We start from the raw sequence: 69,523 nt of genomic DNA, 5'->3' as shown, positions 1-69,523 counted from the left end.
AGCATAAAGGGCTTTTCTAAAATCAAACAATTACAGGGCAAGGTACATTTTTAGATGAACTATTTTCACCGATGTAAGTTAAAACATCTCTGAATCCGTTTGACGTGGAACAGTTGATCAGGTCTGTATTGACTTTTCGTTAAAATACTTTGTCGAGAGCGAAAATAGCTTTTAAATCTTGTTTAACTTTCCTCGACAAGTTTACCTGGACTGTTTCGATAAATTCTTTATGTAGTACAGACTTGACTCTACAAGCTGCACTGAGACAATAGGTGTAAATATTAATTTTAAAACACGGCTCAACTTACGTGACAACCGTCGGTGTTGGCACTGACTATGTTCGAATCCGTCGCCGGTGTCCGGCGAGACGAAATAGCGAATAAAGCTGTTAATCATTTAGTCTGTAGAAGAACCCCTACCGGGTCCGATTCTGGTCGGTGCCTACACCGAAAGTTATCACGTGAGTTAGGCCGTGTTTAAAATGTCATATTAATATTATAAATGCGAAAGTTTAGATAGATGGATGGATGTTTGTTAGAGTTTGTAGCCTAAACCGCTGAATGGATTTCGATGAAATTTGGTATAGATGTAGAGGATAGTCTGGAAGAAAACATAGGCTATTCACTTCAGTTTTTTTAAATTCCACGCGGATAAAGTCGCGGGCGAAAGCTAGTATAGTATAATGTCTCACGAAAGTATTAGTAAGTGTAAATTGTAATTACCTAAAATATTTTGCTACAGATGGTCACATGGACTCCTTTTTCACCAAGCGGTCGTGGATTGTGCGCGCGCCGCTATCCTCCTACCTCTAGGCATTGCCGTGTTTCGTTGCCAACCCGTCTATAAATGTTCACTAGTAGAAACAGCTTTCTTATTACTTGTAAGTGGAAACCTATAGATGTTGCAATTAATAGATAATTTTAGTTATTAACATGAACGCTTTATGCAGAATACTTTTGTCACGTTTTATATATTTCAGGTCACTGTATCTACAGTTAATATGCTAACTACCGTATTAAATGATAGCCCCATATTTCCTGAAAACGAAGAAGAGCAAGCCGACTTATCAGCTCCCTTACTTATGGATAGCCCACAAGTATAACTTCTTATTTATTACTACCAATCTGTCCATGTTGTAGCATAACTAGTCGATTTTTACGTTTATCTGTAACGTATTTGTTTTGTTCCAGTGTGTACTTTTTGGAACATTTATGATATGGTTTGCATCAATCACTATAAATCTAGGACCAACGTTCTTGTCCGGTGCTTTAGCAGCAAGCGCCGGCTCCTACGGTTCTTATGGACCTTCCCCATCATGTCCATTAGTACGAGGACCTTTCCGGCATTACGTACTCAACGCTCTTTGGATCGGTGTCAACGCTGTTTGTGTTGGTCTTACTTTATTCCATTTGAGAAAACTTCACCGCGATCTTACGAAGGTTCGTATTTATTTTGTTTGGGTATAAATAAATATAGCACGGAAAAGTTTTGATTTGAGTAATGTGTATAAATGGCGCTTTGTTGAATATATTGCTGTCGCATTAATTTATGTTCTGGCTTAGATACAAAGCTACCGTTGATCTCCCACTTTTTCATAATCATTCGATTAAGATATTAACATGTATCACCTCGCGCTTGCTCCAGAAAGAAAAATAGAATCATAGATACAGTAATGAGTGTGTACAACGTATTGTAGTTTTGACAGCACACAGGTACTGGCGAAGAAAAGTAAATCAATACATTATTCCGTTATGTTTTGTGTGAAACTTCCAATTTTATAAAAATGCAAATACAACATCAAAACTCTGCCGTTGGCAATCTGCCGATCTCACCATGTATTCAATAAGCAAATAAGATTTAAATTTTCGTATTTCGATCTACAACGTGATTGGATTCTTGTAATGTTGATGTTCTCTTTCAAAGACTATCATTGGCATTTTGCTGGTCGTAGGAAGAAGGAAAATTTTAGGTATCGATAATTTAAATCTTATGGCATGCAGGCTAACGTAGAAGCAGTACGGGTAGCTGGTTTAGTGACCACGCTTGTCAGCATGGCTGGCGACAACAGGCGCATGGATTCGCTGCCCAACAGCGTCGGACCGCGAGTAAGTACTGAGCATGTTGGAGCTAATACTCCATCTTTCACTGTCATGTCTTTGTCACTGTAGATATTACGTCTGTGTGCACCCTTAACCCTTCCGCCTTTATTCTGATTTACAGGAGTCTATCAGGATTTATGTAGTTGTGATAAAGCTTTAATAATTCGATACTTTTAATTCAAAGAATAAATTGAAGTCATTGAACACTTCACATGTGATGATTCTGTTAGAAAAAACTTGATCCAGTTTATTTTTTAGTATCAAGTGCTAGTTGTTAATTTTTATTAATATTGTTTTGTTATTGTTGTTATTCTTAAGCTACTTTCAAAGATTAATGCTGTGATGAATGAAATAATTAACGACAAATTAATGACATTTATACTCAACGCCTTTCGCAAATTTCACTTTCAACTGTATTGTTAAGAAGCTTTTTGCTTTTAGAAATAATTTTACCGTCAATGACTTTAAATAATCATCATTTGATTATGACTTCTAGACTGTAGATGGCGCTTTAGCTGATGGCCAATGTATGGGCAGTGCCAGTTTACCTCTTGGCGGCGGCCGGCGTCTGCGAGGATATCTCGCTAGAGTGGAGAGGGAGGGCGTGAGGCGCGTGCGAATGTTCCTCGTCATCACCGCCGCTTACGTTCTCTTCTGGGGCCCCCTGTTCATTATAACTCTTCTTCACCATCCGGCTCTGACTTCACATGTCGCTTATGAAGTACGTGTTATTTTTTTATTCGTCTACTACATCTATATTATGTATTTTATCATTGTAACTTTAAATTATGATCTCCTAGTCAGTTGTCTTCCAAGATTGTTTAATAGAAATAAAAGAATTTCGAGGTACATCATTTTGATATGTTGTTTTTGTTTATGACTTTGTCTAGATGTATTTCCAAATAACGCTGCACATTTCATACGTGCACGCTGCGGTGAACCCCTTGCTGTTTATGGCGCTGCACCGTGCGTTGCGCCGCGCCGCTCTCCAGCTCTGCTGCGGCTGCTGCGTGCACTGGAGTCAATTCGTGCTTGCTCTAACAGCTGCAGGTTAATAGTGTTTAATTGTATCTCCAAATCCCTTAGTCCTTGCAAGTATAGGATATAAATGCTAATTTTTTTGCAGCTCAATCACCGCTCGCTCCCTCGTCGTTTTCTCCCGCGGCGGCGTCCCCCGAGCCCCCGCCGGCGCCTCCTCCGCCGCTGGTGCCTCCCGCGCCCCCCGCGACGCACGCCGCGACCGTAGCGCCACACACGATGATGGTAATTACCTCTTATATGTAAGTGTTAACACCGTAATACGTGATTTAAATTTCTGGCCCCGAACCTGCACGCGTACAAATAGAATAGAATAGCGTGTAATAAAAGAAAACATCGCTTTATTTTGTCTGGTTTAGACATTTTGTGGTCCTTAGAATTGCATGGAATTACAAAGTTGGTTACAATTTTCTTGTTATTTTGTAAAACGTTACGTTCTCTTGTTTTGGTAATTTACTTGACTATTGTATTACTGAAATATTAAATTGTTGATATTGTCTTTGAATTCATAATAAACATGTTACGGAAACGGTATCGTAAAATAGAAATTCAAAAGCAGCATGTCTACCTCTAAACAATCTCAAAATCTCGATCTCAGAGTTGGGAACTTGTGGAGTATGATGGTGAGAGTATGTCGAGTGCGCGTGTGCAGGGAGACGAGGATATGATGGAGTGGAGTGGCAGCTTACGGCGCCAGGCGCGCTCCCCGCGCTCCCCGCGCTCCTCGCGCTCGCCCAGCCCGTTGCTGCCCGTCATCTGAGGTCTCCGACACAACGCACTCACCATCCGACCTGAACGACCCATCTCGCTCGCCACCTAATCTCAACAACTCAACGCAAAAGAGATCTGAGCTCACATACCCAATGCGCCCGCATCCACCCTCACCTCGCTATGCCGACCACTTGGAAAACATATCCGTGCTCTACCTATTAATTGTCTATACGAATAAATTTCTTTTTAGAATTAAGAATACTCCTTTAAAATATCTAGTCGTACTTTGTCGATATGTGTTAGCATAAATTTAAATTCTATTTACTTAATACTATAAAGATATAATATAAAAATTATTAACTTAAGTTGACATTAACCATATTAATGTAAAATAAAATTTAAAATAAGAATAAATGGGCAGCTCAATTTATTCGTTCAAATGCGAATTGCACTTGTAACAGTCAACTATATTAAAAATGTAGATAAAGATATTTTTAAATATATTTTGTGAAAATACATTAAATGACGTCAAGAAACACCAACTAGGTATGATATAAACTGAAGAATAATTTAATTGTAATTAGAGAATATAAAATATATAGACAAGAAAATTGTATGTTAGTTCTGTGCCATTCAACATTTTAGACAGCTCACATATATATTGTATTATTGTAAACATTTTATTGAAACATGAAAAAAATATGTATTAAATTTGTACTCACGTTAGTTACTAAAGTTTTTAAAAGGTAATTTAAAAAAACAGCACAAATGTTATGTTGTCTTATTTTTTATATCTTCTTTATGACTTTCAAATTGAAATAGAAAAAATCTTGAATAAATGTGACCGAGCTTGTAATAGTGCCAAAACCTTTAACTTTTGTTCTCTATAGTTCCAAATAACTAAATTCTCTATGCCAAATTGTTACTAATGATTTTAGAGAGAACCAAAAAACTATTCGGCACATCTACTTTAGCATAAGTGTATTTTCATTTAAGAAACTATAAAAATGCACTAAGCACACGTAGTTACATATTATTCTGACAAACATATAAAAGCCAAAGAATTCAATAGTACTAAAGTTTTGCTCCTTTAGTTTTTAACTATTTTATTCCTATCCTTTGCATAATGATAAATAAAATAAAGAATACATTAAAATTAAAACAATTAAGGTGTTGAAGGATAGAATTTTATATTTAAATGTAAAAGCAGATAGAAATTGCGATCACTGTGTTAATTACATTTTAAAATTTACTATAATCTTCATTTTATTACAATGTTCTGTTTTTAATTTTGGTTTATCATTAACGATGTATAAAATAATCTAACAGTGGTAGTGCCCGCTTTAACATCTTAGCACTGCAGGGCCGGCACGCCCGGTGTAATACCACGACCACACAGAAGTCTGGCGTGAAATGGAAGCAATTCCGTGTTTCATCTGATGAGTGTGGTGCCGGAAGCCTAATTTAAGTCCCTTTCTCTTTACCACCCTTTTCTTATAAGGAGAGAATGGGAAGGGGAGGTGGATTTGACGGTGGAGGAGATGCATTTATGTGCGTCTCCTCCTCCATCGGATAAGGGTAGGCAACGCATCTGCGATCGCAGATGTCTATGGGCAGCGGCCGCTTCGCCATTTTGGCGGCTTCTGATGGCCACTAGCTCGTTTGCCACCTTATGTTATAAAAAAAAACTTTAAAATTTAAGTATCTATGTAATTATTATACTACGAAAATGTATTGAGGCACATTAGTTTTAATGCACCGCTAATTTGTTTTACTATACAGGATATTTACTATTTTAAATTATAGATTCTTGTATTATTATAAAAGAGTATGTAATAATGTAATAAACACATGCCATTATACAATAATATAAATAGGGAGATTTAATAATGGGTTATCTAAACCGTCTTTGTATACAAAGGTTGTAAATAGTATAAACAAATGTTTGTAAAAAAATTAGCATTTGGCTGATTAAAAATTGTGTTCTTAAAGAAGACCATAAAAAAGAAAATTTTAAAATAAACACTAAAACGAATTCTGTGTTTTTTTCTTTTTCATTCATAAATATGTAAAAGTAAATTAACAGAAGATAGTCTGTTTCATATTAAGCAAAATATCGGCCGATAGTCTCCAGTCTGTGGGGGCTCTTCTTCAATTGTTCGGCTTATGAAATATAACATTGTTAGGAAAAGGAATATTGTGTGAAAAAGAAGCTAATATTTAACATTTCTTTTCATTCTTATTTACTAATTTCGACTTGATCTGGTTATTTTTACGTTTTTCGTTTGGAACCATTCATTTCCATTGCGGACACGCGTATATGTTATCCGTCATTCATACTATAAAAATAGAGAAAGATAAGTTCATATATTTATGCAGGTGGTCGCACGTTGCACGATTATAATGAACCCATATTCATGTGTCACTTGTAACCCTTTTCATCATTTTGTCACGTAATATGTCACGTTGTGACAAATGGAAACTTGATTGAATTAGGGTTGACATTCCACTGATATAAATGAGAAAGTTTAAATGGATTTAGCCTAAACTGCTGAATGGATCTCAATGAAAGCCGTGGATATAGAAGAAAATCTGGAAGAAAACGTAGGCGACTTATTTTTTTCGACGATATCGCGGGCGAAAACTTAACATCAAGTGGAGCTTTTTAAAAAGTGATGTTATTTTCAATAGGAAAATTAAAAAAAAAATCTAAGAGATATTTTTTTTTTATTAAGTATAATTTTTTTGACACATATTTAATGCTTTTACTAAATATCTTTTTGAAAATGCCTCAGCAATACAAAACAAGAGTTTAATTGAACAAAATATTTGGCTTTATTTGGAACGCTTGGCGCAGAAAACTTTAAGGTCCGCATTGGGTTCGCAGCTGTTCTAATTAGCCTGCAGTTGAAGCATTATGCAACAGGATGCACTTGCCATTTGCTTAAAACAAACATCGGAGACGTGCAAATATACAAAATATGTGAAAAATTCTTATGCAAGCGAAGTATGGTATAGCTCGGTGCTGGAGCAAAATGTTAACACGGCAATCAGAAATATACTTCAATAAAGTTTTTATATAGACTATAGTTTCAAATAAATGAATGTAAAATGCTGTCTTACAAAATATAGGCGATACATTGAAGTATAAAAAATCTTCTACTACTTTCCCCTTTTTAAATTCCGTTCTATTTGCCATCAGTGCGAGGTGAGCGCCAATTGACTCGGTAATAACGTTTATCCGACCATTTAAGTTGCCGCAAGAACTGTGGGATGAATACTTTAGCTGAATTTATGCTCGAGCGTTTTCGACTTCGGAAAGTGGCTCGAGAATCAACTGTCCCAGCAACTGTTTATACATCATTACAAATCCAATTCGTTTAAGATAAAAAAAGGAATTCTATGTGGGATGCAAATTAAAAGAATTTAATTTGCATCCCACATAGAATAGAATATCTCATTTTTGTTGGATTTGCTATGATAATTTTTCGAACAAATCAATCTACACATATAATAATATAGGAGTGTCTGTTTGTAATATCAAAACAAAAGTTCCACATTTCGGGAAGATGATGTATTTGCGTTGCTGATAACAAAAATGGCGTTTAATTATTTTTTTGTCTGTCTGTCCGCAAGCCGCGTTTGTTCAGGGCAATCTCCGAAACGGCGCAACTGATTTCGATCGGACTTTCCCTGAAGGGTAGCTGACATAGACGGGCATATTATAGACTACTTTTTTATCTTGCGTGGACGAGGTCGCGGGCAACAGCTAGATGGAAACAAACGTTTTTGTTTTTACAAAAATTCAAATTCTAAGAGTGCAACTGTTTAATTTAAAAATGTGAATTTTATAATAAAGAAAATACCAAAATTAGACGTTTGAAATTGAAATTGAAATTAAAATTTATTGAAAAATAACAGATTAATAATTAACAATACAAGTTATAACCAATTAAAAGATAAATACAAATAGTGATAAAATGTGATTGATCTAGTGATGCCCACACTAGGCAATGCCTGTATCGTGGGCATCGAAAACAGCAGGAAAAATATTTTTATACAATAATAATTAAAAACCTACGCTTACGGCGTTTCGGTATTATTATGAATTTATGAAAGAAAAATAAATATGCAAGATGATATATGATATATGTATAGAAATGTATGTTTGTTGTATGTTTCTCGCAAATGTTAACTTATTTTTCATTGTCAGTGTCTTGATATCTCAAAGTTAGATGTGAGATCGATAGTCTCGCGATGAACGCCTCGCGCTTTCTCTGCAAACATACCTGGAGTTTGTTAAAAGAAATTTCACGTCCAATGCACTTTCTGTAAACATCGAAAATAGTTTTGAGTTCAGTAGTAGGTGTTATTGTGTAGAAGTTACTTAACATTGTAAAATTCTCTGTTTTGAATTAAATTAAGATTTTTTTATATTGATCTGTTTACTTGATCCTTGTAATTAATACTATCGTAGTTTCTAAAGCTTACTGCTTAAATGACAGAAAAGCAGTTATTTTTTTTTTTTAAATAATTTTGTTTATATTTGAACGTTTGTTTTATTTTAATTCAATTATTAACAACATCATCAACAGTTTCTTTACAGAATACATTTTATGGCATTAATAAAATATTTACTTCTTTTCATCTGTATTCAAGCACGAATAAAATTTAATTATTCTCACGTTACTTCTGTCCATGAAAACGTCAGTCAAAACATACTGCAGAATATACCCTGCTATCTTGTATTGTATGTTTTTTAATCTTTCTCCTCATTGTCATATAAGTTTCAGTATATTTATACATCATATTAATGCTCGGTTGCTGAACTTCCCATTCATTTTATCACTAGCTTGCGCCCGCGACTCCGTCCGCGTGGGATTACAAAAAGTGATAGCCTATAATATATTCATCAAGACTATCCTCTACATGTGTGCCTAATTACATCAAGATCCGTTCTGCCGTGTAGGCTGCAAATTCTAAAAATCTTTCGCATTTATATTATTTATATATGATTAAATACGCCATAACGGGCTATTTTTTTTAACGAATGTTAAACAATTTGCTTTGTAAGTCTTGTTTACAATCTGACTGACATCAAGATTATTAAGACTTGTAGTTTTATTGTGGTCTTATATAGACGCTGTGGCATATTTAAATGTCGTTTTAGTATTCACCCGTTAGTAAGTAACGTTATATAATCTAAACTTAAGTAGATACATGAGCAAGTACTGTACCGGTTCTCCGTAGTTTCACTTATTGTATGAGAAATATTTTTAGAGGAATCAGAGCTGGCGCACACCTTTGACAAAACTATCGCAAAACATTTTTTTTTATATTATAAGGTGACAAATGAGCAAGCGGCCACCCGAATCCGCCAGAATGGCGAAGCAACCGCTACCTATAGACATCCGCAGTTGCAGATGCGTTGCCTACCCTTATCCGACGGAGAAGGAAACGCACATAAAGTGGATATTTCTCCTTCCTATGCGTCTCCTCCACCGTCAAATCCACTTCCCCTTCCCATCCTTTCCTTTTAAGAAAAGGGTGGTAAAGAGAAAGGGATTTAAATTAGGCCTCCGAAACCACACTCATCAGACGAAACACGGAATTGCTTCCACTTCACGCCTGTCTTCTATGTGGTCGTGGTATTACACCGGGCGTGCCGGCCCATTCGTGCTAAGATGTTAAAGCGGGCACTACCACTGCTAAAACATTTGTGCGATTGTCGATTGTTTCGAAGCCAATTTAACTGTTTAGTGGCACAATTAAAAATCGAGTAGTGCGATGGCGCACAATGGCGCTTATATGGATAAGCTTATAGAAATCAAAGCGAAACTAAACAGTTGTGCGATACTTTAGTTTCAGGTGTGCGCACACTTTTAGGCACACATTCAACGTTATACTTAAACAAAGGATTCGCTATTATGAAACTTGAAGCGTTAAACAAAGGCTTATGTTATAATTGTTTCCTTTACTGAAAAAGGCTTTTGCTGAAATTCTGCCATACGTTTTTCATTTGTTTTTAAGTTCTTACCTGAAATACGAGGATGTGTTAAGTATTTACAGCGTATATTTTTTTAATTCACATTCTTTTAATGGATGATTAAAATCACTCATTCATAATTACGATCTCTCACTTTTTATTGGTAATTATATACTAATATAATAAAGCATAAACACACACTAATTCATGGCGTAGCATGTTATTGTTAATAGCATATTTTTGAAAAAAAAATCTTTAGTAAAAAGCCGTACACTTACGACACGATTTAGGCGTATTATAACGCAATTAAACTTAGGGGGTAAATAACTTCGTATAAACTTTCATGTCGGAAAGGGACCATAAACTATAAGCTGCCAACATTAAGGAAGCGAGGTTATTATGTTAACGGTAATTTTGACAATTGCTGTAAACAATGAAATAACGTTTTTATAATTTCACGCGAAATGAAGCCGCACGGGAACAGCTAGTTATTAAATATGTCTTGTCGCTAGGAATGCCTAAGAGCTTTTAATTTCAACAATGGAATTTTTATTGTCTTGTAGAATTAAAATTCATTTTTATGAAGTTAATTACCGCTTTATCGGAAAAGTGTAAGTAGGAAGAAGAAATTATTTACCGGTTTTTTATATTCCTAGCTATTGCTCGCGACTTCGTGTACGTTTTATAAAAAGTACTATGGAACTAGATATGTATACAAAAGTGTTTTTAAGATCATAATCTGTTTTTAATTTTTATCTTACATTCTAGCAGATAATGGTTTTACAACGCTTACATGGCCTTGCCAAACTAAATCCAGCTAACCCTGACCTTTGTTACATTTAACTTCTTTCTTTCTTAACTTCATAGTTAAGATGTAAAAATTCTGACATCAGAAAAAGTAATGTCTCAACAACGTCATCTATTTCTATTGACATGTTCTCTAATCTTCACAATATTTTGTCATACAAAATGGTAACAAACCTTCAAATATCGGACGTTTAATTTATTCATGAAATGATATTTTTCCTCATTCATTACGCATACTGCCCGTTGACAGTTAGGATGAGAAGGGTCAAAGCTTGTTCATTACGATGTCCCACTTCTAACGAATCCTATTAACTTTTATGAAATGTTATGAATTTTTAAGATCAATACCGAGTATTTATTGAATGATGTTATCCTTTACATAATATGTGAGGAAAACCTAGTCAACAATACATTTACACGATAAAACGCCTAAAAACGCGCGCACATCTATGAGTAAACCATCGCACAACTGTTTATTCGCGTATGATTCCTACTCGAGTTTTAGTTGTACAACTAAACAGTTGAAATGGCTGCGAAACAATCGACAATCGCACAATAGTTGCACAAACAGAAAACCTCTTAGTAATATCAAAATGAAACAAGGATAAAAACTCTTCAACTCCAAGATGTCTTTACGCCTAATCATATATACCACACACACAAATAAATTCATACATATAAACACACACTCGCATACCCAAATACATGTATATCATCACATATATTATTATGTACCTAGATTAAGAGAAGGCCCTGCCTCCTAATACAGGTCCTCACCTAGTTCAGGAAGCAGAGACCCAATGATTATTGTGCAACTGGTTTTGCAAGTGTGTGTGTTTTTTTAGTTGTGCGTAAGATTAGTCAAAGATCCAAAATTCATCTTATTGTTAGAAAAAAGTTCAACTATAGACTCTTAAAATTAAGTCCAAAGTAGGGCGTTACACATAAATCCGAAATTCAGTATTTTATATGGGCATAAACCTCCACTTTATGACGTGATAAAGTTGACAACATACGCTTATTTCAACAACGAAAATAAAATTTTAGCACACTGACATTTCGCAAACACTTTTTGTTATTTGCTTGACTTGTTCATTTTTCACGTTCAATTATGATTTTAATAGTTTTGTCTATCTCAAAGTTAGTAACTTAAACAGCTACTTACGACAGATTTCTCCAATTAAGGGACTGCCTGATTACTTAACTCTAAGAGCGGTAATCAGTACGTCTTCAAATCGCAGTATGTGGTAAGTAAAGGATTCTAATATTTTTTGCATAAATAAGACATTTAAAATAACTGCACAATCCTATTTAAAGTTAAGTCAAATAAACTGTGAAAAAAAGACTGTAAAAATTAAGTCAAAGACCTTTCGGCTATTGTCGTATAAAATAATTATTATTTCTCTAGACTGAGTCGCAGCGTTTTGAACAATTTATTTAATTACCTCTGGATTTCTTTTCTTCATTTGAAAAAAAATGTACTCATGTTTAAACAACAATTAGTGAAATTTACTTGCAGCCAATTTTCTTTTAGACAATGATTACTACATTTACCTATTTAATAACAGGTCTTAACTTCTTTCTTTAATTACAGAAGCAGTTTTACTAAGTAATAAAAAAATATAGTGTAATGTTAAATATAAATAAATCACTATTTAGTTTTAATATTTTATATGAGACTAACTGTTGCTCGCCACTTCGGCCACGTGAGAAAAATATAGCCTAGTTACTCAATGATAACGTAGCTTTTTAATGGTGAAAGAATTTTTGAAATCGGCACAGTAATTTTGGAGTTATTTCAATAAGTACAAAAATACAAATCTTTTATCTTTATAATATTAGTATAGAAAGGAAGAAGAGACGGGAACATTACAATACAAGGACGTCTATGGACATCAATATTAGAGAGACTACAGATGAAGACCTAGTACTTTAAAATATATTGACAAGCGTTAACGTATTTAAGTGGCACTTAAAATTGCAATCTATATTACTATCAGTGCCAACGTCGAAAATCGCACTAGCTAAATAGAATTATATTGTGAAATATCGAGAATAAGTAATCATCTAGCCAATGACCTATCGTCGCAATATTACTAACTGAAATGGTTTCACGCTCCTAAAAGAGGGAAGATGAAAAATTTATTCCAACGTTTATCGTTATGACATTTTCAAAATTAATTCGTAAAAGAATATGATAACGGCAGTCATTTAATAATCGTTAAAAATATGTTTGAATAAAAGTGTTCACTATGAAAACTTTAATTTGATTACCTATTTTTAAACTACGTTAGTTTAGTTATTTAAAAATACATTTTTGATAATGCTTTGTAGACAATGACTTGTAGTGACTATAATTGGGTTTGATCTGCAGTTTCGTCATCGGACGACACGATAGACCGCCAGGTACGTGCCGTTTTCGTGCAACTTTCTGCCCCGCACTGCCGAGTTAAGGAACTATCTGTCTTCGGCGGTATTTCCGAACCAATACGATTTAGGGTCCTTCAAGAAGCGTACAATTTCCTCAAATACCGGCAACGCATCTGTAGTTTTTCTGGTGTTGCGGATATCCATGGGCAACGTTGAACACCTCTGTGTTCCCAACGCTAATTTGCCCCGCCCCTTTCTCTTATAAAAAAAATAATAAATATTGAATTTGTAATGTAGTACATTTACGAGAACGTAATTAGATTTAGTTTGCGGCGAACGTGCAATAGTCACTAATCAGCCAATAAACTGTAGATTGGTTATTGATTGCTTTCGAGTGTAGTGATAATATCGCGTATTGAAAACTAATTACGCTGATTAGTTTAACATATAGATCAGAAGCGTATTAAAACTTAAGTGAATGACGTATTTTATAACTATCAATTGAATTTTTATCCATACTAATATAATAAAGCGTAAACACCATTTCTTTGTGGTGTAAGATGTCAGCAATCACTGCATATAAAGTTTATAAAATAAGGTTTTTATAATTTCATGTGGATGAAGCCGCACGCGAACCGCTTGAAATAACTCAAAAACTACTAGGCCGATTTTAAAAAAAATCACCATTAGAAAGCTACGTTATCATTGAGTAACATAGACTAGCTAAAAGTCAAAAGCAACATCTAGTTAATAATGTTTTTGTACAAAGATATAGCATTGCTCGTATTAGAGTGTGAGTGTACCTGCATATTGCAGTAGCGCTAATTACCCTTCGAGCAATACGACGGAACAATCTTTTGAGCCCTCGCGTCGGTGCCTTTAGAAATGAATGCTTCGTAATATCAAGACGGTGCGAAATGACAACGAGAAACGAACGAAAACTTTCCTAATTAAATAACTTTTACCAAGATTTTAAAAAGTAAGTTATATTTAAAATAATGTAAGTGTATACAGGTGTTATTTTATTACTAGCTATCCGTCTCTCCTCTCTCCGTCCGTCCGGACTTTTTTAAAAAATAAGCGAAAGATCTAGGAAAGAGTAAGGTTTTTTTGTATAACATATGGTGGCAAACGAGCAAGCGGCCACCTGAATTCGCCAAAATGGCGAAGCGACCGCTGCCCATAGACATCCGCAATTGCAGATGCGTTGCCTACCCTTATCCGACAGAGGAGGAGACGCACATAAAGAGGATATCTCCCCTTCCTATGTATCTCCTCCTCCGTCAAATCCACTTCCTCTTTCCATCCTCTCCTTATAAGAAAAGGGTGGCAAAGAGAAAGGGACTTAAATTAGGACTCCGGCACCACACTCATCAGACGCAACATGGAATTGCTTCCATTTCACGCCTGTCTTCTATGTGGTCGTGGTATTACACCGGGCGTGCCGGCCTATTCGTGCTAAGATGTTAAAGCGGGCACTACCTCTTGTAAAATTTATCACGCTAAAGAAATTAGTTAAAGTAAAAAAAATATTCTGTACTAGTTATTAGTGAAAATGCTAGGCATAACTAGTCTAGGAGCAATTTATAAGCAGTACAGAAATAATCACTTCTACCTTTTGTTCGTTGCTTGGGAAAAAAGTTTCATAATTGCGTTCCTTTGTTTCAAAATAATGCTAACTTCTAACGATTTTCTCAAAATATTTCTCATTAATTACTCTTAGCGAACATGTTTAGAATAGATTTTTAAATTCCTTATACCTATTTCATACCTCTAGGTTTTTAGATTTTACCCTCTATTTTCTTTATGGTGAGAACAAGAAAATAATAGAAATCTATGCTCTACTATTAATGTAAATATTTGTCGGTTTGTATTAAAAAAAACACGTTATTTCACGTATTATATTATACAAACAAACACAATATTATCAATTCACGAAATTTCATGTTAGTAATTCTAAACCAAATGCATTTAAGAAAAATATGAACTACGCACAATGAACAAAATTTTCTTCACTATGCCTAGTCTGTATTTCTCTGAAATGTACTATGTAAGTTGTCAAGTGTAGTAGGCCACCTCGTGTCCTTGTATTGACATGCAATAAAACATTTTTCTGTACTATCGGATTTTGTTACTTCATCTGACAGTGACGGCATTTTTAAGCTATCAGCAAGTGGTGGGACAGGCCCTAAGAATAAATAGGCGTTTCAAACCTTAGTAGAATTAATTAGTTGGATAATAAAACAAAACTTTAGTGAGTATTTATTACAAAAAATAGAAAAAAATGAGATACAACATGAAAAAACTCACAGTAGAGCTGTAAGTACAAATTACAGAAATTCAATAAATGCAAAAAAATTTTTGATAATAGTACAATGAGTAAATGATTGTCATCATTAATAAGTTATATTATCATAAGGTAATTTGTTCTTTAGCAAGGGCGGCTTAACGGCTGGAGGGCCGACGGGAACAGCTTTAGTAACAACTTCCACGACTGTCTTTTTCTCGACAACTAACGGGGCCGGGGCAGAATCACGCATCGCCACTTTAGGCACTAATGGAGCCAACGCGCTTACTAGGAAATCCATATTCTTAATTTCGGATACTGCTCCTTCAAATCTGTAAAAAAAAATAATTAAACATCCATGTCATTTGTTAACATAGAGTAAGAAACCTAATTGACCCGTTGTTAAAAAAATACAAAAAAAAACAAAGACGAATTGACAATCTCCTCCGTTGTGGAAGTTGGTTAAAAACTAAAGTAATAGGACCATTTTTTATTTGTGGGGTAAATGCGTAAGCATATTCCAACTCTTTGGGGCTTAGAGAATATACCAGACTCCTACCAACTAAAATCCCATGGTGGTCGCCAACGACGCTAATGAAAGAAAATCCCAATGCGGAGTAAAACCATATCCCCTTAAGCGTTCAGTTTTACACTCCTCGTTAAATGCAATATGTCCTCGGAGACCCATTTCAATGTCAAAGAGGTAACTAAAAAGAAAGTTGTGTATCATTCTACGCCTAAGCTAAGTACCTATGATTTTTTCCATATTTTCTGGTACAACTACACACACAATAATAGCATCCCTATCACCGGGTCATGTAGGTTTTTAGGTCTATATGTATGCCAAGACAAGACAAAGAAATATTTTAAGTACAAGATAACTGACAGTTAACGTTACAAAGATTATTATATTCAATTTTAATTTTGTTAACATACCTTTATGAAGCTTTTACTTTATTGCCAGGTTTCACAACACTAAATATTTTAAAAATTATTACAGGACTTGCATTCCACGCGAGAAATTTATTAAGACTGACCAACACTGTAGGCCACTGCGCCTTATATACTCTCCATTACTTTGTATGTACATTTATGTTGCTTTACGATAACAATATCTATATTTAGACACAGACTGAACATAGCGTTGCAAACAGGGATACGTAGAATATTATCGTACCATACTCATTTAATTTGCAAGTAAGTATTCACAACACAGAAGTCAAGCGTAGTTGCAATGGTTATAAATTATGTGATAAATAACAAACAATGGATAATAAACACAACAAATAATTCACGTATTGTCTAAAGCTCTTGAGTACTAAATCCAAAAACACCGAATAGAGGTCTTTTTTACCCGACAAATAGGGTAATACTTTGCGAGCGTAAGCTTGTTTCAATTTATGTATAAATAGCAACGGCCTGGAGCTTAAACGATTGAATTAATTTTGACGAACGAGGGGTCAATAGATTCTTCTTCCCCGGAGTGTTATAAGGTACAAGGCAAGGCACAAGACCCTTATAGACAAAAATCTGTAGTTCCTCTGGTGTTGCGGATGTCCATGGGCGTCGCCGACCACCTCAGTGTTCTCGCCGCTCGTTTGCCCCCCTTTATTATAAAAAAAAATGTGAAAAACCGAGTTCGAATCTCACTTTCCATAACGTCCGATAAAGGACTTTCGTTCGTTGACATTATGCTCTTGGTTCATGTTTTTCTTGCAAGAATGTAAAATAATACACATCAACATATGTCTGACTCTTCTCAGCGGTTTCGGGAAATCTAAATATTTATACAAAACATTCGCCAACTGCGCAGCATCTATAAGTACGTCAGAGTACAGATGCTTTGTGAACAGATTTTAAACACAAAAAACAATTTGGATTAATTTATCAATAACAATCGGTGACAACTGTGTCCAGCAGATATCGCCATCTTTTAATATTTTTTTGCAATCTAATGAGAATTATGCTACATCTACAAATCTCTGTAATTTAAAAAGTAATCAAAACTGTTACTACGTAACTGTTCATAGTTTGTGTATATTAAGAGCGGGCGTACATCTCAAACTTAATTATCGCACAACTGTTGTGCGATTGTCGATTGTTTCGCAGCCAATTCAACTGTTAGTTGCACAACTAAAAATCGAGAAGCGTAAACACCTCCGTATAAGCTCATAGGAATCAAAGCGAGACAACACAGTTGTGCGATAATTTAGTTTCACGTGTGCGCACGCTCTAAATGTAAGTATGTATACTTACCGTATGTAGGATTTAGTTGTCTGATAATAAAACAAAAATTTCAATTAGTTAATTAGTATTTATTGCAAAGCATAGAAAAGGAAATACATGATACAACTACGAGTATAACCGTACTGTAAAGTTTTGATATCAATGCAAAATGGTTGTCATTATTAAAATTTATTACATCAATAATAACGTTTCTTGTTATATGGTAGTGCTGGTTGGCTACTACCGATTGGTGGATGGAAAGCAGTAGACCTAGCAGTAAAACCCGCGGATGCGCTCACCTCCACAGTAGTAGTTGTAGGAGAGGATTGTCCCTGGGGTTTCTGACCAGCTGAAACCATCGCCACTGAAGCAACCGCTGGAGCCAACACGTTTGATAGAAAATCCATATTCTTATTTTGCGATACTGCGAATCTGTAAAAAAAAAACAATATTAGTAAAAAAAACTTACATAAAAAAGTACAGATATATTATATAAAGAAAATCTAAATTAATAACTCCCAGGGGGCCAGTTTCATTGTCAAAAACTAACTAAATTGCAACTTGTATATCATTCTATGCTTAAGTTACAAGCAAGCGACCATCTAAATTTGTTGAGAATGCAAAGCGACCACTCTCCATAGACATCAGCATTTGCAGATGCGTTGCCAACCCATAGTTGACGGAGGAAGACACGTATCTTCGTTATTTTCCCTTCATGTGCGTCTCCTCCACCATCAAATCTATTATTCCTTCCCAACATTACCTTATAAGAGAAGAGTGAAGGGAAAGGGACTAAAATTAAGCCTCCGGAACGTAGATTCATCAGACGAAACGTGAAATTGCTTCCACTTCATGCCTGTCTTCTGTGTGGTCGTGGTATTGCGTCGGGTAAGATGGCTCCGTGCGAAGATGTTTAAGCGAGTCCATCACTGATTAATTATCATATTTTGTGATACTAATACATACAATAATGGCGTAACTCTCACCAGGTAAGATTGGGAAAACTTCAGTGATGTAAAACAACGATTTGGACAAAGAAATTTTAACAGTCTAAAAAAACCTTTATAGTTAATTTTACAAAGATAATTGTAAAAGTGTGCGCACCTAAAACTACACTATCGCACAACTGTTTAGTCTTGCTTTGACTCCTATAAGCTTATATGGAGATGCCAGTAATGCTATGAATGCTCAATTTGTAGTTGTGCAACTAAACAGTTGAATGGGCTGCGAAACAATCAACAATCGCACAACGGTTGTGCGATAGTTTAGTCAAGTATCTACCCACTTTTAGTAATTTCTTTACGTTGTTGACAGGTTCCACAACAGTAAATTTTGATAAAATTACTTCAGTACTTACATGCATGAGAAAATAATGTTAACTGGCGAACACTGTAGACCACTTCGCCTTATATACTATCCTTTACATATGTAACGTATATACGTTAAGTTGGATTACGATAACAATGTCTATATTAGAATATATTCTAAGACTTAACATATCATTCCAAGCAAGGATACGTAGAATGTTATCGTCCCCTACGTAATCTTACTAACATTATAAATGCGAAAGTATAGATGGATGTTTGTTAGAGTTTGTAGCTTAAACTGCTGAACGAATCTCTGGAATAAGGATAAACTGGAAGAACACATAGGCACATTCTCTTTTGTTTTTTTTTTAAATATCACGCGGATGGAGTCGCTAACAACAGCTAGTTAGTTAATTTATAAGTATTCGTAACACAGAAGTCAACAATGGATAGTAAACAACGACTAATTGACATATAGTCTAAATCTCTAGAGTAATAAGTCCAAAAACTCTGAATAGATTTTTTTCTCAAGCTCAAAATCTTCATTTCCAGTATAAAAACGAGTCACCTGCAAGTCGAATATGTAAAATGAGATAATAGTTCGGAAAACCTGACAAATTATTAATATTAATGCAATAAAACTACATTTAGTTTTAGTAATAATTTATTAATAAAAGCATATTATTAGAGGTTCAATTACATTAATGCAATAATACATTTTAATGCAATTTTTAATCGAGAGAAATTTTTTAAATTCCGTCGTTAACAGCTTTCGCAGGAGTCACTTTTATGGTTTTTGTAGTTTTCGGTCGCTCATCTATAAAGAAAATATTAACATTTGTATTACATACATCAGCGTTTTTACCCCTAGGGTACAAAACATATAGCTGAGCAAATGCCCTATCAGTTCTGCATTGCAACGCATTGTCAAATTGTTTATATATTTTGTTTTTTTTTTCCTCTTCAATTTTCTTGTCATTAGTTTTGATTGTTTATGATTGGTTTTCGTTTTTCTCGTTTGTATTTTTTTTGTTCAAGTGTATTATGTTGTATTGTGTTGCAGTGTGTTTTGGAACTGATTAAATGTGTATTATTGTTATTATACAAGACGAGAATAACATATTAACAGTTCTTTGTAAGTTTCTTATCTTTAATAATAAGCATAGATGAATTATAATTAACTGTCTTCAATAAGCATGTTACATGTAATCAATTATGACTTAATATTTTTATACTTGTATTATTTTATCTATTTATTTATTAGAAGTACTCTTTATTAAGTGTTAGATAATTATTCTTGTTCTCTAGTCACGTAGACAATGTAATAAAAATACTTACCGTCGCCTGCATTCCAAATAGTTTCTGTGATTTCTTCAACAATGGTTCCGTTAGCATGTATTGTAGTTTTTCTGTCCTTTTCAATTTTAGGCTGTGACTGAACGTTGATGATGTAAAGAAAATTAGGATTGTCATCACTGACTAGCTTCTTCCAAAAGTCAGGATCTGTTGTACTAAACCACATTAATGGCTTAGCAAGGGACAAGAAATCTGTAATTGAAAACAATTGAAAAAACAATCAAATATTTTATTTACTGTCTCAAAATAACGAAAGTGTTGTTTATAATTAAGTAGAACTGTAACCACCTGAAGGATAAGACAACAGAACAGTGTAAGTCATGGAGTCCCACACTCAAAGTGGTAGGCAGAGACCACTCTCCACTATCTCCATTTTGTATAATCCTGACACACCTCTTCTACATTCTTACATCCACGCATTCACGCACTTCGGTTTCGGTTACCAGGAGATTTAATAAAAACTAACCTAAACTAACCTTCATCATAATCTTCATCCGTTTCTTCGGTATCTTTCAGAATTTTTACATTATTGTTAGTTTTCAATTGGTTTTTAAATTCATTTGTTTTCGTACAATTCGGTTGTGTTTCACTTTCTACCCTGTCATGATTCAATGAAGAATTATTGTTTACGATTTCCGGTTTATTTTCAGATGTGATATTATCAGTTTTGATGTTCGTTTTATTTTGTAAGACTATAGAAGATACTACTTCTTTAGAATCATTCAAATGTAAATCATCATCTTTTTCAAGTTTACTAGTAACTTTTTGACTATTCTCGTGGTTTGAAATCACCGTTGACATGTTAGCTTTATTTTCTTGATGTAACTTTTGATCACTGTTCAATATCAGGTCGATAGGTGGTTTTTGCCTGTTACCATCAATCGCTGTCAGGTTTTTAAGTGGTGTTTTATTATTCGTCACAGAAATATCACTGGATTTTGTTGTCAGAGTATCTTCTTGATTCTTCACTTTGTATTCCTGTGAATTCGTGGGCGTAATTAAAATATTGTTCTTAAGTTTTATAGGTTCTTTGGTTGGAGTTTGTAGCTTTTGCGATTTTTCACTATCTACTGTAACTGGTATTTTTGTCGTTGTATGTAGAGAACCAAAATTATAGTTTGATTTGTTCATTGGTGGAATAATTTTCGGTTGGATGTTACTTTCTATTTTTGGCTTAAGTGTGCTTTTCAAAATGTTCAGCGGTCGATTAAATTTTATATTTGCATTGGGATCGGAGTTACGTGCTGTAGCTAGAGGAATTTTAGGTTTTTGATTCGGTATCAGTTTACGAATATTGTCTGCTATTCTAATATGCGGATACTTTCTCAATATAGTTTCTAAATCTTCAAAATATTCGACAGACCCATTATCGTGGATAACAGTAAAACGTCTATTTTGAGGGGAATGATTTGTTTGTATATTATTTCTGTGTTTCTGTACCGTTCGTTGTGGCTGTATGTGTCCTGGAAGATATGAAAATCTTGAATTATTGAAATACATAATGGACTTAGTGTACTTCTAATACATGTATGTTTTTAATTTTTACTATAGTAATATATATAATATATAGTATATATATATATATATAATATATAGTATATATATATATATATATACTATAGTAATATATATATATATAATACCTACCTTCGTGATTAAGTACAGTTTGTTGACTGGCCGCTGATTTTTGATGGTTAAAGGCATTGTTTATTACAGACCTTTGGCCCTTATTAATATGGGGCGCTAGTTTATTTGAAAGTTGCTTCTTAACATGTGGAACATTTGTCGCAGGTTGCAGTGTTGATGGAATTAATGTTTTCACATTTTCGTTTTTAACAAGATCAGTTTTAGTTCTTACTACATTTTTATCTTCGACTACAGGCATAAAAGGTGTCACTTTAAAGTCTTCTGCATGATTATTAGGTCGATTGTCTTCGTGCTTCAAAATATCTTTCCTTGGCAATGTTGCCGTGTATTGATTTCCATTGTTATGAAATTTTTCAATTCTTTTATTTGGTAATGATATATGTTCACTTGATAATTGACCCCTAGGTACATTTAATGGTTGTCGAAATGGCAATAATGACGGATTTTGTGAGGGAACTTTCATATTCTGATCATATTGTGTTAAAATTGGGACGTGATTATTAATATTTCTTGAAATATTGGGTGGATCCAAAGGTTTATTTGTATTATGACCATTTTGTACATTATTTCGGTTATTCAAATACATTTGATGTGTGTTTTTAAAATTCAAACCATTGTCAATGTTAACACCAGACACTGAAATAATTAAAAAAAAATTAAACACTAGTATATTTAGTTAGTAAAATAAGTTTACATTACTGAATAATTATGTACTCACAAGCAGTTTTTACGGAGAACACTACCGTGTAAAACACAATGAATTTATTACACATTTTAAGAACAATTTAGTTGAATTTCAGAACTATACTGTAACTTGAAGACCCACATTACTGCAAATGGAATAAACATTGTACCGTCGAAAAGCTGTGTACACACAGACCCGTTGTTACTGTGAACTCGTGGATTTGCGTAAATAAAAATGTCAATTGCGTCAAAATGAATACAGACTTAATTACGAATAAGCTATAGTTACACTTTCCATATTAATTGCTGGTGCCAGACGTTGGCTAACAATGTACACATTTAAGGATGTAATGTTAAAAACTTCTCAGTCTAAGAGTTATCCAAAAAGTTAAAAAGTAGAAAAAAAACATCGATACTGAAATACTAAACAACTTTCCTTTTATTAACAGCTAAAAATCTCTTAAGCACGACTAGCTAGTACAATTTAATTAAACAGAGGAAGTCATCTCTACTAATGTTATAAAGAGGACAGATTTGTATTTTTGTATTTTCGTATATATTAACATAACTCAAAAACTTCTGGGCTGATTTCAATAATTCTTTCACCAATATAAAGCTACGTTATCAGTAAGTAACATAGCCACACAACCACATTTAATATGGCCCCTTTACATCATATGACAAAAGTGTGACGTACTAAATAGTACAAGATTTTCATTGTATTTTCTGTCAACCTTCGGGAAAAGCAAGCGAAGTTGTTTTCTTTCATAGCATTGTCATAGTTTTGATTTCATTAATAAGCCTGGGAAATCTAGGTCAACTATGAATTCAGTTATTTTACAATGTTGTTTTGAACTGTCTTCGTTCACACTTGTGCAAGTAAGACTGTATTGCGCATAAACTTTATTTGGAAATTTGCCACAGACCTTTGTGGAAACTATGTTCGTAGAAAACTCTGGAACAAACTGAATTAAGCAGAGTATGTGTTCATGTTTATTTATTGTTACTAATGAAGCCCTGTTTTGCTTTAAATCGATTACAGAAACTTAATATTTGCAAAACATTTTAGTTCGTAATTAATTTTATTAATACTTTTCATGAAGCCTTCAACGATTTAGTTTATAATTTAAACAATGAAGAAGCCAAATAAAACAGTAACTATTTTTAAAATCGACGACTGAAAATCATCATATTTCACAAAAACTCTTTTCATTCGCTTGCTGTAACGTCATCTCAGCAGAAATTCAACGCTGGAATGCTGAAACCAGACTTTTTCATTCAGAACTTTTGGAATATATCCGTGTCGAAGAGAAGTGTCCGGATATTGTTTCGCTTTAACAGATGTCTATTTTCTTTTGGAACTGTATACGTGCAATTCTCATTTGTACGCTTGTATGGTAGTAGAAGTGGGAATGGATAGTAAAGGAAATGTCTCTCCTCTGTCCATGTTCTGTAACTATTCTACTTAGGTATTGTAGATATAGAAATTTCGGAGATAATGAAGGAGGCCATGATAAAGATAAACAATTTAATTTATAAGAAACTACATTCTTAAAAAGAATTGAAAAAAAAAGTGCAAACGTCTACAGCCAACGCCATCTATTGAGTGTATTGAAAATCACATTCTTGCTAAAAACGATTCTTTTGTTTGTGCGTGCATTTTATTTTTATAAACTTTCAATAGATGGCGGACTAATTAATTACTTTATCAAAAAGACAGTTAATTAAAATTTGTTTACTAGTATGTATGTAAAAAAAATACAAGAAACACGAGCAGTTTTAGTTAAATTTATTTTAATTATGATCCTATCTAAAAACCTTATCTGGAAATTGAATTTATATCAATCTAAGAGTCGTCTTTACTCTTGACTAAAGATTTGTGGTAAGCATGACTTTTTTTGTATTAACCTAATACCGAATGATAAATATGAAACCGAACGCCGGATGCCAGTTAATATAGCGTGTGTTTAAACATGTTAAACGTACAAACATGACAAGGTCAATGTTAAATGCGCGTCTAGTGATGCAATCATAAACAAATATCGACAGTCAACATTTCTACTGATAAATATCTCTTATCACGTTAAAGTCGATCATTTTTTAACATCTAATTCAGGCAGAATTTAAGCTATATGGAAAATACTGTATTGGTTCAAGGTCAAAAAGCTGAAATGAAAAACGAAACTATTGTGGCTTCGATAGAATTCTTATAAATTGTCAGATAACAATCCGACATGTAAAATATGTTAGAAATATCGGATTTTGGTACTCTCTCTGACAGTGACGTCACTATGTCTGACGTCTCGTCAGTCAGTGGTGGGACAGGCCCTAAAACGTTTATCGTCCAACGTCATGATTGTTCTGTACCCAAACTCGCAGAAAAACCAGATGTTACGAAGGCATATAGAGGACGCCATGTTACTGTACGACGTCACAACTGGCCAGTGACCGTAAATAACCAGTTGCCGGGCTAGTATGCATGTAATCTGATTCGTCATGATTCTCAATATTGATTATTTTTCTTTTCATCGACGTGGGTTTTTGGTGAGAACCTTTTACATGGCTATATATTTTTTGCTTGTTAAGTTATTTTCGTTATTTCTTGGAGGTTTTTAGATTACTAATTAATTAAATTAATTATACAACTATTTACTAATTACTAAAAATATATAGACTGATCTTATGGCCTACCTCCTTTTTCTAATGTAAACTTTCTAAACACATATATTAACGATGGTTAAAGAGCGCCTTGATCTGACAAAATACAATACCAATTTTATAATTTATTGTTACACTAGCTTTCGCCTGCGACGCCGTCCGCGAGGAATTAAAAAATAAAGTAGCTTATGTATTCTTCCAGACTATCCTCTATATCTATGCCAAATTTCATCGCAATCCATTCAACCGTTTGAACTCTAACAAAGATCCATCCATCCATCTAAACTTTCGGATTATTGAGATAACAAAACCAACAGGATAAAAAAATATGTCTATTAGCAATAAACCCATTTAGTATTATTAATTACAATGTGTCATTGGATTTTAATAATAAGATACTAATGTTACGTGCCTAGAAGCGTGTAGTGTGGATGATTGATTATTATAAAAAAAACATTAAAAAACAACAACCTATAAAATATTTAAAGGACTAGTTGTAGACCGCTACTTCGTCCACGCAATATTAAAATAAAAAGTGGCCTATAATATGCCCGTCTATGTTAGCTTCAGTAAAAGTCCGGTCGAAAACGGAGGTTGCCCGGAACAATTAGTTAAATGCGATTTTCGTTATAAGCAATGCAAATTCATCTTCCCTGAAATCTGGAATTTTTCTTTTACAAACAGACATCCTAATTTTATTATATGTATAAATAGATAGATATAGATCATAAATAAACGCGAAATAACAAGGGATAGACTGTACACCAATACTATAATAGCAAAAATAACATTTATTCATTTAATTTCATGTTACTTATCAATTCGTTCCTTTAAATTGGTTTGTTCTTCACTAAAGAAATAAATTATATCTACTCTGCCTTTTGCAAAGTGAAAGGTGCAGCAATATTCATTTTATGTTGGGAAGGAAAGGGACTAATATTAGGCTGTAGGCACGTAATTGGATTTTTCCCAACCGTCACCACGCTCTGTCCCCACGTGGAGACAAATGAGAATAAAAAAAATTAAATCGTCCCACTTTTTGCGACGAGGGGAAGGATGGAACTTATTGATAATAGTGGGACTAAAAGGTGGAACGGTTGAAACTTTTTATTCTCACGTGGAGGGACAGAGCGGGGTGACGGTTGGGAATAATCAACGAAATTAACCCGTAAACAAATATTCATTGTATACGATATGCATACTCGTACTATTTAACATAAAAATATTTTAATTCAATGCATATTAATCGATATAATAAATTATTAATTGTTACTACGCGTTAATAATTGTTATCGTTAGTGAAATAACATTTACTGTAATTAGGAAATTCTATGCATCAATTGTTTATCTTAAAACAACAAGAAAACGCGAAACTATTTTCCATTTATTGTAACCGCGGTTTTCTGCTGACGAAATATTAATACAAACCATATCATATTCTCTACAAAACATTATATTTTTATTAATGTGTTACAGTGGGAACGAGAATCCCACCAGATTCATATAATAGCAACTGTTATGCAATATAAGGAAACTTGTTGAAGTATTTTTGGGGTAAGCACGCCTTAGTCCCGTTCCCAATTCCTAATCGTAAGTCAGTTAAGTTTCCGTATTCACTACGTCAGTGTTAGGAACGAGGGAATCCCTTGCCGTTCAAATCATATACAAATACAAGCGGCAGTTGTAAATTTTTTCAATACACATCGCGATTTCTAACCAACCAGTTGACGTATTGTTAATTTTTAATATTGTCTATTGTTTATTTTATTTGTTTACTTTGGAATTTTCAGTGTGCGATATATACGATTTTTTCTTCGAACGTAGTTTTCAATATTTCATAATGTTGAAGATATTTATAGTTTTTTCAGTTGTGTTTATTTATACGGCATACGCAGGTAATTTAAAATTTTTATCATTTTTTATGTTATTTTAATGGTGAATAAAAAAAATGTGTAATAAAAAAAAGTTAATGAACAGTTTTTCGTCACTATATTATATCTATGCTTTTGTAAAATTACAAAAACAGGATAAAGTTTACTATATTTCTATTAACAGAAACATTACAAATATTTTATTTTTTTTATAATTAAGGCCATTCGAAATAAGTTTATCAACTTCCCCTTATGGCGGAATTCGAACCAACGACAGCTAGAATGGTAGTCAATACTTTTTCCGATAGAATCGAACAGGGCCGTAGGCTTTAAAGCTAAACACGCTAAAATCAAAATCTCACGTATTTTCCTCTAACTAGTTCAGTAGTTTTTTTTAATTACTTGTTCGTAACATTGGACATAACCGAATTTAAGGATAATAAAATAATTTATAACCATTTCAGCTGTAATAACATGCGGGCCTAATGAAGAGTTAGACCGGTGTCCCTCAAACTGCACGGATGCTTGCCCAACAAGAAGCGGAGAGTTTAACAACTGCAGACGACCTAACAGACAACATTGCCCGCCTCCGAAGTGCGTCTGTCAATTTAACTACCGACGAGCTGAGAATGGAACTTGCATCCCTACAACAGAATGTCGTAAGTATTTTATTTCGGAAACAATTTGCACATGTGTCAATCTATCTTTTTTTTTTTTTTTTATAATACGAGGTGACAAACGAGCAAGCGGCCACCTAAATCCACCGAAATGGAAAGCGACCGCTGCCCATAAACATCCGCAATTGCAGATGCGTTGCCTACCCTAATTGACGGAGGAGGAGACGCACATAAAGAGGACATTTCCCCTTCCTATGCGTCTCCTCCACCGTCAAATCCACTTTTCCCTCCCATCCTTTTCCCTTAAGAAAAGGTTGGAAAGGAAAAGGGACTAAAGTTAGGCCTCCGGCACCACACTCATCAGACGAAACGCGGAATTGCTTCCACTTCACGCCTGTTTTCTGTGTGGTCGTGGTATTACACCGGGCGAGCCGACCCATTTGTGCGAAGATGTTAAAGCGGGCTCTACCACTGTTAAATCACTACCACATCTGTCGTCTGATAAGGGACTAGAGTTGGAGACGCACAAAATTTTTCTGACGAGTGGTACTAGATGCTGTCTATTTAGAGCGTACATCTGAAACTAAAGTCTAGTTTGAATCCTAGAAGGCGCACACTGCTATATTTTTAGTTGTCCAACTAAACAGTTGAATTGACTGCGAAACACTTGACAATCGCATAACAGTTGTGCGGTTGTTTGAACCAACGTTGCTTCCATTTTTATCAGTATCAAGTCTCCAGGTTTTTCCATTTAGTACTCTAAAAATGTTTCAATACAAAATGATAATCGATTTGTATTTTACCTTAGTTTACAATAGCCTAAATATTCATATATAAAAACCAGAAAACAACAAAAGAAATCCGTCCTGTCAATCACGCAATAGTTAACAATCCTTTGTTACTTCTCTGATGTAAATGGATGACGTATGGTCATTTATTAGTAACGACTTCTTTTGTATTGCTGTACTTATAATTCGTCGATTAGAGTGTCGATAAATGTTCGGCTATTGCTCCTATTGGTCATATGTATTTCAGTTACTAAGTTTTTCTTGCGACATAGCCAGGAATTAGAAAAAATAACTTAGTAAGAAGTCTAAGATCGTACGCACGCTAAAACTAAACTATTGTACAATTGTTTAGTTTCACATTGATTCCTATCAGCTTATATGGAGGTGAGCATACTACTCCATTAGTTGTCCAACTAAACAGTTGAATTGGCTGCGAAACAATCGACAGTCGCACAACACTTGTGCAATACTATAGTCAAAGGTGTGCGCCCACTGTATGTGGTCTATCAGACTGGGTGCTATAGGTAGCTATAGATATGTTTGGTATAGACCAAACATATTCATTAAGTGTGGAGAGTAAGCTTTGGAGTACGTAACATCCATCCAAACATATAGCAATTAACATATAGCAACTATATAAACATATAGTTAGTTATAGTTCTTTAGACATATAATGTCTAAAGAATTTATTAATTAAACGGACATTTTTCTCATAATTAATTTAATGGAATCTTCGTTCAAATGAGATATATAACCTATTTACGTCAGATATAGAAAACTAACCAATCAGAATACCGTGACAACACGTTCAGTAAACACGGAAATGTAAAATTGTGAAAATTATATACACCTTTATAATTTAACGATAAAAAATTGTACTGATAACATTGGCTATAGCCAATAGTTACATTTAATGAATTTATTTAGACACTAGCTGTTGCCCGCGACTTCGCCCATGTAATAGAATATAATATGCCTGTCTATGTCAGTGAAAGCCCGGTCGAAATCGGCCCAACTGATATCACCCGAAACTAACGCGGCTTTCGGACAGACAGACAGACAGACAAAATAGTTTAAATGCAATTTTCGTTATCAACAACGCAAATAAATCATCTTCTCGAAATCTGAAATTTTTCTTTTGATATAAAGTCTATGCTATGAAATTTCTCAATGTGAATTATTTTTTGGATGTCTATTCATGAACGCACTTCTATATGTAAACTGTCAATCCGTTCGTGGAGTTACAGTAACAATAATCATAATTTTATTTGTTTACAGTTGCATTCGACTGTCCTAATGAAAACGAAGAATATAATCCCTGTCCCGGCTACTGTCCCACAGACGACTGCAGTCAAGCGACGCCGAACGGAGAATGCCCTTTTTTCGGTTTGTTCCTAATTGTCGTTGAATGTCTACCAACTTGTAGATGCCAACCAACATACTGGAGAAAGGACGGCGTTTGTGTCCCCTACCAACAATGCTTACTTAACAAAGAGTAATCGTGATTGGTAATTTAAGAAACACGTGACTGATCTAATTATTTAGGAAATTCCGGTGAATTATTCACGTTAAGTATTTAAACGTCTCTTGAAAATAGCTAAAGTTATAAAAGTCAAAATGTAATACATGATTAAATACTTCAAATAAATAAATAAGAATTAATATGACATTACAGAGAAGTTAAATTAATTCAGAGATGAAATAACTTAAAAGTCACTGCCAGGTTTTACCATTTTACCATCCTTGAGGAAAATGTAGCAACAAGGGAAAAAAATGTTTGATCCTCAAATAAAATTTGTACAAATATGAGTTCCATTTTTTTAAAGTAAGTTCCTGTGTTTGTTCCTGTAATTTATTATTAAGAACATTGATTATTGATTCTTTCCGTTAGTGCAATTTATTGTTGTAAATATTTATTTGATTTAATAAATTTTAAGATACATATGTCTCTGAATTATTTTCGTCCATTCTAGTGTTTCTTTTTTTTTTTTTTTTATAACATAAGGTGCCAAACGAGCAAGCGACCACCTGAAACCGCCAAAATGGCGAAGCGACCGCTGCCCATAGACATCCGCAATTGCAGATGCGTTGCCTACCCTTATACGACGGAGGAGGAGACGCACATAAAGAGGATATTTCCCCTTCCCATGCATTTCCTCTACCGTCAAATCCACTTCCTCTCCCCAACCTCTCCTTGTAAGAAAAGGATGGTAAACAGAAAGGGACTTAAATTAGGCCTCCGGCACCACACTCATCAGACGAAACACGGAATTACTTCCATTTCACGCCTGTCTTCTGTGTGGTCGTGGTATTACACCGGGCGTGCCGGCCCATTCGTGCCAAGATGTTAAGGCGGGCACTACCACTGTCAAAACTAGTCTACTCAAACAAGTCTAAAACTAGATAGTAAGAAAATATAAAAGTGTTTAATTTCAATTCCTATGACATGACGTGTACAATCAGGAGATCTGCCGATGTTCAATCTTGAACATTGCAGTTTGAAAATGTACGCATTGAGACAATAGGACGCAATTTAAATGTATTGGTAAGAAAAAGGCACAGGCACGTTGTTAATTGTTTTATTGGCCTTTCGTTTGCGCATGTCACCTCTATCTAACTGGATATTTGTAAGAAGAAGCGTTTGTGTTGTAAAGAACAAGATAATTTTTTATAAGTGGGACATCGCAAATTTCCGCGATTGTACAATTGAATGTAGCAACTTACAACAGATAATTTTAGTCTAAAATAAAAGACTACACAAGACCTAAATTGATAATATGACAGGATGTTCGGCTGTCGTATCGCTTAAAGGTCAGAACATATCTTGTCCTAAATAAATTTGATATCTTCTAGGTTATATGTTAGTACATGTGAAATTGCGCTAAGTACAATGTATTTCATATAAACGTTCAAGTCATAGTTGTTTATTTTGAGTTTTCATCTATACGGGGGTACCGGGTGGTCCATATTAAACTAACGAAGTTAGCGGGCGACAGCTCGTTGATTATAAAATATAGCCTATGTTACTCACAGATAAATTACCTTTCTGATGGTGAAAGAATTTTTAAAATCGGCCAAGTAGTTTTTGAGTTACTTCAATACAAAAATACAAAGTTTTCCTCTTTATGATATTAGTACAGATTTACTTTTATTGCTCATAGTGTTTTACCTTATATTTTCAAAAGGCAATTTTGCAAATCTGACTGAAACACTCTGTAAAAAATAAAGGCGCTTATCCAACGGTTACGACGCATGTTATCTTGTAGCCATGCTTTACTTTAGATTTAACTAAATGCCATATATCAATTCGTAATTCCTATGCAGACAAGGGTAGAAAATCCCTAGCTTTGAAGCGAAGTGATTTCACAGCCATCAGACACCATACTTCCCTCGTAAATGTTGACACAGGTAACAACTATAATCAAAATAAATAAATAAATAACAAATAAATAGAATTTTCATTGCCACAAAAAAGCTAATACAAAAAAAGAGAGAGAAATATGGCAAAAGGTGGCAAGCTCAGCTAATGCAGGGACGGCGCAGGCCGTTACTGCGCTGGTTTTCAGCTGGCCCCTTTACACATGAGTATTAACACATAAGTCTTATAACGTATAAGGTGGAATAACTTTATTAACACCTAGCATTATTAGTTTACTATCTTACTTACTAGTTTTACTATCAGCAACAACACATCGTAAACTAGATTAAGTTACCATATCAACGTTTTTTATTAATTTTAAAATAATAAATCAAGTAGAACAACACGTTCTATACATTAAACTACATATTACGATCTAAGAGAAGCTATATAAGTCACGTTTCGTCCTGTGTTAATGTTTCTTGAAAATGCTGCTTCGTAATTGTTTTTTAATTCTTTGCATATGTCTATTTTTACACACTGCAATCGCTTCAGGTAAACTTGTCTTTAAATTATAATTATAAATTAGCAACATCAGTAACCAAGCTACAATTATCAGAATCGTTCCAAAGTATTACGCGTCACTAAACTTGCTACTAGTATAGATAAGGCATAGGACAAGTTGTCAAATATACTCTGTAACTAATAATTAGTTATGGACTACATTTATGTCAAATATACTATGTAACTAATAATTAGTTATGGACTACATTTAACTCATCTCAGTGTCTACTTATACAACACAAAGAGCTTGAACCAGATCAATAAATTTTTAATTACTTAATAAATACTGTATGGTGTACTGTGGACTACTTTGAAAGAAGAAGTGAAAATTGAGCTAAAGTCCGCTATATACAGCTGAACAGTTCGACTTTTCTGTTAAAACAGAACTAAGCGTCTGAACCGGAATTGATTACCAAAAACAAGTAACAGAATAAGCGTTGATATTATAATAATTTACTTTTTGTTACAGCAAAACTGAGGTGTCGTAAGAATGAAGTTCTCGTAATGAACCCGACGCCGTGCGCCGACCGCGTCTGTCCTCGAAGTCTGAAAGCGCTGCGTGAAGGCTGCATCACTCATGCCAATATCAAGCTGCCACCTAAATGCGTCTGCAGGTTTAACTACAGCCGCGACCGACGGGGGAGGTGCATTCCCACACATTCTTGCCGTAATTACTACATTAAAACTAAGTATTTAGTTTATAATAGCAATTAATAATAGTTTCCAATTATAACGATCCAGGCACATGTTTAATTAAAAAAAAAACAAAAGTGAGTAGCCTACGAGTTCCTCCAGACTATCCTCTACATCTATGCCAAATTTCATCGAAATCCGTTTATTAGTTTAGACTACAAACTCTAACAAACATCCATCCATCTAAACTTTCGCATTTAAAAAAACATATGGTAGGATACGTTGACATTTTAATATGATTTCATCTGTGTGACCAATCCTTGGTCAATTTTTGGCCAAAGATTTTCAAAATTTTACTATTCTCAGCTCCTATCGCATGCGGGCACAATGAGATATTCGACGCATGCCCACCTCTGTGCCCCAGTGATGACTGCAGTCAAGCAACGCCATCAGGCAGATGCCCAATCATTGGCCGCATAGGTATCGTGGTGCAGTGCAAACCTCAGTGCCGCTGCGCCTACCATTACTGGCGTAAGGACAACATCTGCGTGCCTTACGAACAATGCAATAGTTGGTATTTTTAATAGTGTTAGTAAACATAGATACTATAGTATACAACAAAGATTTTTTGTTAAGAAATTTTATAGACTTCAAACTACTTTAATTATATTACCCACTAGCTGATGCTCGCGACGCCGTCGCCGTAAAATAAAAAAATAAAAATTATGGCTTACATACTCACTAATCACGTAGCTTTTTAATGTTGAAAAACTTTATGAAATCAGCCCAGTAGTTTTTTAGTTATTTCAATACCTTTAAAAATCTTTCTTCTTTATTGTATTAAGATTTCTTTATTATTTAAGATTACACATAAAACCTTTCTATATTCCGTCAGTAGTAATCATCATGTAGTCATCATCATTCCGTTAAATACCTTTTTCTAAACTTTTTTTTTTGTATTTCAGTAACACCTATTATAAGAGGTAAGACTTAATTTTAATGCAATTTAAAAAGTGTTGACCAAAATTATCTTATAACCTGAGACAGTGCCATGTTTATTTTACTTAAATGGATAAGTCTAATTAAAACTATTCACTATTAACTAAACTTGTGTAATATATGTTTTTGTTAATAAATTTATTTATATATCCGTGTATTTATGATTTATACGATATAATTTTTATAATCATTTTCAGAACCACGTTCGTGTAATGCTACTACGGAGAATATTTAAACTTTTGTAATCTTTGTGTTAATTTACAATACAAACAATAAACTATTTTGCGTAATAATTTATTGAGTTTTTGATAGAAGTATTTAGTCTGTAGAGGTTATTTTTATTAGCATAATTTATGGTTAAAACAAAACAAAGAAAGTATATACGTGTCGGTATCACGCTCATTACCAGAGAATCCAGAGATACCAATTTTATTCACAGCAGTTTTATCAGAAATAATTGGATTTTTTTTAAACAGTAGTCTTGAGATGTCAGTCCATTTAGGAAATTCAATAAGTATATTATTAACTGCTGCGTGCTTGGTGATCTATAAAAAAGAATTACTTATTTAAGATAATGAATAATGTAATAATGAAAAAATATAAGACTGTAAAATATGAATTTGTTTTCTTACTAACCACAGTCTTCGGATGAGATACAACTGTTATTATTATCTCTATAAAATCCGTTTTTACAAACGCATTTAACTCTGCAAAATTCAAGGCTATCTTTCGTACATTCGGAGTTTCGAGTTAGACAAGTTTTCTCCGCACAAGGAGACATGCAGTCCAACATTTCGTTCGCTTTAATGCATCTCATAGGATCTAAAAAAGAGATACAGGTAAAAGAATAGTAAATACATTTTCTGTTATTATACCTTTGTATGATATAATCTTTATTCAGCGAGTCTACAACTTCATAATTCACTCTCAAGAACATGACATCTCACATGTTTTATTAATGTTTTGCCAGTGCGAATATAACGTCACCTTTATTTATTCATAATATAGATCAGTAGGCGATAATAAAAATAAAAACAATAAACAGTCGATTGTTATATTCCTTGTTACAACAAATGAAATAATAAACAGTTTTATCTAATTAAATTCATTATAATTCACTGTTTATTTCCTTATTTACGTATTTTAATTATGTCACGGATTAAAGGCCGTAAAGATGGTATATTTACTACAATTAAATATCTGACGAAATAGAGAAACTAAATGTAATTAAACATTGACCATTCAAGTCATCATCTCCCAGACCTCCTACTCAAGTAGGGTCGGTCCACCAGGATTCCATCGTTCAGATTAATCCTTTATATTAATTTTATATCGATAATCCCTTTTTAATCGATTAATTAATCTCCCTTCCACATTCTTTTTGAACGATCACCTTTCACGCAATCCATCCATCTCTTACCGGTTACACCTCTACAGTACCGGTAGAGGTAGTCTTTTTTTGGATTTCGGTATGAGGCGGAAATACAAAAAATATAGTCACAAAAAATCTCTGATGGCCCTCTGCTGTAATTTTAGGGTCCCGGGACCTCCAATAAAACGTTCCGGTACTCTCTGCACTGAGCTTTTGCTCGATCCCCGAGGAAAACCGGCAGAGATAGGCTAGTGGCCGACCTCTCTCGATACATCCACACTCATGCCTTCCACTTACATTCTAGTATGCAGTAAAAATTATCTTTATTTTTCAGAAACTGGATGCACAAATAATTGCAAAAAATACATGATAATTACTAACCTGCCAAGCTATATTTCACGAGCAACAAAATTGTGCAGAATAAAACAAAACTCATATTAATACGCATGTTGTTAGCTTCGATCGCAAACAACTAATGCGATATTTTCCTCATTAATTAACTTTATATGTATGTTTACTTAGTAACACCATTAGTTTATTTTAGTAGATATGACTTCCGTAGTGCACTCGTAATGGCATTTTCTACCAAATTTTAACAGTTTCCGCCGGGTAACGTTATCTTGAGTTTCTCAAATTTCCTTTTATGTGTTCGCAAAATGGAAACAGTGTACAACCAAAATTGTTTAAATTTCGGTCGTGTTTCGAACAATGTTCATTATAATAAAATTATAAAGTAAGTTCTTCTACATAAATATTTAAATGGAAATGCATATTAGACAGTTTTGCAGGTTTTTTTTCCTAGAAAATACCGACAACGACGGCCGGTGATGGTTACTCTACATTAGGGAAGACTGAAAAGACCTAAGCTGTCAAAGAATAAAACGTTTATCAAATGAAAACATCAATTTAAATGCAAATATTTTATTGACTAAATGACTGCGTTATGTGTACTCTTTGTCAATTTCTAATATCATCGCCAATGACTGCTTGATCTCACGGTGGAACCTCAACAAACTGCCAATAATCTAATTCAAATTCAACAGGATAACTCTCGGTATCTGGCTTAGAATCCGGTATGTAACATCCGTTTCCTGCAGATAAAAAAATATATTTAAACAACTTATTTTCGTCTAAAAACATTAGAACCGTTTTCTTTAATAATTAACTCGCAATTCAAAGTAAAACATAAAATTCCTATTTATCGTGCATTCACGAATTATCACTCTTTGTTTTGAATAGGCATTTGCAGCTTCATTGGGCTTGATGTGGCTAAGTGCAAATTGCGCTAACCCTAAATCTCTCTTTAGAGTAACTAGAGGGCTACCTCAGAACCCTCGGCTCAGTTACTTCGTTTTTATTACCGGAATAGACAAAATAACTCTATTCCCCACACAGTTAAGTCGTCTCCATCTAAGACTAATTTGAATAGTAGCATTTTTTAAACCTTACCAGGAGTATAATCGGGAAAGTCTCCAAATTCTGGACATTCTCCTAGAGGTATACAAGTTGAATTCAGATCCTTTCTAAGATATCCTTCTTTACACGCACATCCCGGCTGGCCTTCCTCTTCAGGGTTACATCTGTAGTCTACATCAAGCGACTTACAAATTTCCGGTGGACATGACTTTTTCTTTGCTTTGTACTCTTCATTAGGACCGGTACATTTTTTATCTGCAAAGTTAATTCTAATGATTAAAAAAACACGCACAGCTACCGCATTAGTTTGTAAAATGCCAATTAGTTTAAACGCCAATAGTCTGATGGGTTTGAGACACACTTTGGGTCGCTGCGCCAACGCAGAAAGTATGGTAAGTAAGCAACTAAAAAAAAAAAATCTACCGATCTTTAAAATAAAAATCTGTTTTTGGCTTCGCATAGTTCGCATAATGCAGTTGTGACACAAGTGTTATCATTATTATGTTATTAAAAAGAATATGTACCACACAAATTGCTCGTGACACAATATCCGTCCGGGTTTCTGTAGTATCCGTCGTTGCATACGCATTTGTTCTCGCAGACTTCAGCAGTGACGTTCGGACATACATAACGTAAGTAACGGCCTATGCAAGTCCTGGGCCTCGGACAAGATTTGACGCATTTCAGGCTTTCGTTAGGCTTGGTACACTTTTTATCTGGAAATTAAAAAAGGAGTAAATCGATAGGTCAATCGAAGCCAAGGTATTAATTAAAGAAATAATAATATTTATTACTAGCTATTGCTCGCGACTTCATCTCCGTATAATTAAAAAATAGTAAAAGATATAGCCTATGTTCCTCACAGATAAATTACCTTTCTAATGGTCAAGATTTTTTTAAAACAGCCCAGTAGTAGTTTTTGAGTGAATTCAATACATACAAAAATACAAAAACATAATTCTTTCCCTTTTATGATATTAGTACAGATGATAAAAAGACTATTGGCTTGTTCTACAACGAAACCTGCGCAGAATTTTAACTCCTTTGCACTCAAATTAATCATTTTTCAAATACGAATCGATAATGTTTCCTATACTTACTATAGTCTGGTGAATTAGCAAGTTCTGGACATTGATTCATTGGAATGCAGGTCGAATTTAAAGACAATCTTAAATAACCTCCCTTACACACGCACCCCGGCACACCTTTGTCTTTAGGATCACAGGCATATCTTGATACAATGGACATGCATATGTCAGGTGCACAATCTCTTTTATTATCTGTATAGACCTCATAAGGACCAGAGCATTTCTTATCTAAAATTATAATGAAACACGATAATTTATTATTGACTAGCTGTTGCTTGCGACATCGTCAGCGTCTTATTTAAAAAAAAACATGAGTAGCTTGAATGTTCCTCCAGACTATCCTCTACATCTATACCAAATTTCATCGAAATCCCTTTACCAGTTTTGGCTACAAACTCTAGCAAACATCCATCCATCTAAAGTTTCGTACTTAGAATATTATTATTAAAGTGTGATTGCTAAAGATTATCTTTGAAGTGTCGATTGACTTACCACATAATTGACTGGTAACACAAAAACCATCAGAATTTCTATAAAATCCTTTGTTGCAAGCACATTGCTGTTTACAAGGCGCGGATGCATTGACGAGACAGTGGAAAGTCTTATTTTTGTTATCACAAGTGTTTAAAGGAGGACATGCTCTTACACACTGTGAACTTTCATTTGGAAGAGTGCAATTTAGAGGAGTTGCTGTAAGAGTATAGAAGAATAATTAATAGAATAAGGAAACACGTGTATTTTCAACGATTTTTTTTAATAACATAGGATTCTGGGAGGGCCTTGGGCGAATATATCGGTAATGTTTTAGATTGCAAAATAAACTAGCTGTTCCCATGCGCCTAAACTTATAAACATTTCATTTTATTGTTCACATTTGTCAAATTATCAATTGCAAATGTCAAAATGACATGACATTATGTCAAACCATGACAACCTTGCTTCCTTGATGTTGGCAACAACTTATGGTCTCTTTCCCACGTTAGGGTTTTTATCCAAAATATTCACCCCTAAGTTTAACGTGAAAATATATAGCCTAAATCGTGAAGTAAGTGTAGGGCATTTTATTAAAAAAAGAGTTATTCGAAAATATGATGCGATTGCTGAGATCTTAGGCAACAAAGAAGTGTGTGTTTACGCTTTATTATATTAAGTACAGATCGACTTACTATTTGTAGAGTTTGCTGAACACTGCTCCGACGGTATACAAGTCGAGTTAATATTTAATCTTAAATAGCCAGGCTTGCAGACGCAACCCGGCTGCCCTTTCTCTTCTGGGTCACATCTATATAAAGCCAATTTAGATTGACAAGTTTGGGGAGGACATTTCTTTTTATCCGCCTTGTAAACTTCGTTTGGTCCGGTACAGTTTTTGTCTGAAAAAAAAATTACGATTGTTATTTTATTCATGGTTAAGACTTCAAAATTAAGGGCCTGTCCCACCTCTGGCTGATAGAGGCTCAGATAGCTTGATAGTCACTGTCAGATATAATACCTAAATCCGATATTTCCATCACATATTTTATACGTTGGATATTTACAAAAGTTGTGCGACAGGCCCTTAAAGTAGTCTAGTAATAGATACTCATTTGTAAAAAAGATATGAAATTCGTCAATTTCTTTTAAATGTTTTTAAATTTTGAAACTTATTCAGTGTTTCTTTTACCACAGAGTGCGCTTGTTACGCAGAATCCGTCTTCATTTCTATAATACCCATCATCACAGATACATTTGTGTTGGCAGATCTCAGTCTTGTTCTGGAGACAATTGGTGAATACGCCACGGTTCCTGCACATTTTCGGCGGGGGACACGACTTCACACATTTTAAACTCTCGTTCGGTAAAGTGCATTTAGTTTTATCTGAAAATCGATAATTTTATTTACTACCTGGTGCTCGCGACTTTACCCGCGTGTCTTTTTATTCAAATATATTCTATGCTATTGATAACGTAGCTTTTTAATAGTGAAAGAATTTTTAAAATCGGCCCAGAAGTTTTTAAGTCATTTCAATACATACAAAAATACATTCTTTCCACTTTATAATATTAGTATAGGTGTAACGTTCCTGTTTTCTTTATATTACCACAAAATATAAAATTTCCAACGTAATTTTTTTTTTACACCTTGTACTATATCATTGTATCGAAATGTCTTATCAAAAATTTTCAAATGGGGCATTTATGTAAAAAGCAATGTTGAGGAAAAAAAATGATGTATTTCGAATCTTACTATAATCAGGCGATCCTTTTAACTCTGGACACTCTTTAGTCGGGATGCAAGTTGAATTCAAATTCAATCTCAAAAATCCCGGCTTGCACGCGCAGCCCGGCTGGCCCTTGTCTTTAGAGTCACATTTGTACCTTGCAATAATAGACCGACATATCTCAGGTGGACACGATTTTTTGTCTGATTTGTACTCCTCGTTAGGACCTGTACATTTCTTATCTGAAAAACGTAAGTAACGTAAAGATAAAAATTACAAGCTAACAACATTAAGGAAGCAAGGTTGCCATGGTAACGGTAAGTGTTTTGACATTTGACATTTGCAATTAAAAATTGTGAACAATAAAATAAACTTTTTATAATTTGATGCGGATAAAGCCTTACGGGAATAGCTCGTATAAAGTAAGAGTCGAGTAACATTACTATCCTATGTTTCGTGTTCTTCCTGGCTATTGTACAATATAATATACAAATAATACCATTACGAATACTATCTCTTATATCTTCTCTTATATATCCAGGTGGCCGCTTGCTCAAAGCAAAATTGCATGACTATGTTAATTGGAATTTAAGTTAGCGTTATACGTTACCACATAAATTACTCGTGACACAAAATCCATCGGGATTTCTATAGTATCCGTCGTCACAGACACACTCGTTCTTGCAGGCCTCAGTTGTATTGAAACATTTGTAACGTAAGAAGCGACCTGCGCATGTCCTTGGTCGAGGGCACGACGTTACACATTTCAGACTCTCGTGAGGCTTAGTGCAATCTGGAAATTTTATACATTTAACTTGTCTGTTAGTGTAATTGTTGCAATCAGATTCATAAAGTTCATCTTAATGTAGACTTACTTTCAAATATTTACAATTAATGTCGCTCAAATTGATCAATTAACGACTGTGAGTGCGTAAAAGGAAACCTTAATTTAGGGTATAACTAGCTTTCGCCCGCGACTATGTCCGCGTAGAGTTAAAAAAACGAAAAACAAAAGTGAGTCGCCTATGTGTTCTTCACGACTTTCCTCTACATCTATACCAAATTTCATCGAAATCCGATCATCTGTTTGGGCTACAAACTCTAACATCCATTGATCCATCTAAACTTTAGTATTTATAATATTAGTATGATAGTAAGATTAATGTGGATACACTTACTAGGTAGATTATTACCCGGTGCGTTAGCTAATTCAGGGCACTGGTTCGCCGAAATACAGGTTGAGTTTTCATTCAGTCTCAAAAAGCCTGATTTACAGACGCAACCTGGTTGACCTTGCTCCTTTGGATCGCACGCGAATTTTGATACTATAGAACTACATAGATCTGATGGGCATTTCTTTTTGTCCGGCTTATATTCCGCATTTGGGTCGTTGCATTTCTTATCTAAAAATTAACACAGCTACAGTTTATCTTCAACTCCTTAACTATAAGAGTAAAGTTCCCACAAAAAACTGTATTCTTATTGAAAGTTGGTGTTACACGTTACCACACAAATCACTTGTGACACAAAATCCTTCCGGGTTTCTATAGTATCCGTCGTCACAGACGCACTCGTTCTTGCAGGCCTCAGTTGTATTGAAACATTTGTAACGTAAGAAACGACCTATACATGTCCTTGGTCGAGGGCATGATTTGACACATTGCAAACTCTCGTGAGGCTTGCTGCAATTATCTAAAAAAGTTAAACACTTTATTAGTTTGATGGCCTAACTATCTAAGTCATATAGTATTTCACATCATTGCGTACCCAAACCTTTGACAACTATTGTGTAGTCGCGCTTTGATTCCTGTGCTTATATGGAGGTGCGCACACTAAGCCATTTTAGTTGGACAACTAAGCAGTTGAAAGTACTACGTAACAATCGACTATCACACAACTATTGTGCGATAGTTTAGTCAAAGGTGTTACCGCTCTTAGTATGATCATCATAGTAGGCTATTCATAAACAAATAATGTAATGTGAATATACTTACTAGGGGGTTTATTACCCGGTGCGTTAACCATTTCAGGGCACTGGTTCGTTGGAATACATGTGGAGTTTTCATTCAGTCTTAAAAAGCCTGATTTACAGACGCATCCTGGCTGACCTTGCTCGTTTGGATTGCACGCGAATTTCGATACGATGGACCTACATAAATCTGATGGGCATTTCTTTTTGTCCGGTTTATATTCTGCATTCGGGTCGTTGCATTTCTTATCTAAAATTGTTAAAGCAAAATTTGTTTCTCTTATTAATCTTAGAAAGTATGAGAATATAGTTACTAGGGAAGATATAATCTATAAAAGGTATTAATAGCTTAGTTGTCTCTATCAATTCGGAATCAAATCCACTCGATGAAAATATAACGATAACAGCTAGTTAACTAGACTAATAAAATGCTGAGCAATCCATTTACACACTTTTTTTTTGTAATAAAAATATTAGTAGATTTTTAATAATTTACTAACATTTCCATTAACCATTCCAGCTAAGCTCTAGGCTTGTGGTAGGGTATGGTTCACGACAGTAGTCGAATTGCGAGATTCGAACCCTCGACCACAAGATCGGTAGTCAGTACCCAAACACCATTAGGATATTGGCGCTTAAAATGGTAACAAATAATGTCAATATATACTCCACTTACCACATAGATTGTTCGTGACACAAAATCCATCAGAATTCTTATAGAATCCTTTGTCGCAAGCACATTGATAATTACAAGGTGCAGATTTATTGACGAGGCAATGGTAAGTTGCATTGCGATTGTCGCAAGTCGGTAATGGCGGACATGGTCTGACGCACTGTAAACTTTCGTTGGGACGAGTGCAGTTCGCAGCGTCTGTAATAGAAAGACAAGTAGTTTGAAATCAAGGCAACGTTCCTTGGTCACTCAACCAACAAAAACATGATCAGTCAAACAATATTTGTAGATACTTTTTCTAGTAGTGAAGTGTTAGAGAGTACAGGACATAAGACCTGATAATATTCAAGTACTGCAGACAGATCGCCGCCACTTAATAACTTGATAAATTAATTAAAGCCTTTGTTACTCACTGATAAATTTCTGTTCTAATGGTGAAAGAATTTTTCAAATCGGCCCAGTGGTTTTTGAGTTATTTCAATACATATAAAAATACAAATCTTTCCTCTTTATAATAGTATAGATAGATAGATGAAAAGGATTAGAAAGATGATACATCAAGTACAAATTACAATTTATTTCAGTTGACTTACTCTTAATGTTTGGGCATTTCTCATAAGGTACACAGCGATCTCCGTCCCTCCAATAGTTCTCCTTGCATCTACAAGATGGGCGACACTGCAATGGTATTCCGATCCGGCCAATAAAATGACATGTACCGTCTGGTGTGGCTCTAGTACAGTTATCACTGGGGCATACTGGACACGCTTCGAACTGTTCATTGGGTCCAGGACATTTGAACGAAGCTGTGTAAAGCAAAACAAATCCTATCAGAGACAGCTAAATCATACGGGACTCTGGAACTTAAATGTTGCAAATATAAGGCTTATTTAAGTTAGATCTACTTTAAGACTTAGGACCTGACGACTAGCAACATACAACAGAAGTCTACACGTCTATGTTATTTATCTTTTTTATGCAATACTTACGACATTCTCTAGTCGGCACACAAGTTCTGTTCTGCAGGCGCCTGTAGTTATTCCTGCAGGTGCATTTAGCCGGTGGACAGACATCTTGCGAGGCAGTCAGACATGCGCGGGCCTCCTTGTCGCATGTGGGACAGTACTCACACTTCACAGAAGGACAATTATTGAAAATCTCATTGTCACCGCAAGTCACATTCTCTGAAATTTAATAGTATCATCACTACCGTAGATATTCTCATCATCAGTTCGCAATAATCAACGTATCGATTCCCCCCTCCCCTAAATGTCTTTACCGTTAATGCTATAAAAATTGGCCATTAAAATAGCTACAAATACGAGTAAAAAAGTAATATAATGGTCACTACACGATTAAATAATTATCCATTTGTTTTTAATTTAATCACGACAAAAAATGTATGTACAATGCTAGTCTTTTGTTTTTTATATATCTAACCTTTTCTTCCAGATGTTGTGTTTTCTAAACCATTAGGGGACACATTGTCTGTTGTAACTTCCTTCGGCTTACCGGCTTCTACTTCTGTTGAAGCTTGTTCGGGTGCACAATGGCTTGTTTCTTCTTCATAAGTTTCGTTAGTATACACGAAGCTGTACACTGCATCGGAAACATCTTCGCTTCGGACGACTGCATAGTTCTGATATTCTGAAATGTGATATAGCTCAGTTTACTGGAGAAATTGTACAGTAAGAATTGTTAGAGAAATGTAGGAAGAAAAGTAACGAAATATTTTTTTTTAAATAGATAACTACTGAAATGGCGAAAGCTTAGTATGACGTAGATAAAACATAGATAACAAAGTCTCATAGTATTGCAGTCTCATAGTATTATGTATTGCAGATAAAATTGAAACATTTTTTTAAAAAGATGTGCGTGTTTTGTTGAGATATATAATATTTACACAGCTGCTTATATCTGCTTTCGGCTGAAGTTTATAAACATAAATAGCTTAACTAATTTAAGTCATTACAGCTGGGGAAATGTTTGTTTTGACAAACAGGGGTCCTTTGAATTTTTTAAAGCATGAATTTAAAAAAAACTCATGATACGAAAATATGGTAATTATCTGAAAGTAATGTATATGTAAATATACAAAGATTTAATTTATATCGTCGAATTATCTCTTCATAGTAGGATGGTCCATAAAATATACTTATAGCGCAAATTACAACAAGAAACCTTAATTTTAAAGTAATCTAAAAGAATAGTTTTCCTTATGGGTTGAAAAATATCAGAGGCTATCATGAAGTGGCTTCCTTTAAAGCAGTCAAACTGGTATATTTTTAAAAACCCATTGCTTTACTCAATGACTAAATTCTAATTGTGTTTCTGTTATGCAAACAATGCATGTAAAGCCTTTTTTCCCAGTTTTCGAGAATGAGAAAGATTACTACAATCTATTTGTAAACGTAAGGTAGTGGGGAATACAAAAATAAACACAAATTTGAATGAATGGACATTACATAAAGTATAAAATAATTTATTTTAATAACGACGTCTAACACCGTTTATTGCTGTGCATATCTTTCAACATTTTTGTTCTTTTCAGTCATAACAAATCTGTATGTACGAGATAAAAAAGTTAAAACATCTTCTTCTTTTTAATAATGCAACTTATGTTAAAGATAATTTAAATGGAAATTAATTGTCAATTAAATTGATGAACAAAAAAACCCGGCACAAGTCTATTGTTAATATTATGATAAAATAAATTTATTCACCTGCGCCCGTTCCGAGGAATATGTAACTGATGATAAGTAATAAAAACTTAACCATAGCGATATGACGAACACCGTCTGCCGCCGATTAAACTTGCTCGTGGAGTTTTATAGCGATTTATTAATACCTATACGTAAAAACGTGTACACTGGATACGTAGAACACATGAATAAATATTATCTTACAATTTTCTTATATTAATTTTATTTTTGCGTAGTTAAATTTTTTTGGTTTTATCATGACGAATTCAAATGAACAAAATTGTAACAAAGCATTTATTTATCACATTTTACATACTGATTCGGTGTGGTAATGAAATTTATTTATAACAAGCTGTTGCTCTGGACTTTGTCAACGTTTTCTGAAATTTTGGAAATACTGTTGGTAATGAAATTTATCCACAGCCCATTGACATCCGCAATGCCCAGGGAACCGCAGATGCCTTGCCAGCTTTAAAAGGAAAAGTGAGGACTTTTCTTAAAGATCCCTAAGTTGTAACTGCTTAGAAATACCGCTGTTGACTGAATATTCCACAAAAGCTGGAATGGCAATAGGTTACTAAAAAAAATTTCTCACTGGTGAATGCTTCTGATATACTCTCTTAAATTGCATAAAAATATTTAGGTGCAAAATACGCCTGCGTTTAATTACATTAAAATGGTGTATCAAATAAAGATTTGTCAAGTATAAGGATGTACCAAGCATTAAAAATTTAGGTTGAATTTCGTGAAATGTTTATTAAATCAGCGAATTAAAAGTACAATAATTTTAATTTCTCCAACGACGTTCTTTATAACATGAACATCGTAATAAAATTGGCTTAGTTGTAGTAGTTGCAACGCTGGATGTTTCTGAATTTGTAGTGTAAGTTTCTGTCCCCTCAGAAGGTTCAGTCGTAGGGTCTTCTGTTGCCTCGGAAGCTCCAGTAGTAGATGCTTCTGTGACTTCGGAAGCTTCAGTCGTTGGTGTCTCTGTAGCCTCAGAAGCTTCAGTCGTAGGTTCTGATGTTGCCTCAGAAGATTCAGTCGTAGGTGCTTCTGTTGCCTCAGAAAGTTCGGTCGTTGGTTCTTCTGTTGCCTCAGAAGCTGCAGTCGTTGGTGCATTTGTTGCCTCGGAAGCTCCAGAAGTGGGTGCTTCTGTTGCTTCGGAAGCTCCAGTAGTAGGTGCTTCTGTTGCCTCAGTACCTTCAGATGTAGGTGCATCTGTTGCCTCAGAAGCTTCAGTCGTTGGTGCTTCTGTTGCCTCGGAAGCCTCGGTACCTTCAGTTGTAGGTGCTTCAGTTGCCTCAGAAGCTTCAGTCGTAGGTGCTTCAGTTGCTTCGGAAGCTCCAGTCGTAGGTGCTTCTGATGCTTCGGAAGCTCCTGTAGTAGGTGCTTCTGTCGCTTCGGAAGCCTCAGTACCTTCAGATGTAGGTGCATCTGTTGCCTCAGAAGCTTCAGTCGTTGGTGCTTCTGTTGCCTCGGAAGCCTCAGTACCTTCAGTTGTAGGTGCTTCTGTTTCTTCAGAAGCTTCAGTCGTATGTGCATCTGTTGCCTCAGAAGCCTCAGAAGCTTCAGTCGTAGGTGCTTCTGTTGCCTCAGAAGCCTCTGAAGCTTCAGTCGTAGGTGCTTCTGTTTCTTCGGAAGCTCCAGTCGTAGGTGCTTCTGTTGCTTCGGAAGCCTCAGTCGTAGGTGTATCTGTTGCCTCAGAAGCTTCAGTCGTTGGTGCTTCTGTTGCTTCGGAAGCTCCAGTCGTTGGTGCTTCTGTTGCCTCAGAAGCCTCAGTACCTTCAGTTGTAGGTTCCTCTGTTTCCTCAGAAGCTTTAGTCGTTGGAGCGTCTGTTACCCCAGAATCCTCAGTACCTTCAGTCGTAGGAGCTTCTGTTGCCTCCGAGCCATCAGTAGCTTCAGTTGTGGGAGCTTCTGTTGCCTCGGAACCTTCAGTAGTCTCAGTCGTAGGTGTTACTGTTGCTTCGGAAGCTCCATTAGCTTCAGTTGTAGGTGCTTCCGTTGCATCGGGCCCTTCAGTCGTAGGTGCTTCTGTTGCCTCAGAAGCTGCAGTAGTTTCAGTTGTAGGTGCTACTGTTGCCTCAGAAGCTCCAGTAGTTCCAGTTGTAGGTGCTTCCGTTGCATCGGAACCTTCAGTCGTTGTTGGTGCCTCGGTTGCCGTCGAACCTTCAGAAGCCGTAGAAGCTGCAGTACCTTCAGTGGTAGGACTACTAGTATCAGCGATTTCAGGCGTATTGCTTGTAGGTGTTATAGACGTCCAAGGGGTATTTGGTAGTTCAGTTGTTGATGGTACAGTGATTCCAGATGTTTCCGAATTAGTTATAGTAGTAAGTGTAGACGAAGATGGTTTATGTACAGAAGCGATTATTCCACCACTAATAACGCTGCCTATGTTTGTTAGCTTATCTTTTAAGCTTGAAATCTTAGCTCCTATAATTCCGAGTGGTCCCCGACTACCTTCTCTTCCTATAGACAAACCAGCAGATCCACTTATGGTCAGGACGCCGGCATATGCTGAAAAGCAAATACATAATGTATAATTTTCATTGTTTTTTTTTACTTATAATGTTAATACATTGACATTACTCAGTTTAGTGCTTGTACAACATAAAATCAAAAAGTAAGCTTGATGATATATAAAGTTGTAAGTATAATAATTTTGAAATACATTTCTTACCGGTATTCAATAAACACGATATTGATATTATTAGTACTATCCGCTTCGACATTTTTACGTAAAAATGGTATCGTCTACATTTAACACAACTTTTATACATTATTAGCGTTATTTTATTTACGCTAATTAAGTATTATCCGGTTATAATTATTATCTTTTACACTTAGTATATGTATTTTCTAGGGTATCATAATTTATTTCATTCCTAACAATGTTAAACGGTTCTGTTTTTAGAATTAACGATAGTAAAATGTAGTCAATATTTTTATAAATTCTAATGATTAAATAAATGATTTCATTTTTTTTGTTATTTTTTTATACTTGTAGCACGAATAATCGAGGTAGGAGAAAGAGAGAGAGAGAGTCCAAGGCGTAAAATGTCCAGTGGTAATATACTTGCTTGGCGAGTTCACAAGGGCCTGTCCCACCACTGCCTGATAGAGGTTCAGATAGCTTAAAAATGACGTCACTGTCAGATAAGGTAACAAAATCCGATATTTCCATCACATATTTCACACGTTGGATTGTTATCAAACAATTTACAATTTGGTGAGACAGGCCCTAAATATCTTAATCCTGTTTCAAAGAATACTTACCTAATTTACAAACGGAAACTATACCCTTTTTTTTAATAATTAAGTATTTGAAAAAAAAATTATTAATGTAACCAGCCAACCGGTGAACATTAAGTATATCGGTTCGGAATATTGAACAAGTTTTATGACATTTATAATAAAACAAAAAAAACTAATTTGATAGTTTGAATATGATAATTATAAAATTCAATGAACTTAAACGAAAATTAAAAAGTAACCTAAAAATACTAAAGCCGCAATGTCTTACGTCCACATGCATACAATTTATTTACACACAAAACATATATTTTTTATTGATTAGGGTACATAATGGCATAATCAAATTCACACTAATATACAAAACCTATCACTAAAGAAAAACATATTAAGAAAAAACCAATAAACATGTAATTATGTACATACAGGGGACTTCAGGGAATGTAATATACATTTGATCATAAAATAATTGTGTGATCTAATACTTATTACACAAAATTCTAAAACTTTTACCGATATGTTCATTTGTAAAAAGTAGCTATTTTTACTACTCATCTATTTAGTTTGTTGCTTATTAGCATAACAATAGTTTTAATTAATTATACAGATGTTATCATGTACTTTTACAAATAGTTCTAATAAAAAAACATGTAAACCTCATTTTCTTCAATTAAGATTTTAAAATAATTAAACAATAAAAGTCACAGAATAGGTAAAATGTTTTTTTTTTTATTTACATTATTTTACATTTATATACTTGTCATATTTTATAAATCCACTTAAACAATATTTATATGATAATACTTTTTATCATCTTCAGTAATAATATTTGGTGCACCGGACAAAGGGTCTTTGCCTTCATGAGACTTGGGAAATGCTATGACATCTCTAATTGAGTCTGCATCACATGCTATTGTCACCAAACGATCAATTCCCAACGCAATCCCAGCATGAGGGGGACAACCACTCCGTAATGCATTCATAAAATGCATTAATTTACTCGCATCAATATTAAGCATTTGTAAAATCTTTTCTTGAAGATCAGCATTGTGTACTCTCACTGATCCTCCACCAATTTCATTACCATTCATAACAATATCATAAGCAAGTCCCCTAACTTTTAAAGGCTCAGTCTCCAACAAGTGTAAGTCTTCAGGATGAGGAGCAGTGAAAGGATGGTGACAAGTTTCCAAGCCATTATCACCTTCAATAAACAAAGGAAAATCAACAATCCAGAATGGCTGTGGGCTCTTATTAATTAATATTAATTCTTTAGATTGTAATAATACTGCTAATTGTTGTCTAATTTCTCCTAAGCAAGTACAGACTTTCTCTTTGTCACCCAATGCTAGAATAAAAGATTTATTCTCTCCTACAATATTCTTGATATCACATTTTACATCATTAGACACTTCTTTACTAATATTTTCATTTAATATAACTCTTACATTATTCTTCTGTTTTAATTCATTAATTTTATCCTTGTATTTTGCAGATAATTTACCAATTTCTTCAGGATATGGTAAAACAAAAGCACTAAGTATCTTTTCATTGTTATTGAACAAATGTGACACATTTTTTAATCTTAAATCATAACTTATGTCCGGTTTATCTGTGCCATAGTTTTCTATAGCTTCTGTATATGTAATTCTATTGAACGGTGGTATCGGTAATTTTTTTGGAAACGTCGTATAGAGTAACTGCTCAATCAATGTAATGATATTATCTAAATTTGCAAAAGACATTTCTATATCAAGCTGTGTGAACTCAGGTTGTCTGTCAGGCCTTGTTGTTTCGTCTCTATAACATCTGGCAACCTGAAAATATCTATCAACCCCACCGGCCATTAACATTTGTTTAAACTGCTGTGGACTTTGAACTAAAGAATAAAATAACCCAGGATAATGGGTGGGAACAACAAATTCTCTAGCGCCACCAGGAGTTCTGCAGAACAGTGTTGGTGTTTCAACTTCCACAAACCCATTTGTCTCAATTAGAAACTTTCTCATATTATGTAGTATTGAAGACCTTGTTCTTAAATTCTTCTGCATGTCAGGGAATCTTATATCTAAGTAGCGATGCTGCATTCTTAGTTGCTCCTTAGGTTTTTGATGGTCTCTTAAATTAAATGGTACTTTGTCAGCTGTATTTAGTATTTCTAACTTGTCTATGAGGATCTCTATTTGACCAGTACTCATTTTATTGTTTATCATATCAGTTGGTCTTAAGGAAACAGTACCATTTACTTTAACTACAGACTCTAGAGGAATATCCTTGAAATTAATTTGATCATTGTTTACTATACACTGTGTTACCCCATAGGAGTCACGTAGTAGGAGAAATTTAGACATTCGTTGGTATTGCACCCAACCACAAAGTGTAACACTTTCCCCATTATGCACGGGTCGTAGTTCACCGCAAGTGTGACTTCTATATGTAAAGGAATTTAAATCTTGTAATTTTTCAATTTCTCTTTCTATTTCAGATTTACTTTTCTGAGCAACAAGTGTATGTTTTAATTTATAGGTTAACAATCGACCGTAATTCAATCTTTGTATTTTTTTCATTCCATTAACAAAATCAATGGCCTTTATCAGATTGCGCCGCAGCATTTTGAATTAAAAAAATACTTAATCCTTTGTTTAATCTGTATCACTAATAGTCCATTTAACTTAAAATGCTTTTAAAACATATTTATATCATCTTGTGTCGTTCTTCTTCTTTGTTCTTGTATCCTCGCATAATTGTTTATTGTTTAGGCAATTAATCACTATTATTTCTACTAAACTAACTACTATTAAACTATTTGTTTTTTAAGAAAAATAAGATAACAGGACATTGACAAGTTATCAATTCGTGACACTGACAGCTAATTGCCGGTGCTTAGCTGCCAAGTTGCACTTTTATAATTTGTGTTATTTAATTATTGATGCCTTTATTTAGATCCATAGCATAACATATTTATTTTTAATAACCAAGTTTGAATTAAGGTTTTTCTTTGTGATATTTAAAAAAGTTTTATTTCATACTAACACAACTTTCTACGAAATTAAGATCAGCGCCCTCTAGTCCTTGTTACATTTAACTAATGATATAACTTTCACACAAAAAAAAAACACAGGTAATTGCAATGAAATTCGTTTATTTTCTATGAATTCCTGAAATACAACGTATATTTTTAATAGACTTTAATTAAAATCTGAGGAATTTGCCAATTCTGGGCAATGTTTTATAGGCATACATGGAGAATTCACGTCTCTTCTTAAATAACCGTCCATGCAAGCACACCTGGAGCGACCTTGTTCTCTTGAGTCGCATTTAAATTTAGCAACCAACGTAAAACATGTTTCAGGAGGACAGCTTTTTACATTGCTTCTATAAACTTCATTTTGACTACAAACATACTCTGTAATACATAATGAAGGTTAAAACACATATGAATTCAAAAAGTTCTGGTTTACGCAAAATAGTAAATTTCGACTTTTCATTTTGTCTATTAGATTAATTAATTTTCATCATTCATCGAACACAACAAAAGAATATTGTAAGTGTATTTGTAAACTGAATGTTGGTTATTTAGACTATATTTGCACACACTGTACTGCTATCTCTAATGAAGATTCCGAAAATGTGTATGCACAGATTACAGTTAGATTTACAGGGCTAATAGAATTTAATGCAAATAGACTTACCTTCAGTTTTATAAGCTGCAACATTTTGGAAAACAAATAAAATAAAGAATACTACAGGACACCACATATTGACAGGTTCGAAATCCGCACCACACCAGTTTGAGTTTGTTTATCCGAAGAGATCAAATTTATATGCCATATACCGTTTAGTACATTTTACAAGCGAGAGCGTGTATTAACCAATAATATCGGATAAGCGAATAGAAGACAGGACAGGTGACTGGTTAGCCATAATACAAACTTAACCGCACAAAGATTTAGTAGATTGAAAAAAAAATACATTTTAGATAAATTATTGTCATCGCTAAATTCTCTCTGTTAGAGGCCATAAAGTTGTACTCTGCAAGACCGGAGTCTATACTTTAAATCCATCACGCGAGTTGTCTTTTAGCATACGTAATGTGCGGGGAATCCCTATTCTCACGGGAAACGAATATACGTTAAATAAAACATTCTTGTTGTGTATTATCTAAAAAAAAAACCAACAGTTTTTTTAACATTTATTATAATTAATTAACAGGTCACAGAAGTTAACGAACAGTAGAAATTACAACTAATAATTAAAACGCAGTACTTCTCTCTGAATATACATAGTATAAACACAAGGAAGTACTGCAGATGGCAGTTTTACACATGTAAATATGCCTTACTAGAGAAAATTAACCTAACTTTAACATCTTCAATGTAACCTTATTTGAAAACAGTAACTGTCAAAACTAATTTTACAAGTTTAAATTGAATAAAATAGTCAACGCTGAAGTCATTAAACAATTATTAGAAATAAAAAAAGTTTCTTTCCGTACTATTCGAAACAACACAAACCAATTGCAACAAATTATTAAATTATCTAATACAATAACAGAATTGTACTAAGGTAATCTAAAATTTGTCAAGTTAAGATTCACATTAGCTTAAATCAGTCAGAACAAATAGAAAAAATAATTGAATGCAATACAGCATTGCATTTAATTATTTTGTCAAATGGCACATTTAGTTTTAAATTTAAGATAATGAATTACAAAATATTAGATGTCCAGACCGGTGGAAGAGAAACAGACATTGCCTGTGTGTGGTACATGGGGTGGTTAAAGTCATATCTATATCCCACATAATTTGGAATGGGGGATAACACTGAAGTGTATGTGGGCTGGATCGCAGGTGGTGTAGATTGACAAGTCACTTCTGCATGAAAGTTCTGCAACAAGTAAAAACATTTTAGTCCATGGAACTTTCTTATTACAATCTTTTCTTCAAAGAGGCAATATTTGTGTAAAATAAAAATAACTCAAATTATGTAGATGTTGAATTTTTTAAAACCAGTTACCTTTTACCATAGCAAAGTAAATCTAACCTTAATAGTCTCTAGTGCTAACTCCGCCGCTTTAACATATGCTTGTTGGAAAGAGTAGCAAGGCCTGGTCACCAATGGTCCAATTTTCCTTGGCACAATTGTTAACGGCTGGCAGACTTCAGGCAGCTCCACACAGGACACCCAAACTTCAGCACCAACAGCATCAATGTACTTCTGGTATGTATATACTGGTGGCATCCACATGTACCTGAAAGTAAAAAAAAAAAAAACTTAACCATCATCAAATCTTAGCTCTTACTTTATCAAACAAAGTAATACAGGACTACTATAGGTAGAATATTTGAACAGAAATTTAAAAGTATATAAAGAAATAAATTTGGATTACCTTTTGCACAAGGCATCAAGCTTAGCTGGAGCCAATGGGTAAGAGTCTTGAGGTGGTACATATTGGCAGCCACCCATGGGAGAGCAGCAGGACTCCCCCGCACAAGCAGAGCCAATGCCTTCATCTTCTTTGTGTGTATCCTCATATGCCCGCTTCTCCACATGCTGTTTATAGAGCATAAGTGTTTGTGTAAGCCCAAGACTGTTGTTAAACTTAGCATTGCCTTTAGTTTGCTTTTGTACCCTATACAAATCCCTATCTACAGGTTTAGCCCATTTAATCTCAATATGGCTACCATCAATTTCCGTATTTTGCAATTTAGTCAAAGCAAGCTCAGCATGAGACCTTTGATAGAAATGAATAAAAGCATAGTCATATATCTTTTTTACTCTTTCGATTTTTTGATCGATAGCAGTCTCAAACACAGTCTGTATAGTCTCTGGCGTTGTACGAATTTGAAAATTGCGGGCGTACAGGACTTTTACCTGCAAGTAAAATGTACTCGTTGTACTAACAGATAAAAAACTAACTAACATTTACGACAAACCTAAACAATATCAAGTGTTATTTGATAAACAAAGACTAGCGGGGCATTTGTTTATTTTATATCGCGACAGAATTTAACAAATGAACTTTACTAGCACGGTAAAAAGTCGGAAAAAATTAAAACTTACCGATTTCATTACTTCTTCGTTTACAGAAGGCTCCGGTTCCGCCCAGTCAACCAGCACATCATGATCCCAGAGTTTTACACATCCCGGTATGAGAGATCGCCTTGCCATAGCTGCCGCTCTGTGAGACTCGAACTCCGCAAAGGCAAAACCTCTGTTGAGGCGTTTATCAAAACAGTTCTTGTATAAGATCACGTCCACGAGCCCGGGCACTCGCTTAGCAAGTTCTTCAAATACTTCCGCTTTCGTTTTTGTCTTCGGAATACCGCCTATGTAAAGGCGACAATTATCTACAGACTTAACAACCCCGATTTTCCGCTGGGGTCGGATTTCAAATCCATCCAGTTTCTTGACTGCTTGATCGGCATCCTGTTTCCTCATGTAATTCACGAACGCGTACCCTCTGTTAGAACCGGAGAAATCCATCATTAGTCGCATCTCGTATATTTTGCCAATTTGGGAGAATATCGGGACGAGCTCATCCTCGTAGATCTCTCTAGGCAGCTTCCCAATGAAGACTTCGCAGCCTCTCGGTGGCACAAACCCTTTACAGTCTGGCGGTGGTCCGAACTTCCTCTGGCCGTTCCTCTGCTCGATGGGATATCCAGTCGCCCGCATAAGTTCCAGCAATTTAGAGGTCAGAGCCGACGATCCTTGTCCTTGTTCCACCATATTTGAAAATCAACAGGATTCGTACGAGCAGCAAATCAACGTATTCACAATCGACGAAAGAGCGGCGTTACAAAGTGTCGGCTTCTTTTATACTTTTGCCGACAAACATTCGTAGGGCTGTGACGTCACATTTGTATTTGGTAAAATACGAAACATTCAGTACCTTTTTAAAAAATATATGTAATATTAAATCATGAACCTTCAGTTTATCAAATGTAATAAAGAAAACTCGCTTCTTTATGAATTATTGTCCATTTTTTGAAACTGGTGCTTAAGTTAAAATAATTTCAATACTTCAGTTTACTTTTATATTCTCTTTTTGAAAATAGTCAGAACGTTACTTTCTATAAGTGTTTAAATGCAAGAATTTTAATGTTTCGCAACAGATAATAAGTATATTGTTCAATTTATGAATTATATATAAGATAGGTGTAGTAATATTTAATATTAAATAAAAGAACACGACACAGCATTGTATTTTTAAAAAGTCGTTACGCACTTTTTTGTATTCAAATTAATCTTAAAACAAATGAAAAGCGTTAGAATATTTTTCGCATGAGTGGGAAATTAAGTTCTGAACTTAAATTATTTTTAAGTAGATTACTTGAGTAAAGCAATGTTATTAAGTTTGAATTCAATAGTTTGGTATTTTATAATGTTTAAAATGGCTTAAGTAGTCTAATTATTCTTGGATAAATTTTTAAAATCATCGCTTTAGTAAATGTGATTTAATACATAGTTTTGTTACATTTAAATTCTTTGCGCGATAAACATACTTGAAATAATAATGTTGATGAATGTTGATGTTTCTTTTAAGCTTTTAGTTAATCTAAATTAGAATTATTTTATTTAATTATTGCGTTTAATGATAAACAAAAGAATGTGTTTTTCTTGTTTAATTTTTGAAAAGTAGTTGTAACAAAGTTCTATGTCTCATTTTACACTTCTCGATCATAGATGGCACTGTTAATCTTGAAGTTTTTTGTGCATTTTTCATAGCCAAAAGAATGCTTTTATTTATATTTTAAACTGTAAATAGCTGCAAGTTATTGTAAAATATGGATGAACGTTATAAAAGTCTGTAAATCTGACTTTTAATAAAGCGATTTAATTGCTTGTAATACTTTTCCTATCGCAGAAAAAGGGAATTTAATGGCTCTACATTGTGTTGTTTCGGCCTCTGTTATAAGAAATAATTCGCTTGCTATTTATTGATTCATCTGCTCTTTAAACTTTTGTTGTTGGACCTTATTATTTAATATATTGTACAGGCAATAGATGGCGCTAATTTAAATTAGGCATACCCCTCAGCTTTTGTTTTATTATTTTTTTTCTCATTTTCTTTTACCATTTTATTGTATGACTATGTGTAAAAAATGAAATCACCAGTCGTTTAATTTAATATTTATTACACTTATAATACAAATACTTTATGAACAAATCACATTGAACGCAACGCAACTTACAAATAAATATCACATCAAATAAATCCGATAGCTATGATCTGTTTTTGAGATTACATAATTACAATTTGAGCGTAAAACTTTTTGTTCCGCCTTTTTATGGCGACATAACCATAGTCTAGTCAGCCATAGTATAAGTACTTAGAACTTCCGTGGGACCTAAGATCGGCGTTCGCTAAGAAAATAAGCTTTGAGATTAAATCTATACAATTCAAAGCGTGCATTTTTTTAATCAGTGAAAATCTCTGTAATAATAATATCTTAGAATAGCTATGAAAACAATGCTTATTTAAACATAATTTTACCGTTCCAGCGGCAATACTACAATTTCAATACAAGTGTAATTTTTTTAATAAAAATGCTCGCACGATTGAAAAAAAGATAAAACCATAAAGGTACTTTTCATTAGTCTGTCGGGTCAGTTCTTAGTCTATGGTCATTTTAACAGTGGTAGAGTCCGGTTTAACATCTTAGCACGAATGGGTCGGCTCGCCCGGTGTTATACCACGACCACACAGAAGACAGGCGTGAAGTGGAAGCAATTCCGCGTAGAGTCTGATAAGTGTGGTGCCGGATGCCCAATTTTAGTCCCTTTCCCGTTCCACACTTTTCTTATAAGGAAAGGATTGGATGGGAAAGTGGATTTGGCGGCGGAGGAGACGCATAGGAAGGGGAAACATCCTCTTTATGTGCGTGTCCTCCTCCGTCGATTTAGGGTAGGCAACGCATCTGCAATTGCGATGTTTATGGGCAATAGTAGCTTCGCCATTTCGGCGGATTTAGGTGGCCGCTTACTCGTTTGCCACCTTCTTGTATAAAAAAAATGTTTTCTACATATCTATGGTCTAATATATAATCTGTGGTGTTCACATTTCCGTGTGGTCCATAGCCTTGTTGTCTACGCCCCGTACTGTGGTGACGGAGGCGCCATCTGTGCTGAAGCTAACATCCTCACATTCAACGACCCATGGCTGACGTTCCGCGGAACATAACCAGCCGTAGATTATCGCCCCTGCTAGGTAAATACCGCTAGATATAAAGAACACTATCCGCCATTGTTCCGCTGTCTGGAATAAAAATACTAATTATTGTATAGCTTTCGACTGCGACTCCGTCCGTGTAGAATCATAAAAAGTAATTAGCCTAGTGTTTTTCCAGATTATACTCTACATCTAAGCCAAATTTTAACCAGATCCGTTTGGCAGTCAAGGCTTCAAACTCTAACAAACATCCTTCCATCCATCTAAATTTTCCCATTTATTATATACACTAGCTAATAATCTTAGGGTAAAAGGCTAACGATCAATAATAACTTTAATATTCCAAAAAGAATGCTGAACATATGCTTCAATCTTACTAATATTATATATGCAAATGTTAAGGATGGATGTCTGTTAGACTTTGTTGTCGTTTAATTGAACGGATATCTATTAAAGGCACATAATAGAGGACAGTCTGGAAAAACACATATGATTCTCTTTTTTTATATCACGCAGACAGAGTCGCGGGCGAAAGCAAGATTTTTAATAAAAAACCGGCGAGTCGATTTTAAATATTTTGAATTAATTTATATATTTATTTTACGACTACCTATCGCCCGCGACTCTATTTTCGTAAAAAAATAAGCTTACTAACTCTAGCAAACATCCATCCATACATTTAAACTTTGGCACTTATGATATTAGTAAGATTTTCGACTGTCTAAGGGGGGTTAGGAAGGGGGGGAGGTGCCTCCACCCCTGTAAAGGTACCTTGTGAGTGACGACGGCGCCGGCGAGCGGCGGGCTGATGATGCCGGGCAACGTGGCCACCGTGTTAGACAGTCCCATCAGCACGCTGGCGTGCGGCGGCGCTATGTCCAAGTGATTCACACTGAACACACAAATACAAAGAATTCATTAACTGAAACCTGTTTTTTAATAATTATTTACAAGCTCACTACTAGTCCCGACTGAAGGGCTCGGAGCCTACCCTAAGTTAGGGTGACTAGGCCATAGTCAAGAACGCTGGCCTAGTGCGGGTTGGTTGACCCCACACATATCTTTGAATTCTATGCAGATATGTCTAGGCATCACGATGTTTTCCTTCATCGTAAGAACGTCGGGTAAATTATGTACATATGAAAATTCGAAAAATCGAATATCACATTGGTATATGGCAGGATTCGAACCCAAGATTTGTAAATTGCAAGTCAAGTGCTTTAACCATTGATCCACCGATGCTCTCTAGGTATACTTAATCATATAATTGTTTTAAGAACTTGTTTTTATTTGCCAAATTAAGGGTTAATTTGGAAACAAGGCTAACTCATGTTACATTCGATATAGCATGACTAGCATTAACACGCGATTTTGTCCGCGCGGAATTAAAATAAATAAATTTCACATTTATAATATCAATATAATGAAAGATTAAATATGTTAACAAGAATTAGAGTTTAATTGTTTTTTAGATTCTTATAAGGTGACAAATAATTAAGCGTTCTGATGAAAATGTTAATTGTAATTTCTTCAACAATAAACTTTATAGTCAAATAGTTTGTGTAATGTACAAAATAATGTTTGACATAAGATTTTATGTTTATAAATTATTACCTGAAACCGGACCAAGCGAAACCTCCCAGTCCAACTGCAATAGTGAGGAATACCACACAGGCTACAACGTTACTGGAATACGCTGCTGCCACCATGAAGATTGTCTGTAATTATAAATAATTAATTAATAATAGTATAATCCACCTGCCCTTGCCCCTAGGGGGTAAGCACAGTAAGCAATTTAACTCACAAAAGAAACAGTAAAGAATTCACACTATTTTAGTTGTTTTCACAGAGCACTCTAAAGCTATTTGGGAAATAACATTATTTGGAATTTTTTAATTACTATTAATATTGCCGGAGGGCGTAGGGTTTAAGCATTGCGCCCTGGGCGAGATTTTTATGACGTCACTAACTGTAATTCAAATCTATACACAAAAACTAAGTGGACGCCCGGGCGCCCTGGACGATCGCCCCTTTAGCTTAACGCCCTGGGCGGCCCTACTTTGATGTACTGCCCGGGAAACTAATACCCAGTATAAATAGACCCCCACCTGAGATAAGAATGCGCCGCAGTTGAAGATCTTGCGTATATTGGTGCGTGAGAATGTCCCGCGGCGCAGCAGGCAGTCAGCGAGGTGTCCGGCCACCTGCAGCGTCAGCGCCATGGCCAGGTACGGCAGCGCAGACACCCAGCCTGCTGACGACGTCTCGAACTTGAATACGTCTGGAATACAAATAAAAGGCGTTTTGTTAAAATTAAATACTGTCTCAAAATTAAAAAAAAATTATACGCGTATTGTATTTTTTATAATAATAGTGCAAAGAGACATTCTACCTTATAAGTTACACAATTTTAGTTTGTTGTTTACACTAACTTTTACCGGTGACTCCGACCGCGAATTTAAAAAAAGTGAGTAGCCTATGTGTTTCTCCAGACTATCCTCTACGTCTACGCCAATTTCACCGAGATCCGTTCAGACAAATATTTGTATCTAGTTTGCTCTAACAAACATCCATCCATTTCAACTTTTGCATTTATAATATTAGCAAGAAATGCAGTTTACACAGGTCAGATATTAACAATGATTAAATAAATGTTGTTCACCTTTCATAAAAGTGGGTAGAAAGGTAAGCAGCGTGTAGAAGCCCCAGTTCTCACTGAAGTGCGCGACGACGATGGCCCACACCGGGGGGGAGGTGAGCATGGCGCACCAGGGGTGGCGCAGCTGTGCACCCTCCAACGTCTGCGCACCTCTCGACTCCTAGATATATGTAGATATAATAACTTTAAAACTCAATATCATCACCAGCTCACTATACGTTCAAACCGAGGGGCTCGGAGCCAACCCTAAAGTTAGCGTGACTAGGCTACAGTCAACCCCACTGCACTGCGGGTTGGTTGACTTCACACATATCTTTGAATTTCTTCGCCGATATGTGCAGGCATCACGATGTTTTGCTTCACCGTAAGAACGTCGGATAAATTATGTAGATATGAAAATTCGAAAAATCGAAATACATTGGTACTGGGGGATTCGAACCCAAGACCTGTATATTACATGTCAAGTGCTTAAACCACTGAGCCAACGACGCTCTTTGTTTAAAACTCAATAAAAGCAAAGAAACTGCTGACCATAGACAAAAGCTGTGTCGACCTTTACTCGACAGAGATACATTTAGAAAGAGATATTTTCTTCTGTGTCCCCACCGCCGTCTAATCCTCTACCTTCATCTCTTTTACAAGAAAAAGTGGAAGGGAGAGTGGTCCAAAGGCTCTGGCACACTTAGATTTTACGTCAAATTGCTATCATTTGTCGCGTGTCTTCAATGAGATGGCATGTTTTTTTTTATTTATTAGCAACACTATAGAATATTAGTATTAGGGAACTTAAGGAGTAAAAGTTTAGCATGGTATGGGCATGTTATGAGGAGGGATGAATCGCATGTTACAAGGAGAACGTTAGTTATTAGTGTGGAAGGGTACATCGGTAGAGGTAGACCTAGAAAGAGATGGATGGATTTCGTCAAAGGTGACATGATGAAGAAGGGAGTGACTGAGATGACGTATGATAGAGTTATGTGGAGGACAAAAACCTGTTGCGCCGACCTTCGGGAGTTGGATAAGGAGAAAGATGATACAGATATATAATGAGATATATTATTGTTCATATACAATATTTACAAAATGAATGAATGAATGAAATTCGTACAACAATTATTGCTGTTGTTGTTAAAATAATATTGTCATTTTTAAATAACATAGTCAATAATTTTACAAGATGTTCTCAAAAATCAGTTACATGTTTAACTTTCCATATACAAGACGATGGTCTAACATCAACTTTGAAGTCTGTTTCTTCCATAATTACCTGTATATATTTAAGTTCTGCGGCGGTTATGTGCGGGTCCTTTTCCGGGGACTCCTTCACGACCAGCCACCAGATCGTCGTCCATACTAGACCTAGGATACCTGAAATTAAGCAAATCAACATATTTGTACTTTACTCCCGTAATCACTCATATAATGATTGCTTTAATACTTATTTTTCAATTTATTTAACTTTATACACATAAAAAAACCTTTTTTTTTTAACAAACATAAATTGAAAGGCTTTAGTACAGGTGAGTTTAATTCTATAATAGTTATATGTTATGGTTTCCACTACTAAATACACACTAAGGGATATTCTTAGTGAGGTATAGTATAGTCTTTCCGTCTTTCTTTGCTTTGTATTCGTAGACATAATAACACCTATTTTCTTGTTATTTTAGTTTATGATCTTTGAACGATATGCTTTGCTAATGGTAGTCATTACATGGGTCATTCGTTTGCGTTAAAGAAATCTTATTACCGCATTACTCATTTTGAAGATGTTATCATTAAGAGATAACTGAATCTTTATAAACAATGATAACTCTTTGTTTGTTAAACAGTAATTAAACTACACTCAACATACATTACACTTATTTGTTTTCTTCGACCGATATTTAGGGTAACTTTGAATGTTAAATTCTTGTTATTCACGTGTTAAATCTTACTAAATATATCTCATTTGTTACACATGTATGAAAACTTGCAAATGTGGTTATGATACATCCTGTATATGGTGTAGGATGACAAATACACATTGGGATTAAAAGACACGTGCTTAGGACAGAGTACCGGAACACCTTTTCCATACTTTATTATGTTTAATATTAGCGGGCGCTGAGTACATCTCTGTCGTTAGGTGTCAACGTTAGGCAGGGCGTAGGTAACCGCCCAGGGCGCCTGACAGAAAGGGGCGTCAAAAATGTTAATTACTCTCATATAACACTCCTAATTGAGGGACCAATTTTATCATGTACCATCACCTCTTATTTATCATGTAAATAGGGACATTTACATGATAAAAAAGAGGCGTTTAAGAAATCTCACGTAGCTCACTAGTAGATCTAGATCCGCCACTGATTATATATGTAACAGCCTGTATATCTCACCAAAGACGTAGAATATCCCCGGCCAGCCGGTGTAGTGCGCGAGCAGCGAGCAGAGCGGCATGGAGACGACGGTGCCGGCGTAGCTGCCGCTGAACGCGAACGTGGCCAGCCGCGCGCGCTCCGACGCCGGCGCCCACCGCGACCACACCGCGTGGATACACGGGTACGTCACACCCTGTATACATCGAATAGTAACTTTAAAAATGACTAACTTTCGCCCACGACTATTCCCGCTTGAAATTATTAAAGAAATAGCCTATTTTACTTGTGGAAAATGTAGCTTTCAAATGGTGAGTGAATTTTAAAAACGGCCCAGTTGTTTTTAAGCCTATTCATTACAATCAAACAAGCAAAGTTTTCTTCTTTATAATATTAGTATGATTAGCTTTCGCCCACGACTCCGTTTGCGTGGAATTGAAATACAAAAGTAAGTAGCCTATGTGTTGTTCCAGATTATGCTCTACGTTTATGCCAAACCTAATCTAGGTCCTTTTAGCCGTTTAGGCGGCAAACTCTACCAAACATCCATCCATCCAAAATTTCGCATTTATATGTAAGAAGTAAGACTAAAAGGTTACAACAGCTCGGTTAGCTGCAAGATTTCACGTGGGCTTAGTACGTGAAATGAACTCTGCCCCTGTAGCTCTTCATATCTCGAGACTACGCAAAGAAAGCATGTATGTCATTACTAAATTATGATTCAAAGAAATCTAACCTCAAAAAGGCCTTCAATAACTCTAACAGTGATTAAAAGCGCAGTACTGGTGTGGGCGAGTGGCGGCGTAAACAGGGTTAGCAGAGAAGTTGCGCCTATACCGATTCCGAACACCCTGTGAACAAATTAAACATACAAGTTTTCATATAATTTCAGTAATATTCAAGACTGAAGGAAACGACATAAAACTGCGTAATAAAAAAATCACATTAGAACATTAAGGAAAATATAAAGGGATCATTGGACATTTATTTGTTAGACCGGAATATTTAATAAAATTTATTGGTGAGTTAGAGAATGGAACGAACCTGTTACCTCCTATCTTAGCTGCCAGCCAGCCGCCCGGCAGCTGCGTCACCAGGTAGCCGTAGAAGAACGAGCTCAGCACCAGACCCTTGGTTTGGGAACTCCAGTCGAACTCCGGCACCTATACAAATTATTTACTTCTTTAATATAACAGTGATAGAGTCCGCTTTAACATCTTCGCAAGAATGGGCCGGCTCGCCAGGTGTAATACCACGACCACACAGAAAACAGGCGTGAAGTCTGATGAGTGTGGCGCCCGAGGCATAATTTTAGTTCCTTTTCCTTTCCACCCTTTTCTTAAGACCAAAGGATGGAAAGGAAAAGTGGAGGAGACGCATAGGAAGGGCAAATGTCCTTTTTATGTGCGTCTCCTCCTCCGTCAATTAAGGGTAGGCAACGCATCTGTAATTGCGGATGTTTATGGGCAGCGGTCGCTTTCCATTTCGGTGGATTCAGGTAGCCGCGTGCACGTTTGCCACCTTATATTATAAAAAAAATATCCTTGTCAATGAGATTATAATTGATACTAACATTGTGGAAAAGTTGTAATACCTTACTCGTAAACGTAACTTATTTTTAAAAAAAAAATCAGCTGTTAAGTCTTTTTTCTTCTTTGTATTAAACGGGTTTTTCCACGATATTACCCTATAGTTATTAAATTCTTTTATAAGAAAGACTATGCCCTACAGGCTTTATACTTTTTATAACCTAGCCTCTTGAAGTAAGTTTTTATCCTCGCATATTATGTGCTGGCAAATGTTATTATATTTTTAAATTTAAATAAGCCGGATAAAATTTCTTATTAAAGTAAAAAAAAATATGTTAGTAGCGCTATAAAATGATTATAACAATAAGATAATCTTAAAATAGAATATGTATTTATTGTCGCAAGAAAGGAACAAAAGAAAATATAAAACGCATTTATTCTAAGGACAAAATATTATAAAAATGTGACAAAAGGTAGTCAGCTCAGCGCATGCAGGAGGGACAAAGCCGTTCCTGTGCTGGTTTTCAGTGGGCACCTTCGCACTCAAGTAACTTATACATAAATTTGATAGGGTAACCGGGCTTACTAACGACATACACAGAAACAAAAGACACGAAAATACACTTTAAAAAATAAAAAAAAAACCTATTGAATTGTTAAATGGACGATTTATAGATTAAATACTCACGTAAATAATAGTCCCGTTGTCTAACTCCGTCTCTACGGGTTCAGTCATGGCGACAACTGCGACGGAGAGGTTGACGCGCAGCGCGTAACAGTTGAAAAATCCGAAGAACGCGAGGAGAGCGACCAGTAGTCGTCTTTTCTGCCAGAAGCGCCATGATGACTGCTCTTTTGTTTTTTCTCTGAAAAATAAAACAGATCAATTCCCATTTATGTTACCGTTGTTGATTGGATTGTTCAAATAAAACTAAGCGTGTGTAGTCTTTATGCCGAAATGTTTTCTAATACAAAACAAATGTATAACTTCTACATCCATAGATCTACCCATACATGATCATCGGTTACAACTACGTGCACGTAATTATTAAAAAAAATCTATTACGTTCAAATTCGTATTTGACCCGGTTTCTCGGTCACGCTTGATGGCACCCTAATCATTCACGTAACAATCATCAGTTTGAACAAGTAACCTCGATGTACCGTTTATACAATGTTACGAAATTCGCAAAGAACGTCTAGTAACATTTTCAATGTTATTATGAACAAAAGGACAATAACTTGTTTCTTTTAAGTAAGATTGCCTCGAGAATTATATTAGAGGAAATATATCGTATTGCGCTTCTGTTTACTAAATAGAGGGTAGATTTACAACATTTTCGCTACAAATATACATGTTTTAAAACAAAATTGTCTTTATTATATTTCGCAGTTTCTATGTTTCGCTCTATTTATTGGCTTTCTAGTAGGCGCTATGGCAAGACGCTTTTCACTATCGCCACACACCCGGATTAAATTTCTTAGTGAAGTCACGCTATCGTACTAATATTATAAATGCGAAAGTTAAGATGGATGGATGTTTTTTAGAGTTTGTAGCATAAACGGAGGAATGGATTTCGATGAATTTTGATATAGATGTAGAGGACAGTCGGGAAGAACACACAGGCTAATCACTTATGTTTTTTTTTAACACCACGTGGACGGAGTAGCGGGCGAAAGCTAAGTCTATAAAAATATGATTACTTAAATAAGTTTTATATTAATCGTGCAAACTTGCAATGATGAAGTTTTAATGAAGAGATACTGATCTCTGACAAGAAAACTTCATCCTTATACGATAACATAATCCAAAGCATTTGAGTCTCGAAAATAACTCAATTCAAAATTATTCGTTAGAAAAGAAAGTTAAATAAAATGGGCTAACCTTAACGTTGTGGACAAAGAACATTTAAAAAGAGAACGAAGAACATCGAAACGGAAAATTCGGTTGTGTTAACAAATACTTCTTCTGTGAAGCTATAACTTAGCTGAGGAATTACCATACTTCCATTTTAGATTAAGACCTAGAAAGAGATTAATGGATTGCGCGAAAGGTGACATGATCAAGAAGGGAGTGATTTCTGAGATGACGAATGAGTTATTTGGAGGACGGAAACCCGGTGGACCGACCTTACGTAAGTAGGATAAGGCACAGAAGATTTTAAAATTGTCATTGCGCTTCATTAAGTTTAGCTACAAAACTAAAGTTGTAACTAACTTTGTAAGACAGCTTGTAGGAAACTGTAATAGTCCCAAAGCTGAGGAAACCGGAATCAGCTGTTAGTCACGTAACGTACCGTCTCTCTAGTGCGTCGTTAACGTAATATATAATGATCATTATGTGATAATGGTTTAACTTCTGGCACTCGCCAGTAATGGAAGATATTCTAAGAATACGCGAAATTAATGTGACTCATAACTTAGAATAATTTTAGTGGCTGTACCGTGGCAGCCACTAAAATTACTGTTAAGTTTTAGAATTACTTTGAAATTAAGATAATAAAGTTCTTAGTTATTCCTTTTTTTATATTAAAGATTGACAACGCTAATACAATTTCAGATTCTTGCAGATGTGCATAGGCAGGCGTCAGTGACTGTATCCTCGTTGGCCATTTTCTGTTCTCGAAAAGAAGTAAGCACTACGCTCAAAACTAACAAAACACAGTCAAAACAAGCCCTATAAATAACCGAAACAATGAATCGGAAAGTGTCAATCATTCGTAAACAGCCATTAGGAAAGATATCACTTCGCTGTCGCCTTCCGAGGAGGTCGTTAAGTAAATCCCCGATGGTGCAATCAATTGAACATCTATGTCACCGATTGTTTGTTAACTTAGTGTAAAATCAAACTAGCTAGTCATATTGTAATTTGTCATAGTGAATGAATCTTATAAAAATATAGTTCCTATAAGTCCTAATGGAATAACCTTTTATATTCGTAACAATCAGTTTAAATTTTAATGCAACAAAAGTTAGCAATTTTTAAGATAGACGGTCTATGTGTCAAGTCCGATAATAAGATGACCAGGTTCACAATCTGTCTGTGACATCTATAAGATGCTTGTCAATGTCGGACAAGCTAATTAGGTTGTGACCCAATTACACTTTTAAATCCTACTTCCGCCTCATCCCTTAAATCATTCAATCGGAAAATTCCATTATACAGGAGTAAGGCACGTTAATTACTGTTGAAAAAGTGTTTATTTTTTATCAATCCATTGTCCTTTGTCGACTCAATTAACGAAGTCATCTATCTTTATCCTAAGCGTCGAGAAGAAATACACCTGGATTTTTTATACGTCCATTTTCTATTTAGTGTAGTGATTTATTATTGGAACAATGTGTGTCTTTTTGTTACATTTTATACTAAGGACAATAAAACTATCTATATTCAGAATCTCATTATAAAGAGTGCTTTAATAAGAGGTTTAAAAATAGTACAGAACAGCGTTAGGGAAGTCCATTGTAGAACAGCTTCTAGTTTTTAAATAAAAAAAAAAATGTTAAATTAAAGACATTTAGTTAACATAGTAAACAGAAAGATTGATCGAATGATGTAAGTAAAATATTCATAACTTAGCAGTATAGTTTAGGTAAGCTTAAGTAAATACCTCGATAGACAGTTTGATTGATGGTCACGTACTATTTTGTGTTCCTACGCCGCTAAAGTAATAGACCCTTTCAAATTCAAGGTCCGACAAGTTACATTCTTAAACGTTGACCAATATGAGTGGAAACTTAATCAAAGTTTAGTCGATAAAAGGAAAATATTTTTATTGTTAATAGACAATACATTTTTTGTCATAGATTACAATTACTTTTTAAATTAAAGTAGGACACTAAAAATGCACTTTAACTTTTTGTCTAACTTTGAACCGGATATGACTTAACCATTGTATAATTTGCTATTGATAAGCATTGGTTTAGATCGAATTGAAACGGGAATTTGTAAGATGGTCCACGTGTAAAACACACACTTCTTTGTTGCCGAAGATGTCAGCAATCACAACATATTTTCTTTCTTTAATAAAAAGCCCTACACTTACGACACGCTTTAGGCTATATATTTTCACGCCAAACTTAAAACTTAGGGAGTAAATATTTTAGATAAAAACCCTAATGTGTGAAAGAGACCGAAGTTGCTGCCAACATCAAGAAAGCAAGGTGGTCATGCTTTGTCATCATGTCATGTCATTTTGACATTTGCAATTGATAATTTGACAAATGTAAACAATAAAATAAAATTTTCATAATCCTATGCGGATGAAGTCGCACGGAAACAGTTAGTAGCACAATAAAACCAATAAGCCAAAATCCATTTATTCTAGATTTTACTGTTGACATTTCATTTTATAAGTTGAATGTCCAGTCAATAGGCTTTTTGTGTGAAACCGCAAACTGAGCTCTTACTTTACTATGGTATTCGGTCAAGGCTTGCTCTTTCAAAGCTCTAGTCCATTTACATTACAAACAGTTTGAACGGCGTGATAAATGACTTATGGTGAATAACCGACATTGTCCTACGACAAGATGAAGGCGTGTCACCAGTCATTAGGTTTAAATCTTTTGTATCATATAAATTCATAACTAAGAAACTGTACTATGAAAACAATAACTTTACAAAAAAGAGTGTTACAGTTATAATTAAAGTGCAAAATAAAACTTTTCATCATTGTAGATACGACCAAAATATCAGTTTATTGCCCGATATATTCTCTTGATTTATAAACGTAAGAATTTTCTACATTTAAAAGCCAAATTACATCTACAAGCTACAGCCAAAAATTACATCTTAGCAAATCAATTAATTGCATTATATGTACTGCTTATAGGTAATAGTAAACCGTGATTTTCCTCCTATCCTAGTTTTAATAAGAAATATCACTAGTATTATAAAATTAAATGTCTTGGGAAACGTTATTTCAACGTACATTTACTAGTATTAGAAAATTCCTTAAGAGTTCATTTCAGTTCAGGCTCGCTGTCAAGATTGCTTGACCTAATTTTTCTTTATTGTAGATGAAGAAGTCACTTACACAAGCCGGATAAATGGGACCGGGATAGTCCCGTTTAGATTTTAATTTGCGCATATACTAATATTCTCAGATATAGTTTCAGAAT

The 69,523-nt window shown here is 34.8% G+C and overlaps 10 protein-coding genes and 1 long non-coding RNA gene across 13 annotated transcripts in view; 3 read left to right on the top strand and 8 right to left on the bottom strand.

Annotated features, from left to right (window-relative positions):
- The window catches only part of LOC106100095, a 4,999-nt gene extending 1,102 nt beyond the window's left edge, over positions 1-3,897 (top strand). The window contains exons 3-10 of the mRNA XM_013278830.1: positions 742-880; positions 980-1,096; positions 1,191-1,439; positions 2,001-2,105; positions 2,596-2,820; positions 2,990-3,149; positions 3,226-3,362; positions 3,736-3,897. Of these exons, the coding sequence (XP_013134284.1) occupies positions 742-880; positions 980-1,096; positions 1,191-1,439; positions 2,001-2,105; positions 2,596-2,820; positions 2,990-3,149; positions 3,226-3,362; positions 3,736-3,897 (1,294 nt within the window). The remainder of the gene's footprint in view (positions 1-741; positions 881-979; positions 1,097-1,190; positions 1,440-2,000; positions 2,106-2,595; positions 2,821-2,989; positions 3,150-3,225; positions 3,363-3,735) is intronic.
- An 11,350-nt stretch (positions 3,898-15,247) lies between these two features.
- LOC106100120 lies at positions 15,248-16,343 on the bottom strand. Its single transcript, XR_001225418.1, has 2 exons — positions 16,235-16,343; positions 15,248-15,630 (listed from the first exon to the last, which is right to left on the bottom strand). It is a non-coding gene; the product is annotated as an uncharacterized LOC106100120 (long non-coding RNA).
- Positions 16,344-19,580: 3,237 nt separating this feature from the next.
- Positions 19,581-22,656, bottom strand: LOC106100094 (ras guanine nucleotide exchange factor P-like). The gene is made up of 5 exons (XM_013278829.1): positions 22,553-22,656; positions 21,835-22,470; positions 20,664-21,650; positions 20,170-20,379; positions 19,581-19,648 (listed from the first exon to the last, which is right to left on the bottom strand). The coding sequence occupies exons 1-5, from the start codon at positions 22,605-22,607 to the stop codon at positions 19,581-19,583; spliced, it is 1,956 nt and encodes a 651-aa protein (XP_013134283.1). The 5' UTR covers positions 22,608-22,656.
- A 4,228-nt stretch (positions 22,657-26,884) lies between these two features.
- On the top strand, positions 26,885-30,354 carry LOC106100121 (inducible metalloproteinase inhibitor protein-like). Its single transcript, XM_013278861.1, has 3 exons — positions 26,885-27,071; positions 27,512-27,706; positions 29,731-30,354. Exons 1-3 carry the CDS (start codon positions 27,017-27,019, stop codon positions 29,949-29,951), a joined length of 471 nt encoding a protein of 156 aa, XP_013134315.1. The 5' UTR covers positions 26,885-27,016; the 3' UTR covers positions 29,952-30,354.
- A 2,414-nt stretch (positions 30,355-32,768) lies between these two features.
- Positions 32,769-34,292, top strand: LOC106100134 (inducible metalloproteinase inhibitor protein-like). Its single transcript, XM_013278877.1, has 4 exons — positions 32,769-33,041; positions 33,374-33,577; positions 33,973-33,990; positions 34,204-34,292. The coding sequence occupies exons 1-4, from the start codon at positions 32,879-32,881 to the stop codon at positions 34,239-34,241; spliced, it is 423 nt and encodes a 140-aa protein (XP_013134331.1). The 5' UTR covers positions 32,769-32,878; the 3' UTR covers positions 34,242-34,292.
- A 91-nt stretch (positions 34,293-34,383) lies between these two features.
- On the bottom strand, positions 34,384-35,840 carry LOC106100135 (venom peptide SjAPI-like). Its single transcript, XM_013278878.1, has 3 exons — positions 35,760-35,840; positions 34,643-34,828; positions 34,384-34,551 (listed from the first exon to the last, which is right to left on the bottom strand). The coding sequence occupies exons 1-3, from the start codon at positions 35,824-35,826 to the stop codon at positions 34,529-34,531; spliced, it is 276 nt and encodes a 91-aa protein (XP_013134332.1). The 5' UTR covers positions 35,827-35,840; the 3' UTR covers positions 34,384-34,528.
- A 477-nt stretch (positions 35,841-36,317) lies between these two features.
- Positions 36,318-46,083, bottom strand: LOC106100228 (fibrillin-2-like). 2 transcript variants are annotated; one of them, XM_013279017.1, is made up of 17 exons: positions 45,449-46,083; positions 44,166-44,372; positions 43,715-43,909; positions 43,319-43,531; positions 42,729-42,923; positions 42,078-42,302; positions 41,590-41,775; positions 41,262-41,486; positions 40,694-40,876; positions 40,110-40,325; positions 39,546-39,740; positions 39,049-39,255; positions 38,375-38,572; positions 37,895-38,110; positions 37,319-37,510; positions 36,828-37,049; positions 36,318-36,469 (listed from the first exon to the last, which is right to left on the bottom strand). In XM_013279017.1, exons 1-17 carry the CDS (start codon positions 45,501-45,503, stop codon positions 36,372-36,374), a joined length of 3,228 nt encoding a protein of 1,075 aa, XP_013134471.1. In that variant the 5' UTR covers positions 45,504-46,083; the 3' UTR covers positions 36,318-36,371. The 2 variants fall into 2 exon arrangements, with proteins under 2 accessions (XP_013134471.1, XP_013134472.1); XM_013279018.1 differs by lacking the exon at positions 41,262-41,486.
- Positions 46,084-46,165: 82 nt separating this feature from the next.
- LOC106100093 (mucin-5AC-like) lies at positions 46,166-48,162 on the bottom strand. The gene is made up of 2 exons (XM_013278828.1): positions 48,111-48,162; positions 46,166-47,992 (listed from the first exon to the last, which is right to left on the bottom strand). Exons 1-2 carry the CDS (start codon positions 48,160-48,162, stop codon positions 46,215-46,217), a joined length of 1,830 nt encoding a protein of 609 aa, XP_013134282.1. The 3' UTR covers positions 46,166-46,214.
- A 1,266-nt stretch (positions 48,163-49,428) lies between these two features.
- LOC106100102 (aspartate--tRNA ligase, mitochondrial) lies at positions 49,429-51,535 on the bottom strand. The gene has a single exon (XM_013278838.1). It carries the CDS (start codon positions 51,292-51,294, stop codon positions 49,462-49,464), a length of 1,833 nt encoding a protein of 610 aa, XP_013134292.1. The 5' UTR covers positions 51,295-51,535; the 3' UTR covers positions 49,429-49,461.
- Positions 51,536-53,389: 1,854 nt separating this feature from the next.
- LOC106100091 (probable RNA-binding protein 46) lies at positions 53,390-55,656 on the bottom strand. Its single transcript, XM_013278827.1, has 4 exons — positions 54,746-55,656; positions 54,072-54,556; positions 53,726-53,933; positions 53,390-53,569 (listed from the first exon to the last, which is right to left on the bottom strand). The coding sequence occupies exons 1-4, from the start codon at positions 55,412-55,414 to the stop codon at positions 53,390-53,392; spliced, it is 1,542 nt and encodes a 513-aa protein (XP_013134281.1). The 5' UTR covers positions 55,415-55,656.
- A 1,150-nt stretch (positions 55,657-56,806) lies between these two features.
- Positions 56,807-69,523, bottom strand: part of LOC106100208 (vesicular glutamate transporter 1) — a 22,423-nt gene continuing 9,706 nt past the window's right edge. For both annotated transcript variants that reach the window (XM_013278984.1, XM_013278983.1), the window contains exons 2-11: positions 65,091-65,268; positions 63,918-64,036; positions 63,610-63,724; positions 62,895-63,069; positions 61,784-61,884; positions 60,520-60,676; positions 59,966-60,138; positions 59,472-59,575; positions 58,629-58,749; positions 56,807-57,944 (exon numbers count right to left, since the gene is read on the bottom strand). In XM_013278984.1, coding sequence (XP_013134438.1) covers positions 57,744-57,944; positions 58,629-58,749; positions 59,472-59,575; positions 59,966-60,138; positions 60,520-60,676; positions 61,784-61,884; positions 62,895-63,069; positions 63,610-63,724; positions 63,918-64,036; positions 65,091-65,268 — 1,444 coding nt within the window. In that variant the 3' untranslated portion in view covers positions 56,807-57,743. The remainder of the gene's footprint in view (positions 57,945-58,628; positions 58,750-59,471; positions 59,576-59,965; positions 60,139-60,519; positions 60,677-61,783; positions 61,885-62,894; positions 63,070-63,609; positions 63,725-63,917; positions 64,037-65,090; positions 65,269-69,523) is intronic.

This window comes from Papilio polytes, unplaced genomic scaffold, assembly GCF_000836215.1.
Source record: "Papilio polytes unplaced genomic scaffold, Ppol_1.0 DF824069.1, whole genome shotgun sequence".
Lineage (NCBI taxonomy): Eukaryota > Metazoa > Arthropoda > Insecta > Lepidoptera > Papilionidae > Papilio > Papilio polytes.
The sequence above is the reverse complement of the archived record's forward strand: the minus strand, read 5'-3'. Positions and strand labels throughout refer to the sequence as shown.

Bases quoted from the DNA above. Each gene is read 5' to 3' on its own strand.
- LOC106100094 (XM_013278829.1), bottom strand. From the start codon at position 22,607: ATGTGTAATAAATTCATTGTGTTTTACACGGTAGTGTTCTCCGTAAAA. The intron at 22,471-22,552 runs GTGAGTACATAA...TAATTATTTCAG, and splicing joins GTTCTCCGTAAAAACTGCTT to TGTCTGGTGTTAACATTGAC. The intron at 21,651-21,834 runs GTAGGTATTATA...CATATCTTCCAG, and splicing joins AACTGTACTTAATCACGAAG to GACACATACAGCCACAACGA.
- LOC106100121 (XM_013278861.1), top strand. From the start codon at position 27,017: ATGTTGAAGATATTTATAGTTTTTTCAGTTGTGTTTATTTATACGGCA. The intron at 27,072-27,511 runs GTAATTTAAAAT...TAACCATTTCAG, and splicing joins TATTTATACGGCATACGCAG to CTGTAATAACATGCGGGCCT. The intron at 27,707-29,730 runs GTAAGTATTTTA...ATTTGTTTACAG, and splicing joins CATCCCTACAACAGAATGTC to TTGCATTCGACTGTCCTAAT.
- LOC106100134 (XM_013278877.1), top strand. From the start codon at position 32,879: ATGAACCCGACGCCGTGCGCCGACCGCGTCTGTCCTCGAAGTCTGAAA. The intron at 33,042-33,373 runs GTAATTACTACA...TACTATTCTCAG, and splicing joins CATTCCCACACATTCTTGCC to CTCCTATCGCATGCGGGCAC.
- LOC106100135 (XM_013278878.1), bottom strand. From the start codon at position 35,826: ATGCGTATTAATATGAGTTTTGTTTTATTCTGCACAATTTTGTTGCTC. The intron at 34,829-35,759 runs GTTAGTAATTAT...TCTCTTTTTTAG, and splicing joins CGTGAAATATAGCTTGGCAG to ATCCTATGAGATGCATTAAA. The intron at 34,552-34,642 runs GTTAGTAAGAAA...TCTTTTTTATAG, and splicing joins TATCTCATCCGAAGACTGTG to ATCACCAAGCACGCAGCAGT.
- LOC106100228 (XM_013279017.1), bottom strand. From the start codon at position 45,503: ATGGTTAAGTTTTTATTACTTATCATCAGTTACATATTCCTCGGAACG. The intron at 44,373-45,448 runs GTGAATAAATTT...ATCACATTTCAG, and splicing joins ATTCCTCGGAACGGGCGCAG to AATATCAGAACTATGCAGTC. The intron at 39,741-40,109 runs GTAAGATTCGAA...ATCGATTTTCAG, and splicing joins AAAAGGATCGCCTGATTATA to ATAAAACTAAATGCACTTTA.
- LOC106100093 (XM_013278828.1), bottom strand. From the start codon at position 48,162: ATGTCGAAGCGGATAGTACTAATAATATCAATATCGTGTTTATTGAAT. The intron at 47,993-48,110 runs GTAAGAAATGTA...TAACATTATAAG, and splicing joins ATCGTGTTTATTGAATACCG to TAAAAAAAAACAATGAAAAT.
- LOC106100102 (XM_013278838.1), bottom strand. From the start codon at position 51,294: ATGCTGCGGCGCAATCTGATAAAGGCCATTGATTTTGTTAATGGAATG.
- LOC106100091 (XM_013278827.1), bottom strand. From the start codon at position 55,414: ATGGTGGAACAAGGACAAGGATCGTCGGCTCTGACCTCTAAATTGCTG. The intron at 53,934-54,071 runs GTAATCCAAATT...TTTTACTTTCAG, and splicing joins CTTGATGCCTTGTGCAAAAG to GTACATGTGGATGCCACCAG. The intron at 53,570-53,725 runs GTTAGATTTACT...TACTTGTTGCAG, and splicing joins TAGCACTAGAGACTATTAAG to AACTTTCATGCAGAAGTGAC.